The sequence below is a fragment of the Protomyctophum bolini genome (assembly GCF_963924005.1).
Source record: "Protomyctophum bolini genome assembly, chromosome: 15".
Lineage (NCBI taxonomy): Eukaryota > Metazoa > Chordata > Actinopteri > Myctophiformes > Myctophidae > Protomyctophum > Protomyctophum bolini.
The window spans coordinates 30,455,729-30,526,764 of record NC_137876.1 but is presented as its reverse complement, the minus strand read 5'-3'; the positions used below and the strand labels follow the sequence as shown (position 1 = coordinate 30,526,764).

The 71,036-nt window shown below is 42.2% G+C and overlaps 5 protein-coding genes across 8 annotated transcripts in view; 4 read left to right on the top strand and 1 right to left on the bottom strand.

Moving 5' to 3' along the window:
- The window catches only part of map3k9 (mitogen-activated protein kinase kinase kinase 9), a gene marked incomplete at both ends in the record, with an annotated part of 18,250 nt that extends 15,555 nt beyond the window's left edge, over positions 1–2,695 (top strand). The window contains 2 exons of the mRNA XM_080784612.1: positions 776–1,531; positions 2,253–2,695. Of these exons, the coding sequence (XP_080640738.1) occupies positions 776–1,531; positions 2,253–2,695 (1,199 nt within the window). The remainder of the gene's footprint in view (positions 1–775; positions 1,532–2,252) is intronic.
- Positions 2,696–7,544: 4,849 nt separating this feature from the next.
- Positions 7,545–10,235, bottom strand: ttc9 (tetratricopeptide repeat domain 9). The gene is made up of 3 exons (XM_080784649.1): positions 9,558–10,235; positions 9,027–9,209; positions 7,545–8,405 (listed from the first exon to the last, which is right to left on the bottom strand). Exons 1-3 carry the CDS (start codon positions 10,054–10,056, stop codon positions 8,323–8,325), a joined length of 765 nt encoding a protein of 254 aa, XP_080640775.1. The 5' UTR covers positions 10,057–10,235; the 3' UTR covers positions 7,545–8,322.
- Positions 10,236–11,454: 1,219 nt separating this feature from the next.
- On the top strand, positions 11,455–20,872 carry med6 (mediator complex subunit 6). Of its 3 annotated transcripts, none has more exons than XM_080784652.1 (8): positions 11,455–11,506; positions 15,131–15,290; positions 16,200–16,291; positions 16,777–16,859; positions 18,986–19,094; positions 19,307–19,422; positions 19,515–19,542; positions 19,848–20,872. In XM_080784652.1, the coding sequence occupies exons 1-8, from the start codon at positions 11,485–11,487 to the stop codon at positions 19,976–19,978; spliced, it is 741 nt and encodes a 246-aa protein (XP_080640778.1). In that variant the 5' UTR covers positions 11,455–11,484; the 3' UTR covers positions 19,979–20,872. The 3 variants fall into 3 exon arrangements, with proteins under 3 accessions (XP_080640778.1, XP_080640777.1, XP_080640779.1); XM_080784651.1 differs by having other exon boundaries at positions 18,986–19,106; XM_080784653.1 differs by lacking the exon at positions 11,455–11,506 and adding an exon at positions 11,534–11,554 and having other exon boundaries at positions 18,986–19,106.
- Positions 20,873–21,308: 436 nt separating this feature from the next.
- pcnx1 (pecanex 1) lies at positions 21,309–66,984 on the top strand. Of its 2 annotated transcripts, none has more exons than XM_080784141.1 (36): positions 21,309–21,619; positions 23,740–23,954; positions 25,844–25,949; positions 27,464–27,500; positions 28,977–29,045; positions 29,337–31,094; positions 34,942–35,071; positions 39,082–39,275; positions 41,115–41,208; positions 42,328–42,385; positions 42,989–43,203; positions 43,394–43,547; positions 44,188–44,220; positions 45,759–45,930; positions 46,427–46,537; positions 46,982–47,073; positions 48,018–48,127; positions 48,348–48,453; positions 48,832–48,924; positions 49,998–50,148; positions 50,651–50,792; positions 50,982–51,159; positions 52,045–52,153; positions 52,547–52,676; positions 52,863–52,921; positions 54,283–54,498; positions 56,108–56,361; positions 56,732–56,962; positions 57,243–57,343; positions 57,809–57,959; positions 61,014–61,244; positions 61,801–62,075; positions 62,484–62,665; positions 63,295–63,743; positions 64,169–64,309; positions 65,624–66,984. In XM_080784141.1, exons 1-36 carry the CDS (start codon positions 21,467–21,469, stop codon positions 65,762–65,764), a joined length of 7,041 nt encoding a protein of 2,346 aa, XP_080640267.1. In that variant the 5' UTR covers positions 21,309–21,466; the 3' UTR covers positions 65,765–66,984. The 2 variants fall into 2 exon arrangements, with proteins under 2 accessions (XP_080640267.1, XP_080640266.1); XM_080784140.1 differs by having other exon boundaries at positions 42,974–43,203.
- Positions 66,985–68,136: 1,152 nt separating this feature from the next.
- The window catches only part of lgmn (legumain), an 18,093-nt gene continuing 15,193 nt past the window's right edge, over positions 68,137–71,036 (top strand). The window contains exons 1-3 of the mRNA XM_080783268.1: positions 68,137–68,288; positions 68,650–68,813; positions 69,087–69,184. Coding sequence (XP_080639394.1) covers positions 68,676–68,813; positions 69,087–69,184 — 236 coding nt within the window. The 5' untranslated portion in view covers positions 68,137–68,288; positions 68,650–68,675. The remainder of the gene's footprint in view (positions 68,289–68,649; positions 68,814–69,086; positions 69,185–71,036) is intronic.

Here is a 71,036-nt window from a genome sequence, read left to right as displayed (position 1 = left end):
TCACGTTATCCCTGCATTATAAGTAGCATTAAGCTTGGGTGCTCAGGTGGGCAAAATACGACAGAACTGATACTGTACCGGTGAGTCTGGGCCAATTCAAGCATGTGTGCAGCATGTCTGCAACTGTCTGCAACTTCATGATTAAATATGAACAGGCCTAGTACTATTACCAGACAGAAAGAAACATTTCACAGCCTCTGCACAACTAGAGGACTTGCAGCCCAATGGCCTACCACTACCACACAGTCTGTGTAGTGTAACATGTTTTTGAATAAAAGAACGTCTAGTAGTCCAATAAAATGCCTCTCACCTAACTGGCAAAATAGTGCTACCTACTGCTTATTTCATGAACTACGTATGTCCCAATAATCACATAATGTGGACGGAAACGTGCATAGTTTTTTCCGGCTTTCAGAAAATTTGCTTCATAATACATTTGAATGGAAACCCAGTCTGGTGTATCTTCTCCAAATTCCATTTAATTTCCAGGGTTGGGTTGTTGAGCTTGCATGTTCAATACAATACCTGCCCACAGTTTTCTCCTGATCTTGAAAGAGGCAAGAGCATCAGTCACATTCACATTTAAATGAGTATGCCTAAAATACATGTGTATTTTTAATCCTTAGTTCTCCTTTTTTATACAGTATTGTATTATGATAATGTTATGAACCGTATACAACACGTTTGCCCAGAGCGTACTCAGCAGTGAGTGAACTGACTCGCACATATTATAACATGTGCAATGTAATTATTCTGTGAAACCTCTTCTTTTCAGAGAATGAGGACTGCTGCGTCACTGCTGACCCAGGGGCCTCTCCTGCCCAATCCTACCTCTGCATCCCCTTCCACAGAGAGGCCCATCTCCCTGATAGTGAGGGAGGGGAGTACTGCCCCAGTGCCCAGGTTCCGGAAACACCCCCGAGTAGGAAGAGCCCAGGTTCAGCGCGGCGCTCTGAGCTTGTCCTGCTGGGCTGTGGGGCTCTGCTTGCGGCTGTCGGACTGGGCTTCAACCTGTTATCACTGACCCAGCCTGAGGAGAACATTAAACCACGATGGGAGGGCTTCTTCCACAGAACAGGGGGCCAGAGACGGAGTACCAGCCCTCCGACACGGAAGCTGTTCAGACGGGAGAGCCCCTCGAAACCGTCGCTGCCTGAGCGTGTGCCTCCGTCTTTTACGCTGCTGTCTCTATCGTCCGTGTCTGACTGTAATTCGACCCGCTCGCTCTTGCGCTCTGACAGCGAGGAGTTGCTGGTCTGTCGTCCCTCATCACCCCAGGCTCGGCATTCTGTGCTGCCTCCCATCTCCCATCTCCCGCCCTCGCAGCTCCCTACTGTCAACCCACTGGTCAACATTCACCTTGAGAGTTTCAAACGTAACCCCCGCCAGTCTCTCACCCCAACCCACATACCCTGCCCTCCGAGTTCCTCACGTAGCTTACGTCGGACCCCCTCAGATGGAGCCATCAAGAAGAGCTGCCTGCCAAATAATCTCGAACCATTACCAGAAAAGACAACATTAGAGAACACAGGTAGAGTTCCATTGAGAGTCTGTATAGATGCATGTTTGATTAAGCCTGGTTTCATAGCTCCAAACTAGGGCAGTTGCAAGAGGTGGTTCTCTGTGTAATGCCAAACAGAATGAGGGATGAGATGACACATCATGCATGTATACAGTAGGTTCCATGCAATCATAAACATTGTGCACATAGTTCCATGATCAGTTATTCAGAAAGCTTGTGGATTCAATTCATATTCTGTCATCACTAAAATCCAAATAATAAAAGATAATAGATATACAGTATATCCGAAATATGCTAATATCTATTATCTTTTCATTCATCCGTTTTGACTAGATTTCTGGATTGTCTATGATGTTGATGGAGCAATTCACGAGTCAAGAACCACACCTTTTGAGAAAGGTTGTTAAGGAAGGGGTGTAGGTTCTGGGAGGGTTGCTGACCAAGGAGTCTTTGTGGATGGTGACCCCCCAGCAGGAACCTGAGAAGTGGGAGAGAGTTAGAGAGAGAGGGAGATAGAGAAGAGCAGGGAAAAGAGCAAATATGGAGGCAAATGGGGTGGAGGAGGAATGTGAAAAGCATAGAGCATTCTGGGTGGTTTGGGCAGGGTTTAAGTGGTGCACATGATTTGTGTGTAGGGTGGAGACAAGGTGTGGTTCTACGCCTCCTGAACGAACATCTGTTGTCCCAACTCCATTTATCATTGGCTGTTATTCTCTGCTTCCCCCAACAGGTGGTTTCAGGGTTTTAAAGGATGACTGTTCAGGGTTACCCCGGTTGCCTGACCCCAATCTGGTGTTTCCTCCTACTCCGCGCCGTCGATGTGCCCCAGAGCGCCCTAAAACCCTGGACTTCGTGGCCCGGCCACGGCCCTCTCCCCGGGCTCGTTGTGTGGACATGTTTTGGTCCAGAGGGAATGGACAGAGTCTGGGGAACGGAGAGTCTCCTGCCAACACCTCCAGCACAGAGACCCCTCCCACTGTGGAGTTTGGCAGGGATGCGGCGGTGCCGCCCACTCCAATGGAGGCCCCAACACCCTCCCCACGCAAGGTCAACAACCTGCTAGACCGGCAGGATGAAGGACAGTGCCGAGATGGCACAGTGCCACTCTGCAGACCAGAGGTCAAGTTTCCCAAAGACTCACCTTACCGCTATAGACCAGGATTCTGGTCCTAACCCCTGGATTCTGCTCCTGGATTATTCTGGATTCCTGGATTCTGCTGTTCACAGGGGGTCCTATGAACAGCCCTCCTACCTGTTATCCATTAGGACAACATGAGGTGGAGAGTGTTTCCCTTAATGAGGCTTTGGATTCAGATTGTTTGCAGATAATTCACATTTTGTTCTGTCATTAAATAAGTAGAAGTACTGGATTATTTGATACCAATATTAATGGAGTACAACATTTGGATATATCTGCTGATTTTCTGCTATAATGTCCGTATGTTTGTGTCTGTAGTTCATATATCTCGAGAACCGTCTGACTGAACAACTTATATGTTGGACTCATATCTGGACATCCAGTTGTACAGAACCACCAACCTGACCGATATGGACATGCTCGTACATCGGACTGATCAACTTCAAGGTAAGGACCTGAGGGTGTGATGCTCCAAGTGGGAAGTCGGTCAAAACAGTGGATCTCCCCAAAGTATTTATAGAATTGCAATATATGGAGTACGCTGATGTCATAGACTGGCCTAGACTCCATATTTGGGCACGCCTGACACAGAACTCCATATATGGGCATAAAAGGGACACAGACTTGTATAGCCAGACAACTATTCCACAGTCCGAATGCTATATAGAGTCTGGAACTACAACTCCAATGCGAGAATTGAAGCTGTCATCTGTTTGTCATTTCCGTTCACGAAAATATATTTACACTTTATTTTTGAATTTTCATTTATTTTCTTTGATTATTTTTATTTATATATTAGGACAAATTTGAGTGACTGTTAAGACGAACCGGAAGCGGGGAGGTTCCGTCACATCCGATTTATCACTTTTCAGAGCTTATGTGCGTGCTCCAGAGTCCAGACTGTATGTAGTCCAGGGGCTGAGCCAGATTTTGGTACCACCTAAAGTGACCATACATTTTTTGTATTGTATTCCTAATTTCCTACATATCTCTAGTTTATATTTTGGTATGATAACTCTTCAAATTCAGTAGCTTCATGCCAGTTATTGCCAGTTATATATGACCACACCATAGACAACCTGTATAAGGCAAGAAATTACACAATTAATTATGCTTTAAGTAGCATGTGTCGTGTCAAACTAGCTTCTTTTTTTCTTTTCTTTTTACTGATTTGGAAGAGTTATACCAAAGTATAAACTAGAGATATTAGGAATACAAAAATATAAAAATTACAGTCACCTTAAGTGGTACCAATTCATAAAGATATCAGTGTTGGCTCCTGCACTAAGTATTGAAAATTGTCAGAAGCAACTGTCTGGCTCGCAAGCAGTGGCGGAAAGTTCTTATAACGGCAGGGGGTTCATGCAGCCAAATTTCAGTGGACAGTGGGTGCATATACTGCATATTGATATATTTTGCCAAAATGCCAGTGGGTTCAGTCGCGCCTTTGCCAAAGTGCCAGGGGGTTCAGTCGCGCCTCTGAACCCACGGAGTTTCCGCCACTGCTCGCAAGACTACAGACAGACGGATACAGAAATCTCCATACATGGGCATAAAAAGGACAGACAGATGGATATAATGGTATTCTGACATTGGGTACAATGGTGGGGCATGCATTAGGGGCATGCATTAGTTTCAAGTTGCATTGTTCCCTAGTAGACACCAGTCTAGTTCTTAGAATAATGTGTAAAAGGTTTTGCAATGATCCCTCAAATGTGGTGATACCAAACACTTGTGAAAAAGATAAAACGACAGCATAGGAACTTAATAATATTAAACACAAAAGGTAGAATAATTTTTACCCCAAGCATCAGCATTTTGTTCTGTAAAAAAACACCTTTCTCTTTCATTTTAATCTCAAGTTCAAGATTGTGCATTTTATCAAGTGCACTTTTGGAAAAGCGCCATGAATGTAAAGCTGAAGATTTGTCCATTATTGTTTACAATTATTTAAACACTTTCTATGATTATTCATAAACATTCTGCAAAAAACAATAGAAAACCCCCATAAAAAGGGGAAAAATATAACTTTTCTGTTACTTGAATTCATTTGTAAGTGCTGAAATTGTTGTGCTATTTGCAAGCAGTTTCTTTAGTCTTTGTTTTGTCTTGAATCCCTGTTTTGTACCCAACACCTGCCATCACCTAACATGGCTAAAGCTACCCCAATTGAAGGGATGTTGTGTACACAGCTGAGCACTTCCATTTGCGACTCACAGTTTTAGAATAATGTCCTGCATTGTCTCAATCCCCTGTAAGGTACTGTTAATAAGAATGTCTGAGTAAGGCCGGTGGACCTGTAAAACCAATGGCTCTCAAATGATTTTTACATCAGGCCTTAAATATTATGTTGCTGTAGCTATAAAGTCACAGCCCATTGTATCTTTAACACATTATACCTGTATTTGTCTGTGGCTCTTTCAGAATGGCTTGTATCACACTTTTGGGTCCCCAAGCCAACCAGTCAGTTGAGAAACACTGTCCTAAAGTAAAAGGGAACATTTGTATTTGTAAATGATCTGCCTCATGAACTTGTTAGAGGAGTGGAACATTGATTCATGTGTGTTATCTAAGCAACTGACTGCATGAGTCTTGAATGGCACACGTTTGTAGCAGGCCCTGGTGGCATGTGAAAGTAATTCTTGCCTATTTATATTTGTATTAATTTGGTGCATTGTATTTAATTTATTGGAGATTTATTTTTCTATTTATTTTGTTGCCTTGCTTTTTTAACATATTATTGCTATTCACAGATATTTTTTGAGATCGTTATCTCGCTCCCAACGCAATGGTTGGATTCATTTATTTATTCACATTTCTGTTCTTGGTTTGGGTCAAAATATAATTTTATATCTTGTCAAAGCAGTGTGTGCATGAAGCCTCCAACTAAGTTTAAAGGCCCATGATACATTAGATTTTATAACGGCAGTGAGAATAGCCTTAATTCAATCCAACAGTACCCTACCTTCACATTGACTTTATATAGTTTCCATATGACTTTCCATGTTTTTCGTTACTGTCATTTCCTCCAAATTCTCCACGGGGGATAAGAAATGGTTTAAGCTTTCTTCTGGAGTAAGCCCATACAGCAAAAATATATTTAATGTTCCAAATTATGTGGTACATATACACTCCGTATATGGTAGAGAATATAGTTTTGACAGGCCTAAAGATATTACAATTATATTGGTATTGGTTTCCAAAGTCCAAAATATATTTTGAAAAACACTTTTTGGCCAGTTATTTATGAAACATGAAAATGTATTTTTATTCACTTAATACATTATCAGACAATGTTTCAACTTACTATATGGTCTTCATGAGGTATTGTTATACATTAATATCTGAAGTCCTTATAGTAGGTCGAAATGTTTTTAATGTAAGTGAATAAAAATAGTTTTAGCTACTGTGAGCAAGAGCTGTGCCTCTTCCATATCCTAAGAATTTATATATTTTTGGGCTGAACCTGTTCATCACCTCTCTCTCTTCCTATCTAAAAACATGTACAGGTTTGTAAGTCAAATAGTATTTGCAAATAGTTTTTTGTTTGTTTTAATATTTTAGAGTACCAGATAGGTGGGTTTTCACACTTCAGGGCAACTCATGTAGTGACTGGTAAGTTGTTGCACAAAAGTACAGTAAAGTAAATATAACTATTACTGCGATTGTCACAACTTTCTTTCGAAATGAATTGTCCGTTGTGATAAAAACCCACCCTTGGTATCATGCAAATTAAAGCTAAACATAATAGCCAAAACAGATTTCCGATGGACACGTGAAAGATGCTTATTAACCTTTTGATTTCATTTTCAAACATCCAAGTGACCTCTCCACCTGGAATATTGCATCCACTGAGGTTTAAGCTGTCAAAATTAACCCCTTGTAAGTGAAGAACTAATGTACATGTCAATGTGAATGCGTTTTCTTATGAGTGTGGAAAATATGGTAGTGCTTGATCTACAGCACAGTATTGTAAGGGTACTAGTTGAAACAAAGCACTCCCTACCAGTGTATCTAATATGGTATTGTAACTGAAAATATTACCATAAATAAGCTGATCTTATCTTTGCTGAAATTGACAATATTTCAGGGTGGGAAAATATGCTGTTATTGACTTGACTTGTATTTGCACTGGAACACTGATTTGATTAAAATCACAGTAAGAAATGCAACAGTTAACGCTATAATGGTTCTTTCTTATAATGAATTGCATTTTTATAGCGCTTTTCCAAGTGCTCAAAGCGCTTTACAATGGTTCATTCATTCATACATTGGGAGGTGAAGCGGCGAACAGTCGACGCCAGCGTCCTCACTTCCCACCCCCAATCCAACCCTTCTTGAAGCCCCCCTTCCCCACCAGGTAATTCAACAACCATGCTCTCTCATCTCTTATGAAATTCACATGTGGATATCTCTAATATAGTAATATGCATTAGAAATAATAAATCTTGGGCAATAATGTACCCTAAATTTGTGGAAAGATAATTGATTGCATCTGTGAAGTTACACTGCAGAGCTCAAGACCATGATGCTAGGGAGGGCAGCGATTCAGGAGTCAACTCCCGAGTTGGTGTTGGCTAGCCTAGTCCACACTATTGCATCGCATCACATCACAGTTTATTATCCAGTCTCACCATGGCAACTACCAAGAGAAATCAGTATAAAACCTTTTAAGCAGCTTGAGCTCACTGCTATATGTGCTTTGAAACAGCCCCCCCCCCTTCCTACAGGATGATGACTAGATTGCGTCATCTTCTTCACAGACAAACTACACATTTAGGTCCATTGTACAGCCTTTGATGAAGAACAGTTATTCAAATGTTGAGAAATTTGATAAACGCTAAATATTTAAATGCTGGTAAGTGAAATGCAACATGAAAGGTATTCAATCAATAAACACCTTTATTAGACATATACTTTGACAATAAACTTGAACATATTGTTTGTTGCTTCATTCACATTGCTGTGAATGAAGTGCTTCTGGCATTTATAAACAAGACACAATTAGCTTGGCTCTGGTCAAATGTTCTTGCAATTTCTATAAAGTAGCATATATACATTTTTGTGATATGTCTCTTAAATCCATACTGAAACTGTTTACTTGTGATGTTACACCCACACTCACTAAGTTAAAAGTTAAAGCACCTTTTTACCCAGATGTCATCTTTCATCCAGATTTGCTTTATTTATATGTAGTGTAATGCATGTAATACTAACATGATTGTACATTAGCTTATAGGTGGTGGTGGCTGTTAAACAGTTAAACTGTGCCACTAAAAGACATCTTGTGCGAGGGTAGGTGCTAAGTTACAGTTGCCTACACGCATGCTGATTTTTTTTGTTTTGTTTCTCCTGTCTCAACTATCACAAGTGTTGGCCTGTTTGTGCAATGTTTTGCCTGGCAGTGCATCAGACTTGTTTGTAATAGATTAAACACACTTGGGAAATACTTGTACTGGACATTTTTGCAGAAACTCTATATATATATTTAAAAATAATAATTGTGTCAAGCACACAAAGGAATGGTGAAATCACTTAATCGGCGAAAAGTTGCTGTGCAAGGCAAAAGCAAGCATAATATCTATTTTAACACCATGACCTTGGATGATGGTGTGTAAGGTTTGCGTGAAACACAGTAAGGGTTAAAATCATCAGACAGTGTTTATGTTGCTTCTTTCTTTTCCCTTTGAGCATTCCGGCGAATCTTCATCTCTGTCAGCTGGATGTAGCGGATTACATTGGTGTCTGTGAAACAAATACAGGAAGAGGTTGACTGGGAAAGCCTGATTCATACTATCTTGAATCTACAAGCTCACAATGCGTCGCGGGCCGTGACACATTGTGGTCGCGACCCGCAAATCTGATTTGCGGGTGAGCTTGTATGCAATGCTTTGTGTGATGCTTTCTGAGATTGTAAATGTGTTTTAATGGGGAAAAAAGGTCAAAATAACATGTTATTTTTTACATTTTCATCATCTATAATGATAATAAAAATTGGGATGCCAGGGTTATACTGGTCTGGTATCACATTGCACCTTTCCAGCATATCTATCTATCTCAGACAAGGAATCATGGGGCCCCTGACAAGATGTAACACTCCCCCGCCCCACCCACCCCAGTGCAACAAATCGCAGTGTTATCTTTTTTATTATTATTATTCTTACTGTTGAAGCGTATAAAGCTGTAAAGAGAGACTTGGTCTGCTGTTTTATTTACACCTACATACCTTCAACTGGTAAATCAACACAACATCGTTGAAAACAAAGGCTCAAATGCACTATATTTCCCTGACCCACTTTTAGGCCTCCACCCAAACAAGTGACTACTGGTATATAGTGTTCGCTGTGAAGCAGTATCAAATCTGACCTGAAGGTTCCTGTTTATGTGACTCCTTGAGGTAGTAGAGGGCCTTCTGGAAGTCACCGAGGTGGTAATAAGCCACACCAGAGCGGTACAACGCTTTGAAGTGGTCTCCCTCCTTGCGAAGGACTTTTAGACAGTACTCCTTCACACGCTCATAGTTCACCAGCTCCATCTGTAAGAGGCATGCTTGGAGTAGGAAAGAGAAGGCAAAAGGTGTTGATATAATAATATAAATCCTTATTTGAATGCCATTGAAAAATAGGCTGTATCATGTATGCACTTAAATCGAATTCACTCATACACAAATTTACTAGTTAATTTCTCACAACGCCAGACACAGCATACAGATGATCCAAAAACATCAAAAACTAAAGTGAGATGAGGTGGATCAGGCGGGTGAGGGACCAGCCTGAGAATGAGAATGAGTCATACTGTGTTATGAATTATTCAGGACTGCTGGAGTATTTCCCAGAAATCTACTCTACTGAAAAGAGAACAGCAAAAAAATAAAATAAATAGGTGTTATTTAGCTACCCGCCAAGCTGTTGTAACACTCCAGCTCGGCATTTTCCATGGCACCCTTCTGCTCATCTGTCAGCGAAGTGGACTTGCTGATGTTCGGGAGGAGGGAGGATGGGGATTTGGAGCTGGTATCTGGATCTCCCAGAACCCTGCATAAGCCCTTCATCTCCAGCAAGGCGCGATGATACTTGCCAATCGCCTCCCTGTACTTCTTATCCTTGTAGCATTGGGTGCCTTGGGTCTTGAAGTCGAGCGCTCGTTTCACGACATCCGCAGGTTCGTGTGACGGTTGTTTCAGCATCGATCCACATGTTCCACATTGTTGCCGTTGTTGCTGCTGCTGTTGGTGGTGGTGTTGTCTTGCATCTCTGGTCCGGCTACTGCTGCTGCTCGGAGGCTGAGCGCACTGCTGGAGGAGCCGCGGGTTTTCACCGACGCTTTCTGTGCGACTGACTGTGCCACCATCCGCGTTCGATGTGCCATCGCGGCCAGTCTGGCTTACACTACTCATTTTCGACAACCTTTCGTCTGTTATTGTTAAATGAATAATGTTTGCTGACCTTACCACAAAATGTCCTTTTTTTATTTAAAAGACTCGCTCACCGACCGCATTCTCTTGCGCATAGATGTTCATTCACGACGACTGCACGATATGTCGCAAGTTCTTCTGTCTGTGCGCATGAAGCCCTCTCTCTCCTTATATCCCCCTATTTTTTCCCGTGGCGATCCGATTGGTTCTTTATTATAGGCTATGCTGCCTCAAAGCTCAAGGTAGGCTATGCCTGGTCTAGACTAGTCTATTATCGCGCAATCTCTTTTTATTGTAATCTGGAGGAATGCAGACATCTGTAGATGAATGCATCAGATAAAGACCAAGCGTGCTGCCTCAGGGCGCAGGCTGTTTTGGACTGACTCAACCCTTCGGTCCCCAACCAGTTGACAGCGTATGACGTCATTTAAACAGCGTATGATGTCATTAAAACAAGAGTTTATATGGGGTAATGCCTTCATATATACTCTAAGGGTAATGCTCGGGCAATGCTGAACCTGCACCATGCACGCACCTTATTTAAGGCTGCTGATTTCTCGTCTAAGCATTAAGCTCCAACAACAACGGCCACCACCTGCTGCATAATATGATATAGTCTACGCCAGGTTTTTATTTATTCAGCTATTATCTGTGCTCTCAGTGTCACTCGTCCGAATAGTGAACTGCAGCTGTTTGGGTGTGTCTTGATGTGGAATTCTAACGATCTCTGGGGCAAATGCTAACGACCAAAAAAACTTTCCGGTGCTGAATAAATAGGGTTGGGAATTTGTATGCGAAAGGAATGATGTATGATACAAACTGAAAGCTTAAATTGTTTTAGTCCGTATAGCCCGCATATAAACCCGCATTTAAAGTAGGCCTAGCAGGAAAGCTATGGATCAGAGCTAAAGTAGGCCTATAGGCTGAAATCCAATTCAGTGAGAGAGGAAAATGGCTTTATTGGTCCATATCATGGCTTAATTGCTTGGCAAAACACAGGTGACCAAGGATTTTGGAATTCACTATATTTTTTAATCCGATATTATATTTAATATACGGTGACAAAACAAACATTACATTCTATTTATTGTTAATAGCATTTAATGTTTGTGTTAGGGACAAGATGACGTAAATTTTCCCTTCATTGTCAATGGCGTTTTTAAAACAAACATTTAAACCTGTATATAAAAAGGTGACAAGCAAAATCACCCTTCTCTTTCGCCTAATCAATTAAATTGTCCCCCACACACGTCGCATAACTTTTTATTTGCTTCTAGTTCTAGGTGAAGGTGTATTTCTACGACTATGGTATTTCCCTAAGGTATTTCCTCGATCATCTTATTAGGTTACGCCACCAAACTGCGACGCAATGATGATTACGTAATTTCTCTGCGACAACTTGTTTACATCATGGCGTCGGTGGATTTGAGAGGTACCGGATTCCATTGTTTTCGTTTTTAATGCGAACATGTTACAGCAGGTTTGAATTCGCTACTAATATATGATGATGTGACAAATGATTTAAGTATCAATCGAGGGAAAGCAGCTGCCTGGCTAAATATATGCTACACGTACGCCGCGGCCGATACCGTAGAGTAGAATAGCCTCATTGGTAACCCCCCACCCCATCGCTGTTGTGTAGCTGCAGCCAGCCGACCATGAAGCTAGTCTACAACACTACAGCGATGGGGGGAGGTCTGTTTTGTTCAACAGAACAGAACTACATTTCGAATTTTCGGCATATCTACGCATCTTTCGGCATATCTACGCATCTCAATTGTGGTCTCTTTTGAAAACGTAATTGATGCCTTTTTGATTGATTGATTGAAATCTTTATTAACAGTTTGCAGAATTACAGTACATTTCAAGCACAAACTCAATACAAAACTGTTAACTGTGAGTGGACGACCCAATTAAGCCTTACACTTGTTTACAACAGGGTCCACATTGTTCAATTCATCAAAACATTTAGAGACAAACAAATAGACACTTCTATGTTGTTAAAGAACAGAACAGGAATTCATCATATAGGAAGCGAAAAGGGAAAAAAAAATATATATACAGTGAGGGGAACAGGGGGATAAAAGAGAACGAAAGACAGAGTGTAGGGCGCCTGCACACAACACCATGCATTGATGCCATGTGTGCATATGTGCAGGCACCCAACACCACGTCCATACAAAAACATAGTACAATCCAGATAAAAATTCAGCTTTTACAGAGGCCAGTTTCGAATTGCAGCCATCCGTAGGTGCCCTTTGAGAGCAGTTTTGAAGGAGCCAAGGGATTCACATGTCTTAATGACTGTTGGTAGGGCGTTCCACATTTTGGTCGCATAGGAGCGAAAATAATTTAGTCCCTTGTTTGTGCCGAATCTGGGTTGTACATGGTTTGTTGCACTCCCTCTGGTGTTGTGGGTGTGGACTTCGTTTACATTAAGGAAGTATTTAGACAGGTACATGGGTATCTTGGTGGTGTATCGAATCTTGTGGACCAGACCCATTGCAAGATGCTGTACTCTGTCGTCGACCCTAAGCCATCCCAGCCTGTCAAAGTGGGCAGGGGTGAGGTGGGTTCGGGGGGTGAGGCCAAGTAGGAGCCTGACCAGTTTGTTTTGGGAGGTCTGGAGCCTTGTTTTAAGGGCCTTTGAGGTGCTGTGGTACCAGGAGGTGGATGCATAGTCAAAGAAACCTTGTACGAGGGCTCCTGTTAAGGTCTTCAAGGTGTTTTTGTCGACCAGTGAGGAGATCCTGTAGAGGAATCTTGTTCTTTGATTGACTTTTTTGATTACGTTGGTGGCCATCTTATCACCGGAAAGATTGGCCTCCAGGATGGAACCTAGGTAGGTAATTTTATCCTTCCGTGTGATAATATCGTCACCCACTCTAACCAAGAAGCCATCTGCCTTTTTGAGATTACTATTTAGCCACGTAATGGTTCCTAACTGTATAGCCTTGGATCATAGATGTATTTAATTTATAGTCTGACTTTTATTTTTGTGTCATTGATGTGGAACTAAAAGTCAGACTTGATAAAATACATCAATATAGTCTTGATCCAAGGCTACACTTTCATACAGAGTGACGGATTAGGCAATGATTCCCATAGCAGATTTCCCTGGCCAGTCTACAAAACTGAATCAATCAACAAATATAGCTGCAAGCAGCGATAAAACGGGACCAAGCAATAAGACTATTAGGCTGCTCAACAGTTCCACTTTAGGTCACCCATAGCCCCTCTCGGAACCCCCTGGGTCAGCCCAATCCGAACTGAACCGGGCTGACCCGTAGGGTCCCTGTGCGTTACTTTGTTTTCGTATGGGAATGTTGGAACGCGGACATAAATATCCTCGGTAACATCGTGTCTGCGCCGTTTGACGTCTTCTTTTCGTTTGAGTTATTCTGAAGTTGTCAACTTTAAGTACCTATACATACCGCTGCGAATTCTCTTGTGTCGCGGAAGCCGTTAAGTATTTTTAATCTTCGTTTGACCGATTTGGTCGCTTTGATTCTTCTTGTTTATTTACCGTTTATTGTACCGCCTCCCGATGTGCGGTTGGCTTGTGCCGGCTACGTTCCTGCCTCTGATCTGCTCTGTCATAGCTATAGCGCCACTAGCTAGCCAGATAGGCGGTACAATGAGGTGTCGATAAACAAGGAAGGAAGAGAAGAATCAAAGCGACCAAATCGGTCAAACAAAGATTAAAACTACTTAACGGCTTCCGCGCCACAGGAGATATTCGCAGTGGTATTTATAGGTACTTAAAGTTCACACATTCAGAAGCCCTCACACGAAAAAAAGTCCTCAAAGAGCACAGAAGGTCTTATCCGAAGGTGTTTACGTTTATTTATGTGTGCGTACCCGGTGGCAGGGTGGAGGTGGAATAGGACCCCATGGTCTGGGTCTAAAAAATGTCAGAAACTTCAGTACCATTGGGTTCTGCTTGTAGGGCTAGGTCACCCAGTGCCAGCAGCAGAGACTAAATGTTTTTATAATTGTCATGGGGGCCCGCCCACGCTGCAAATGCAAAGACGAGAATTGCGGGAACGGGCGCAGCGTGGCCTGGCGTGGTACAAACGGGACGAACCGACTATTCAGGTCTAATTCCTCATGGGGGCTCGAGCCCCGCCGCCCCCACGAAGTCTACGTCACTGGCCAGCGGTATTGCAGCTGTTCGTACCCCAAACATACAGACAGACGAGGCATGAGTTATGCCTGTTCAAAGTGCCTGTTATTGCTGCTTGCAATAAACTTCTCTTCAACTGGAATTTCAGATAATGGTCTATAGATTAGTTTGAGCATTTTTCAAACTTCTCAAAATGGCAGAAAATCTGAGGGTGGAGATTACTGGTCAAAGCAACAGATGTGTTCCCTATGAGTCAAGGCACAAGTGGAAACAAGTGCCATGGCTTTTTATATTGGCCAAATGAGGCATGAGGTGCCTGTTCAAAGGTTTCATTTTCATACGAGTGCTCCCTTTGGCCAATTGGAGTAAGTACTATTATTTGGCATGACCCTCTATCATACTGTAAAGTTTCATAAACATGTGTGTGACAATGGATGTATTAGGGCCAGAAGAAGAATTTTCATAAAACTGCCATTTTCATTGGCTCTCAAAACTGAATTAGTTTCACTTAAAGAAATGTACTACCGAATTGTATTTTTTGGTCCAAAGTTCATGTGTAGTCATTTGCGTGGATTTTGATCAAAGATCCCAGGAGGAGATAGATTTGAACAGTTTTTCATATAATTCAAAATGGTGGGTGATCTAAAGGTCAGAGGTCAAAAGTCAGAACACGAAAGTTGAGATGCATATGTGTATCGAAGTTTTATGGCTGACTGTCAAACGGTTCATGAGATTGCCAAGTTCTGGCTTAACCGACTGCGCGGTTAAGCCAGAACTGCTATCCCTCTATTTTTGGAGGAAGGAGAAAACGCAGAAGAAAAAAACAGACTAATACAATAACGGACCAAGAAGTCCCTTCATTTCACAATTTAAAGTTCACGTCATTTGTCCTTCAACATTCTTTGTTGTATTTGTTCTTTCTATTGACAGACAACCTCCTCGGGATATCCTGGGTTGACAGTGGCTGGGTGCCCATTCTCAACCCTGGCAATGTGTTGGACTATTTTTCGGAGCGAAGCAACCCATTCTATGACCGAACCTGTAATAATGAGGTAGTAAAGATGCAGCGGCTAACCCTGGAGCATCTGAAGTAAGATCACAAACAATCTTTTTTAATACTGTTTTTATTAGGCATTTTTTGTATGATATCAGAATATTATCGACAATGATAATGAGTAGTTCAGTTAAAAAAAATAAAAAAATAACAGGCAATGTAAATGTTCCACATACAATACATAATAAAAAAGACATAAATGTGATTAACATGAAAAAACAAAAAACAGTTAAACAATGAGTTTACAGACAACAGGACAGACACTCTTGCTCTCAAACTTTCCCAACATGTTGTTGTAAATTAAGTGAATTACAGACATTCTTTTTTTAAATGATAAAAAATAAAATAAAGAAAAAACACATTTTTTCCCTTTTATCTTCACTCCCTCTCAATTCAAATTTAATCTTTTCCAATTGTAAGTAGTGCATAACATCTCTCATAAGTGAAGTGTGAGTCGGAACCTGTGCTTGTTTCCAATTCAACAGTATCAGTCTGCGAGCCAGTAGAGTCACATATTTTACCATGTTATATTGGAAAGTAGACAGTTTGACCCCGGGCCCCCTGACTCCCATAACTGCTGTCAGTGGATCCGGGTCAAAAGGTCTTCCAACAATGTCTGACAGTGATTTAAATATACTTTGCCAATACCTGGCCACATCTGTCGCAGGCTGGATTTGGATACATTGTTGAGTTTTTCCTTTGACAAATGTAACCTGTGTAATATTTTAAACTGTATAAGATAAATAATAAATGCCTGGCACATACTGAAGAAGAGTGCCAGATTTAATATGAAACAGATACAATATTATGTTCCAAAGTGTAATAAAAACACTACATCATATTAGATAACCAGCATACGGGCAACATCATAAAATGCCCAAGATACAAGTTAATAATAACCTTACTATAATGTCAGAAGAACTGTGATCTGGTCTTTTTTTCCAGTCAAATGGTGGGAGTGGAGTACATTCTTCTTCATGCTCAGGAACCAATTCTTTATATTATCCGTAAGCAGCAGAGGCAGTCACCTAACCAAGGTGAGCATTGTGCAGCTACCTACAACAAATGCATTAATCGCTGATGCCTGATGTGTTGTGTGTGTGCTTTTTAATGTTTTTATTCATGTGTTTTCGATTATTGTTTGGACCCAATGTTTTATACATTTCTCACATTAAAGTAAGTAACTAACTATCTACTGTAACAGATCAGTCCAGTGCAGAGATTCGATGCTTCCTCTACAGACACACATTTGTGTTTATTTTTTTTGGGAGCATACACAAACAAGGAACAGCCAGTTGCTGCTGTTGCTGCTTGAAGCTATGCAGTCTGTCAGACATTCCCGAAATAGAGACAACAATTTTAAGCTATTTAACCACCTTCCTACGTATTTCCCACTACCACTACAAATATTTTTACTACAAATTATTGATACATCAGCTATTCTCCCAGAATTTTCTCCCCCGAATAGGGTTCAAGTGGTTTTCAAAGCATTCATTTATTTTTTCTATGTATCCATCCCCAGTGATACCATTTTCTGACTACTACATCATAGCAGGAGTGGTGTATCAGGCGCCAGACCTGGGAACAGTTATTGGTTCCAGAGTGGTAAGAGCTTGCTAGTTGCTATATATTCCAACATGATATACTGTATATTTTAGAGGTTCTAGCTCAGTGTGTTTGTGTGAAGAATTCTCCAGTTTTGACTAGTGTCTTGATTGTTTGTTTGTGCTTTGCCATTCCAACATTTATTCATAAAATGGAATCACACTTGACAGCAAGGATATTTTTAAATCCTATATATATATATATATATATATATATATATATATATATACACATACATACACACAGTGCCTTTTCACACTCTTGACTTAGTACTACGTTGAGGCACCTTTGGCAGTAATTACAGCCTTAATACTTTTTGGGAATGATCCTACAAGCTTGGCACACTTGAATTTGGGGTATTTTTCCCCTTGCTCTGTCAGGTTAGACGGGGAGCATCGCTGCACAGCTATTTTCAGGTCCTTCCAGAATGCTCAATGGGGTTCAAGTCTGGGCTCTGGCTGGGCCACTCAAGGACTTTCACAGAGTTGTCCTAAAACCAATCCTTCGTTATCATATTTGTGTGCTTGGGGTCGTTGTCCTGTTGGTAGGTGAATCGTTGACCAAGTCGGAGGTCCTGAGCGCTCTGGAGCAGGTTTTCATCCAGGATGTCTCTGTACACTGCTCCATTCATCTTTCCCTCTATCCTGACAAGTCTCCCAGTTCCTGCCGTTGAAAAACATCCCCACAGCATGATGCTGCCACCACCATGCTTCACCGTAGGGATGGTATTTGCCAGGTGATGAGCGGTGCCTAGTTTCCTCCAGACGTAACACTTGGCATTCAGGCCAAAAAGCTCTATTTTTGTTTAATCAGACCAAAGAATCTTGTTAATAATGGTCTGATAGTCGTTTAGGTGCCTTTTGGCAAACTCCATGCGCGCTGTGACGCCCGGCTGTCGTATGCCTTTTATTGAGGAGAGGCTTCGGTCTGGAGTAAACTAGGCACCGCTCATCACCTGGCAAATACCATCCCTACGGTGAAGCATGGTGGTGGCAGCATCATGCTGTGGGGATGTTTTTCAACGGCAGGAACTGGGAGACTTGTCAGGATAGAGGGAAAGATGAATGGAGCAGTGTACAGACATCCTGGATGAAAACCTCAGCGCTCAGGACCTCCGACTTGGTCAACGATTCACCTTCCAACAGGACAACGACCCCAAGCACACAGCTAAGATAACGAAGGATTGGTTTTAGGACAACTCTGTGAAAGTCCTTGAGCGGCCCAGCCAGAGCCCAGACTTGAACCCCATTGAGCATCTCTGGAAGGACCTGAAAATAGCTGTGCAGCGATGCTCCCCGTCTAACCTGACAGAGCTTGAGAGGATCTGCAGAGAAGAAGGGGAAAATACCCCAAATTCAAGTGTGCCAACTGCCAAGCTTGTAGGATCATTCCCAAAATGTATTAAGGCTGTAATTGCTGCCAAAGGTGCCTCAACTTAGTACTAAGTCAAGAGTGTGAATACTTATGTACATGTGTTTTTCCAGTTTCTTATTTTTTATAAATTAACAAAATATTCATCATTATGGGGTATTGTGTGTAGATTGATGAGGGAAAAACGAATTTAATCCATTTTGAAATGAGGCTGTAACAAAACAAAATGTGGTTAAAGTGAAGGGGTGTGAATACTTTCCGAAGGCACTGTATATATATATTTTTATTTATTTATTACAGTTACAGTGAAATGTAATTGCAGCATCTGTCATTTTATTTAGTTTTGATAGTTTTGCACACTTTGAACTTTTTGAACACTTTGCATAAGGATGTGAATGAAAATAAAAGCCTGGGTATCGAGGCTAATAGGTGAATAACCTATTAGCCTCGATACCCAGGATTTTATTTTCATTCACATTCGGCTCAAAAAGAAAAGCCATTGGAAAATATGGCATAGGAAGTGGGAGCCAACTTGTATTTCGCTGAGGGGTACAGTGCAGAGGGGCGTCGCTCCAAATTTGGTGACGTCAGTGTTCTCAGCTGTTTTCTACCGGGGAGGGGATCCACCGCCGTGCTTTCGCCAGCACCCGCCCCTCTAGACCAGGAAGCACAGACTAGGGCAGGCTGTGCAGTATGCACCTATTGACAAATGTAATTCTTCATTTAGCTGACTTATGTAATTCTATATCCTTTAGCTTTCTGCTGTCCATGGAATTCAATCTGCTTTCGATGAGGCCATGTCTTATTGTCGCTACCACCCCTCCAAAGGATACTGGTGGCATTTCAAAGACCAGGAGGAGAAAGGTCAGCTTGAGGGTTGGTTTAGCTCTAGTGGGCTCTTGTATGCTGTTTTGATGAGCTTTTTTGTATTTTAATTTTTCACCCATCTACCACTGTATGTGCTGTCAGAATCTGTCTTGGTTTTTTTGGTTGTTTATTATTGTCAATGGTAACGCATAACCATAGAATAACCGAAGAATAATACTACTAGTAAACTAAATCGTGTTTTTTGACAGAAAAAGTCAAACCAAAATCTAAGCAGAAAGAAGAACCCAGTTCACTGTTTCAGAGACAGCGTGTCGACACTCTCCTTTTAGACCTCAGGTCAAAGTTTCCCCCAACATTTTACCAGGTATGTGTTGCACTGACAAACTAGTAGTACAGTGAATTTTCTTTCTAGTTTTTAAAATAAGTGTAAATAAATGAGTTTTTGTCTACTTTCAGCCTAAACCTGGTGAGAAGCCTATTCCAGGTATGATCTTTTAAAGTGCTTCATCCACGTTCTATTCAGAACATAATTGCTTAATCCATGGTCTGCTCTGTACTGTTCGATAACATTTTCCAAGAGTTAGGTTTGTGTAGTTCAACAATGTTGTATGAATTGTTTTTACTATCCAACTCATGTTCCTATTTACATACTATGGTAGTGCAATAATTCACTTCTGATTCCCGGTTTGCTGAACTCTGAAACGTACTGACAGCCACGTTTGGCTCCTAGTCTAATTCCCAAAGTGACAAACTCCATAAATCCATGATTATAATTCCATTGTATTGCAGTTGAGGTAAAGAAGGAACCTGAACCACCTGCTGAAACAGTGAAACAGGAGGAGAGGGAACCAGCCACCAAGTCCTCAGCTCCAGGGCCTCCAAGCAAACCACCCCCTGAGAAACGAGCAAGGCTCCAATGATGACCACCTATCGGTCCTAATACACTTTGAGTGGGGTTGAATGCACTGTAAAATCTTGAGTGATAATTTAACACAGTGTACTAAATGGACACTGATGGTTTTACTGTGTGGGGAGAACATATTAAATGTGACTACATTGATGAGCAAGATTATAGTCCCGATCATTCCCCAATTCTGACTAAACAGTTGAACAGGCTGAGAGTGGGCTGCCATGTGGTCCAGAATGTCCAGTACTGCAAATTTATTGACTGGTTTTCAAGATGCTTTAACAAATTGGTACAGAAAGTGTCAGTTCTCTGTCTAGGTGCCAGAACTACTTTTACTGTGTAACCATAGTCTTGTACTCTCTATAAAGTTTGGCAACCCATCAATTTCAAGCGGATGCATAGCTTAGCTAACATGGCTGAAGTAATTGATGTGAATGGACATTTTAAGACTGTGCGGAAACAGAAATTTTTATTTTTTTGCTAATGAAGAGCTTTTTTGTTGGATGATATGCTGACTTCACCGCCAGTATCCGTTTACTGTTGACATCAGCAGGTTTCTTCTGGGGGTAATGAATTCAGAGGTCATTCCAATTCCCAGCCTGCTTAACCAAGGGATGTACCATGAAGTTGAACATTAAAAACGTCTTTTTACTTTTCAGATGTATTGCAATACTAAACGACACATACTGTATTTTTAATGATATGGGTCCATTGTCCATACAATTTGACTAGTGTATTATCACCAACTGAGATGTATATCTCATTGTTAATAGTTAATAGTTTGGAGCACTCTGATTTCACAGATTTTGTATTGCATATGTTGTATAAAAAACGTTTGTCATTTGAAACAGCCTGATGCAATGTGGTCTTGACAGTTTTTCTTCAAATAAATGATATCTAATTTGTATGAATTGAATTCTAATTTGGTATGAAATTAATGTGGTGGCATAATGGTGTAGCGTTCTTGACTCATAACATAAGTTAAGCACAACCTGTAGTTATAATTGCTTTATCTGTGTAATTCCAATTATCAGACAGATCAAAATTACCACAAGAGGTCGCCATTTAGCTAAATTTATCCAAATAATTATGCTACTCCTAGTCTGGATTTGATATTAATATAATTCTGCCTTCTCGTCGTGGTTTATATTTATGTCGGCTGTTTTGCACCATTCTAATGTGTCTGGAATGAACCCACAGAAATTCATATTAATGACTAGTGATAGTCATGTGGGGGAGAGTAGTAACCTAAATTCACAGGCCACGAAGAAGAAGTCGCTCGCGGGGCGTGGTGGGATAGGAGCGCTCTCCGTGGAGGTCTAAAAACAGTAGTGCCCCAGCTGGCTAGCTGTAGCTGCAGAGAAGAAGATGGCTGCAGTTGGGATTTTCAGGCCAATGTCTGAAAACATAGCACTGCTCGTTATGTTGTTGAACGACGACTAGCCTTCGTGTCAGCCCCGTTTATTTCGTCGTTTCTCTCCAGATTCGAAGGGGATAAAACATGGGGTCTCAAACACTTCAGATCCTCAGACAAGGGGTCTGGGCTTCAATCACAGGCGGCTGGTACTACGACCCCCACCAGAATACATTTGTCAACGCTCTGCATCTGTACATCTGGTTGTTTCTGCTATGTTTCCCCTTCACACTGTACATGGTAAGTGGGATTTTAACCTCTTTATGAAATGTATGTTTATATGTTTGCGAGCACGGTGGTTACTGGTCGTAGGGAAAGAAGTATGCCCGTTAGCTACCGAGGATATTAATGGTCGCTCTGTGGAACGGAAACAATGTAGCGTTTCATGTGACAAATGTAACATTACATGTTTCAATCTGACAAAACAACAAGGTCAGAGACACCATTGACGTAAAATATGATTTAGAATAGCGAATTATCACGTTAAATATTTGGGTTTACTCTCTGAAGTGTTCCATTGACCATAGGATTAATAAGGGGCTCTTTTGTTTCAAAATATGTTGTATGCTTTTTTTTTCCTTTTCGCTTTTCCCCCCAAACGGACAAACGTTATATTCATAGTTTTGTCAAAGATATTATTTCCTTTAACTTAAACCTTTTCGCCGCCTGTTGGAACGGATTCTGATTTGTAAATTGCCAATGTTAGAGTCCATCAGTTACACTAGCCTAGCATAATGTTTATATGAACAGCAGCTTACTAAAGACGTCTATTACTGTTTAAAAACCGATCATTGTAAGGCTCAGGCTCAGATTTTAGGCTCCTAGCAAATAAATCCTAAAGGTCAGCTACTATTACGCAATATCACTAGCTTTGATTGAACATTTTATTTCACAATATGTAGAATGGGTAAATTTCAAACGAAAGCACAAGTCAGTACAAAAACTGTTACCTTGTGCACGAACCATATTACACTTGTTTACAACAGGGTTCACAGCTGAAGGGTAAAACCAGTGTTTTGATAAATTAGTGAAAAAGTATTGCCATAGTAGGGTCCCAAAACTATAACTGGAAGATCAGTGTGGGCGATGTTAGTTACATTACATATCTGTTTTATATATATGACTCTATAAATGTACTCTGGGAAGGAAATAGCTTATACACCATTGAACACCAATAATAAACTCCTTATATTAGAAGCTGATGCTCCAAATCTGAGTGTGGCTTCTGTCCTATTTCCGGAGTGGAAATAAATACATGGGTTGGCTCTGTGGTTTAAATTGAGACACATGTTTGAGTGGTGCTGGTCCTGATAGTGGCATCTATTAATGCAACCGGTATCTCTCCACAGCAAATAGAGTTAAGTCACATTGTGGTTTGCAAATTGCCAGATGAGCAGCGGAATGATGACAGTGTACATGATTAATAATGGCAAGGTTAATTCACTCTAGCCTACTTGACAACATAAACATTCTAAGTTTCCAAGTTTATTTCCTGTTGCAGTGTTTGTGAATATCAGTAGCTGCCAAGCTGTTCCTTCCTAGCAACACACTAACAAGGTCTATAATTCATAACTTCTTATTTTCTGGTATATCTTTTTACTTTCTGTCTGTATGTTGGTCTGTATGTGCACTTGCATTTTTTAAACAATATAAATTAATGTTGTCTTTTTGTCTCAGCTGCTGTGATTATGCTGTTAAAATGGCCACAGTTGTTGCTAGTCCTTCTAGTCTGTTGACAAATTATGTTGACATTTTCAAGGGGAATGCTCAACAGTGTGGGTGGTCTGTACCTTTTTTACCATTCTAAAATCTGTATTGATTCCCTGTTGACAAATTATGTTGACTTCATGTTCTTTAGAAGGTAAATTGAAAAAAGTACAGTTCAATGTGGCTTTTGGGTTGCTTTGAATTAGAGGTCCTGTTGTCCCTGTACTATTGTTTGTCAGGATATTCTTATGTCATGACGTAAGTGTTGAAATCTCACCCAAACAATCAGCTGTACATGGTACAAATAAAATGAAAAGTTATTCTGATTTGTGACCATGGCAGAGGGGCGATCTACAGTAAGTGTTTCGAGAGACCAGGCGATCCTATAACCAGCATAATAATTGACACCAGCCAAATGCTGGCACCTTTTGGCTATGAATGTATTTTGTGCTTAATCACTTTCTTTGGCAGATAACCCATCAATTGAGGCGTCGCTGCTATTTCCATAAACAGTTGGGCTGGAAATACAGCAAGCAAAAGTGTCCTGGAGATGAGACAGAGAATTAACAGTTTCTTCACTGACTTGAGTTGATCTGGATAAGAGCCTCAACCAAAATGCTTAAACTGTACAAATCAAATTTTCTCTAATCCAGGCCCTCCCGCCGACCATGGTGATCGTGGGGATCTACTGCGGGGTGATTGCTGTCATGTTTCTGCTGCTGAAAATGGTGAACTACCGCCTTCATTGCGCCTTGGATGAGGGAGAGGTGGTGGAGCACCGGGCCAAGGAGACAGAGGGCATCAGGATTGGCACAGAGGGGGTCAATGATGGCAGCGCCACCCGGCAAGAGGACAGCAACGGCCCAGGGTAAGGTTTTGTGTCACAGAGCCAGTAAGGCTGTGTAGTAAAACAAAATACTTGTCAAGACTCAGTACTGTACAGTGTTTGCATTGAGCTGGATATATATATTTTTAAATATAACAATGTAGGCATTTTGCAGACACTTCTATCCAGAGTGCTTTACAAAGTGCAAGATTGGACTAAATGCCATCGATATGAGTTATCCATCACAAATTTAGCAAGACTTTAGGAAATCTGCCAAATATGATCAATTTCTATTTTAGAAATGCAGAGTGCAGAAGGACTTGTTTTAGTAAAAAAAAAAGGCAGTGAAAATTGTGGTACTTGGAAACACACGGAACATCCACCAAATGTCCAAAATGTGTAGCTAAAGTGAGTTCAGAGAAGTCATAAACGCCGAAGAAGATGATAATGGGACAACTATTATAGTATTGTGCAAAGTTGCAAACAGGCCATGTATGAGTGTTGTGCTGTGCATTAGATCTCTAATCAGTGGTTGTGAGGTCCTAAATGAAGCACAATTAAATGGTGATCTAATTGTGAGTTTCAGTATCTGTTGAATTTCTGGGTCAGAGAGGGTTGTCCTCTGGTCATGGTGCATGAAAATAAAGCCTGCTACAGAGCAAATCAATACCTCACCTTCCATATTAGACATTCAAGGCCAGCTGTAAATGGCAATCTGCTGTCGTCTTGTTTTTATGTAAAGGTCCCTAGTTCTTGTTGTGCAGGAGCTGAATGCCAGTGAGGTTCCAGGGTTCTTTTACTGCCCGGGCCTCGGAGAAGTGACTCATTTTCACATTCCAGAGGGAGCGCTTAGCAGGATGCTGAGAGAGAGAAAGAGGGAGAGGGAGAGGTGGAAAAGCAACAAGAATGAGAGCCCCTCGACCGCAGGGGCAGTCAGTCGTAGCTTTGCCTACACATCTGGAGTTGCATTCCAGGTTTTTGGGAGTTTACAGTAGAGCAGACAAGCTTGTTGAAATTGATTAACCACTTAACCCCAGCATCCATATTCTGGGGGAAACATTAGCCAAAATAGCAGATCTACGCGTCATGTTGTTGTTTTGCAACACATTGTGACTCTTGTGAGGTTGTAGATCAGCTATTTTTGACAAAGCAATTCGGTGTAGACTGAATAAAGTTGTCCAAGTAGGCAAGTACAGACTCTGAGCCAACTCAGGTCCAGTTTATTAAGTCTAGAGGGCTTTAAGTGGTTAAGGTGTTATACTACCATCCTTCATTCTCGCCCCAATCTCACTCTCCCTTCCTTCCCACAGTCTCCTTTGCCCAGATACTGTTCTCATATTAAGTGTGCACACGTGTAGTGCGGCGGTTTATTGCTTTGAATGTTTGTGTTGTGGTTTGACCTGTTAAGAAACATTTTCTGGCATATGGAAATGATTTATAGACTATTCCTGGCAACTTTTTATTTTATTTTTACATACTGACTGGTTAAGCAAGCACGTCCGGGCTAAATTTGGCCCAGAGAAAGTGTACATGGAACATTTTCTTCCCTTTTTATAGTTTTTCAAATGTACGTGTCATGAAAAGCATAAGCCTGTTATAAAATGTGTTTTAAAGGTATGATTAAAAGCGTACTTTCCTGTGTGAAAACTGTGAATGGTAGATTCCGACCAAGATGAATAGTACATTTCTCTATGCTGTCTGTCCGTGCTTCCACAGAGAAGGTGCAATGTTGATGTGTTAGGTAATTGTGTGTATCTAGCTGTGTGTGCATGTGATTGCGTGTCTCTGTCTGTGTCATGTGTGTCAATCTATGTTTGAATATCTGCGTTTGCGTGCATCTGTTCATCTGCGTATGTGCCTGCATATCTGTGTATGTTTTCACGCGTGTCTTGTATGTGTAGCGGTGTCATTCTATATGAATTGCCTCACAGGGACCCTGGAGGGGGTATTGAGATGGCAGACTTCATCCGGGAAGAGACCCCGCCTGTTGACTGCAGTTCCAGGAACTCCTATGCTGGCATGGACGCCAACCACCAGGTAAACAGAGGAATGATGGCTCTCAACAGCGGCATCTAATTTACAGTACATCTAATCAAGTGGTTTGATTTGTAATTTATCTCACATTCTTTTGTAGCTCAGAATGACTTGTTCCTAGAACCTTTGTGATCATTTGTGTATTTGTAAACCGCAAATAATCTACAATGTGTGAACTAGAATTGTGGTTGAACAGAAAGCTGCCTTTTTTGGGGGTCCAAGAAGAAAAAAATCTTTCTGAAAAGGTTTTGGGTTGAGGCTTAAAATTGTCTTTCGTGATGGGAGATTAATCAGCAAACACATCGGTACCGGCCGATTTGTGTTTTTTGATTAATCGGTATCGGTCCAATTAATCAACCGATTAATGAATTTGTCCGATTGTCACAATATCATTAAAGTTAAATCTGACAGATACCCTGTTACATGTATTTTATCTATTATAATGTTTTAATACAGGATGAGATCATAATGGACATCGGTAATATCAGACATAACAGCAATTGATTATATCGGATATCGGCCAAAGTTTATCATCAGCACATCCCTACCATGTAACGTATCACACAGGGATTAGGGTTGAAGTTTATGATGCTTCCTGTCCATTTATTATAGTGGGAGGTGGGGCATTTGGTATGTTCTCGTTTAGCTTGAAATGCATGCATACTGCTGTCAGCAAATTTGCTTTTAATATTCTGTGTTATGATGATTTATTTTGCAAGATATATTTAACCTCAAAATCTCCATGGGTCCCCGTGTTCCAAGTCTATGCACTCTGTGTCCTTGAGCCGCTAATCATCTGGCGTGTTCTGCTCAGCTGCTGTGCATCTACCTACAGTACATGAGAAGAGAGAGAAGCCCAAACTCTTATCTCTGTAATGATAGTGAAGAAGCAAAGGTCTGTTTTGTGACAAAATAATTGTTTTGGAACTTGTGTCTTGTAGTTATAGTGACCAAACATTGCATTAATTTGTCGTTGTGTGCCCACAGACACATACTTGTTAAATTAGCTGTTAATTACCTGAGCACCGTTTGAGGAATTGCACAGGAACATTTGATTTATTAACCATAGATATTTTTAAAAAAAAAGCTTCCTTGTATGCTTCGCAAGGAATCTTGGGAAAGGTTGCCAATGCAATTTTTTATTTTTATTTAACCTTTATTTAACCAGTAAAATCACATTGAGACTGCATCTCTTTTACAAGTGGGAACTGGCCAAGAGGCAGAAATACAAATTACACTTCAATACCACATCATCAATGTTACATTTTCAACCAGCAAATGCAACATCCATACTACACCTTAAAGTACCTATGCATAAATACAACAAGTCACCTGTCCTACTTATTTTTTTTTAGTAGCAGGGCAAAATAAATCACGCATTGCTATCGCCTCCCGTTGCCTCCATGTTGCCTTCCGTTGAGATACAGACGCCCCCAGAGCCGGAAGAGGAGTCTACGTGTATACGTCTGTTATTAACGATACATTGCAAGACTTATGAAGGGTTTTTGTTTCTTTAGCTCGGATCCACCCACGGAGGAGCAACAACAGCCAAAGGTAACTATGGCCACCAGCTATGTACGTGCACTGCATGCAAGTGGCACATGTGCACTGCATGCATGATGTGGCACAGCACACGTATATAAGTGCAGTATATGTACAGTAAGTGCACTGCATGCAAGTGCACAGGTCTGTATCTTCTTGTGAAACATTTGTGCAGAGCATTGATGTTTTCTTAGATGGATCACTACATCACTGACCACTGTGGCCTCCACTGCCCAGGGGATGTGTTCTGACTCAGCGTTGTTATCGTGACCTCTCTCTAGACACATCAAGACACAGCCTCTTTAAATACAGCTAAGCTATGCTGGTGCCACAAAACACAGCACACTGGAAACACCAGTGAGGGAGCTGTTCTCTGGGAGGCCTTTTAATTATTTTCTATTATTTCAAAAGAAGATGACAATAAATGAAGTCTCTGACAGTGGTGCTTTGGGGGTCCATTGTGCTGAGAGTTTCAGAGCAACGCGGCTACGCTGTGTGAATTATTCAGTGAGGCCGCTCGATGCCATTCTAATTAACCAGCAGCTCCTGATGACAGGAAGTGGTCTGAAGTAAAGCAAGGGCTCTGCTGGGGTTTGGGCTTTTTAATCCTCTTCCCCTGAGAGCTTACATCTACTCACAATGTCCATCACAAAACAACCAGTAACTCACAAATGGTGTACTGTATACCATCCCTCTGGGAGAGCACATTCTTCAAAGGTTAGCCTCATGATATCCAAATATTTAGGGTATTTCCAAGAGTGCTCTCCTTTTGTATACCTTTTTTATTTATGATAATTTTATGTCTTGTCTATTATTGTATTAAATATGTCTATATTTAATGATGTACACTGTTCAACTGCTTTATTCACGCAGAATAGTGAAATACTCAGGAAAGTGGAACATAGAAAAATTAGATTCAGTTATGTCAACATATGCTTTAGCAGGATAAACGGTATTAAAAAAAACTGCACCTGCAGATTCAGAACATGCATACAAGAGGGGCCATCAGGAGACAGCAGGTACAAGCAAATGATTGATTGATAGATTGCACTGCAGTAGGCAAGAAACACAGGACAGAAACAAGTAAAAGTGGAGAGGAAAAAGCTAAGATAAAAGGAGGAAAAAGTGAGATTAGCATAATGTGTGAACTATAAATATAAATGTAGGCATAAGTATAATCAATTTATCACTTTATATATCTTATCGATGTATAGGCTATTGATGGTCTGTGTGGGAATATGCTAAAACAATGTAGTCAGTCTACAGTGAATATAAGGAGGAATATACAATCTATCGATGGTAAAACATTTACAGCAGTTTCCCTAAGCAGGCTTCTAATTATGATGCTAGTGTACATCTCAGTCCATTAGCAAAGGTGCCAGAGTTAGTGAGGAAGTTTCATGAATCCAAGGACGGAACAGAATGCATGGATGCTTGAATATATATGAATGCAAGTATCATTCATCATTACTCTGTTCCTGTCTGCAGGAGGAGATGTGGAGAAGAACTCGGATGACCTCAGCTTGACTCTGGTTCAGAGCTGCAGCCATGATCATGGTAATGACTAATGACAAACATAAAGCAGTGCTATTTTGACATTTTGTCTCTCTCGGGGAACTTGTCACATTTGGCACCACAGTAGTACTCGGCACATAGGTTAACAGGCTCTGTCTAATTGACTTGTGTATTTTATTGTTGGGTACAGTGGTGCACATCTTTTGCATGACTATTTTTACCTATTGTTCTGGCTTATGTTAATACTAATTGATTTGGTAGTAAACAAAAGTTTCTGCCTTGTTTTCAATAAATGAATGCCCTTATCCTTTAATGTTCTTTCCATCCATCAAGACTTGATGTCAGACCCAAAGATGTACTGCCTTGTCTCCAACGACTCCTTCGCCTCCATGCAGCCCTCAACCTCTCTGGGGCCCCCGGAGCTAACCAGGGAGTCGGGCGACCTCTGTAGCTCAGCTGCTATTCACTTCAGCCAATCACACTCCTCCGGCGACACAGAGCTGACCACTCACGCACCATCGCAGTCTCAGTCTTTCAGGAAGGAGCTGCGATCGCGGGGCCTGCCTCGCACCTCTAGTTCAGCAGGTTCTGCCTTCCCTGACCCCTCCCTGCCAGACTTTTCTCTCTACCCTCCACCCAGAAGAGGAGGCCTTGACCCAGTGTGCGAATTGGACACAGGCAAATCTCACAGAGACAAAGAGGGGACTGATAGGCCGTACCAGCAAGACCAAGCAGTTGCCTCCACCTCAGGGGCAGAGTGCTATCAGAGACACCAGGAAACACGCAGAGTAGCCCGCTCTGCTTCCAGGGAGGCAGGGGAGGGCAGCTCTGGGCTGTACCAGGTGGATGTGAGTGGTGGGGGCAGAGGGTCTGGAGGTGGGAAGTCCCACCACGGAGGAGAGCGCAGCGCAGACAGTCTTCGGAGCCTGAGCACTCGTAGTAGTGGCTCCACAGAGAGCTACTGCAGCGGCACGGACCGAGACACTAACAGTACAGTCAGCAGCTTCCACAGCGAGCAGACCAGCTCCACCCACGTGGAAAGCCTCCTGTCACTCTCAGGGGATGAGCGGGGGACACGGGACAGAGGGGAGGCCTCCTCTGCCATACCCGTTGGTGGCAGGACTTCTAGCCTCGGCAGCATCAGCGCCCGAGGTCTTGCCGGGGGCCTGCCCTCACGGGAAGCCAACAAAAACCCTCACGCCAACGAGCTGATGGCCAAACAGCCTGCTGACAAAGTGCCAACATCTGCCACTGCCCAGGAGCCGACTGAGCCCTGCGGATGCCAGGACGAGCCTGGGATGAGGATGAGCGCGGATGGATCGGCTGCCGTGATGATGTCCGTCCGAGAACGGGACAGAGACGACGTGCGGCCCAAGTCAGCCTGTCTTGCACAGCGGTCCTCCTCGTCCCGTGGGGCAGCGGGCAGGAGCAGCCGTCGGCGGACGGGCAAGAAGCGTGCGAGCAGCTTCGATGCCAGCCGCCATAGGGACTACATGTCCCTCCGGGGAGTGGCCAAGCCCCACAGCGCCGCGTTAGCTGGGGGCGCAGGTGGCGAGGAGGACTCGAGTGACCAGAGCGAGCTCAGCTGTGCCTCCAGTCTCCATTCGGCCCACCACCTCAGCACGGACAGCTCCTCCAGCACCACCTCCCACTCTTGCCATTCCCCTGAGGGCCGCTACCGAGCCCTCAAAGCCAAGCACACTGCTGCCCACGCAGCGGCCTGCTCCTCTTCCTCCAAAGTCGTGATGGGATGCGAGGTAGGAGGAGGGGGAGGCCGCACAGGAGCAAAACGCCGTGCCTCTCGACGGACCCCGAGCACAGGCAGCGCCAAAACACACGCCAGAGTGCTGAGTTTGGACAGTGGCACAGCGGCCTGCCTTAACGACCCCAACCGCCTGGGTGCCCCTGCTGCGCCCCGGCCCCTCACCACCTCCAAGTCGGACCTGGAAGCCAAAGAAGGCGAGGTTCTTGACCCGGCATCCCTGCTGGGTCGGGCCTCCCAGCTGGAGTCGGTCACTCGCTCCAGGAACAGCCTGCCCAGCCAGGCAGCCTTCACTGAGCCTCAGGATGTCACCTCCAGCTCCCTGCGGGGTAGGTACCACTAACAGTGTTTCTCAAAGTGGGGTCCATGAACATGTTTGTGAACGGTACCACTGCACTATAGCCACTAACAAATACACTGATTCCTGTGTGTATGCTTATTGTTGGATAAAACGTTTACATTTGAAACGCGTTAACTCAAAAATGCATCGGGGGAATTTGAATGGTCATAACATTTTGGGCTGTCCTTCCAAAATGTAACTATCTCTTTGCAACATACACCAAGTTTGTTGAACATAAAACTATAGATCTTCAGAATAATATTGCTTCTAATGGGTTGTAGATTATATTACTGGATCTTGTGTTTGCGGGCCTTTCTTCCAAGTTAAGTTTTCCTTTCATTTCATTTATTCCTCTGATATAGTATTGGTTGAAGTGGAACATGGAATTTCACGTTGTACACATTAAACATAGGGTACATAAGTAATTTGTAATTGTTTTGTGCCTTGATTTCATATTTGTGAAGTAAAAACTTGCTTTCAGTCCAGGGTAGGGATGTAACGATACAAAAAACTGAAATTCAATTGATATTTATCATGATATTTAGAAAAAACTATATAAATGTTAAATCATTTTCCCATTTGTGTGGCTCGGAGTAGCATTGAATTCCAAGCATCTGTGGTGAATGAGATGGATTGCTTGTTTGAAGCTTAGCCAAGTCATTTAAAAAGCTGGTAGCATCATGTAGCAGGGGGCAGTGGCTCAGGAGGTAGAGCAGCCGTCTTGGAATCAGAAGGTTCCAGGTTTCCATGTGTCGAAGTGTCCTGTGCTCGAGCAAGAGACTGTAGAGCCACTTCCCTTGGTGCGTGACATCAGCATGCATGAATACTGAATACCTAATAATGTTGTAGATGCCATGACACTGACAGGCCCCCTGATGAAGACAGTTGACCATAGAGTGTCCGGATCTCACTATCTAATAAAGGCAAAAAAGATACAAAATATAATCACACTTGTGTGAAGTGAGTGATTTGTCCTCAATGATCCAGGAGCTATTTTAACAATTTTTACATTATTGACGTCTCCGGTGAACACCTGGTTGTATCTTTGTCTAGGCCCACGGTAATATTGAGACATTTTGTTATTGTGATAATAACGACGATATTGTTACACCCCTATTCCTGTGGCTAGTGGCTACATACAGTACTTGGTCTCAGTTGATTGTATCTTGTAGTATGCACACTGCCCTCTCTGGATTCACATCATTCCTGCTATTGTTCATTGACAATGGAACACCTCAATTACACATTGTAAACGGTAGCAAATTTAAAATGGATGGAGTGAATTGCGCTTTATAGTCAAACAATATTATTTCTAAAATTCATACTGGAAACAAATTGCAGGATGTATTGGGACAGGACTGAGGATATTGGCTGCTTCTCATGTAGTTGATATGGTTTGATATGGTTGATAGTTGGCATTAGCATTTCCTATTACTTTTAGTTCTCAGTAGAACGTATATAAATGTATGTGTATATACAGTATATAAAACTATAGTTGGTGAGCTGAGTTAGATCGGCTATTCTTGACACAGAACTTTGGAGTAGAGGGGGAAAAAAGCGGGGACATAGTATAGAACCATGGGGTACCCCAGTCTACTAAATATTCAGGGTTTAAGTGGTTAACCACATAAACCCTCACATTCAGCGAAAATTGCTGCTCTACAAGCTCACAATGTATTGCATTGTGATTTGTGACACATACTGTAGATAAGCTTGGCTATTTCCGGTATAGAGATTGAGAGGAAAAATAGAGGGCCAAGTAGACCCCCTGGGGACACTGGTCAACTAAGTGTATACAACTGTATACACTTAGTTGTTTAGTTGTTTTAATGCAAGCTGACGTGTCTTAACAATTTTGGGACTTAGGATGGTCATTAGTCACGTCACACCTCCATATATGGTCACGCCTTGTGACATCACGTCTCCATATATGGTCATGCCTCGTGACATCATGCCTCCATCTCCATATATGGAGCTGAAATGTTCTGACATTCCATTATGTTGATCCTTCCCTACCCGTCCTTCCTCTTCAATGTCTCCCTTTTGACTGATACCTGTCCATTCAAACTCTAAACGGGCCCGCCCCAAAGTTATTAGTGCAGCCCCCTCGACAGGCCCTACCTGGGCAGTGGGTCCTCATCAAACCTTGTACACTCAAGACACGCTCCATATATGGCCGGACCTCATCAAACCCTGTACACTCAAGACACTGCCCCTGCTGCCACCCTTTAAATCTCCCTATATGGAGCTGACCTGTTCTGACATTCCTTATGTTGACCTCATCAAACCCTGTACGCTCCATATATGGCCACCCAGGCGGATGCGTGCACGCTTTCCGTCGTCATTGAATGAGTATAAATGCACACATTTCCCCAATGGTTTGGGTGTAGTCCAGACTCCAGGTTTTGTCCTATTGTTGCCACTGTGTGCTTGAGTTCCTGAATAAGACGTTGTCTGCCGTGCTCCTTGGTGAGTTTCCATGTAGTGACGGGCCTGACCGAGGCACAGCGTTCCCAGTGAGTTTCCATGTAGTGACGGGCCTGACCGAGGCACAGCGTTCCCAGTGCGTTTTCACCATTAGCATGATGGGACAGTGTGCGCTTTGTGTTAAGGTTAGACAAACAGCAGACCCTCTCATAAGGGGCCTCCGCCCGCGTGTCTATTACACGTTTATTTCCCCCTCATTTTCTTTTTTTTTAAGGAGAATTGGCTATAATATGTTTTTTCTTCATGAAAGCAGGCTGATGAAAAGCTGAGAGACACATATTGGAATAGGAACAGAAGAGATGGTTCTGACAGGATCTGGTCCTATCCACTGATGCCATGATGATGCTTCTCGAAAATATGATTGTTGAACTATTTTAACAGTGGCATTTATATTTTGGGCATGTCATTATAGGTGAATTTATTTTATTTATTTATGTATTTTTATGATTCGACGTATTGTGAGCTTGTGGATCAAAATGGGGCTTAGGTGGTTTAGCAAAACAAACAAACATATAAAAGTGTCACTGCACGTGTGCATGGACGTGTACACAAATGTAAATCCTTCAGGCTGTTAGGCTAGCCGCTAGTACATTGCTTGCTAATGTCCTGTATGTGGTCTTTGGCTTGTAGGTATTGTGTACGTTCTGTCAGGCTGACGGTGTTGATTATTTCTTGGCTCTCTTGGGTTTGCTCCTTTTGGGATATTGGAGGCAGGGGTGTGCCCAGGCTTGTCTCCCTGTGCTGGCAGCAAAAAGAGCTTGATTTACATTGAGTGTTTGACTATGGGCTGGTTGTAGGAGAGATGCAGCCAAGCAACGATTACCATCTGACCTCACTATGTTGATAACCGTGCAGGGCTTACACTGTCTTGTCCACTATCCTATATGTTCATTTAACACTGATTGTACAAAATGGAACCAAATGGACTGTTACCGGTCAATTTGGTTGCATTCGATGTTGTACAGTATACTGGCAGACATTCACAGGCTTTCTTTTTTTTAAGTTGTCAAAAGGACTCTTAATAGAATGGCCAGAATTGTGTAAACGGCATCATCCTCACTGTCAATTCAACCCTGAGATGCAAAAATGGACCAAGTGAGCTGTGGGTTGATTTTTACTCTCATCAGTTAATCGGTCAATTTTACACTGTTAAATGAATAATGATGATTTTGCTTTTGGACTGTTGCCACATTGATTATGGAAGGTAAAGGGACTAAAGACAAAACAAAAACACAAATAGCTAGCCTAGTATTTAACTTTTGTTTTTAAAGAACCCTTCAAAGAAACGATCACAAGGGGTAACATCCATGTTGACAACCGCTCCAATCAATGTCCTCTTGCCATGACAGCCCCGGGGAGCGAGGAGACGGTCACGTTTCGACGAGAACGTAGCACGTTCCGTCGGCAGGCGGTGCGGAGGCGGCACAATGCGGGGAGTAACCCCACGCCACCCACCTCTCTCATCGGATCTCCTCTCAGGTACGCCGTGCATGCCGACGATGGGGGTGAGGGGACTGGCACTGGTACACACAGTAAAATCCTCAGTGTCGATTTACACATCTAGTATGGATGCATTCTGCAGGTACAGAAATAACCAAATTACACTTGTTATACTTGTGCACTCAGAGTTACAAATAGATAAATGAACATCAGGATTGTACTGTGTGCTCTGGTCTTAGCATGCTACCGGGCAGGCACCACTCGGTCCCTCTGTATTTTCATTTCCATTCCCACATCAACAGTAACTGTCATTCACTCTTTTCCTCTGACACTGCCAGGATGCGTGTGTTATCTCCTTTGCATGCTGGGAAAGCCCTGCATGACCCCTCTCTCCCATTGACTGTGCCATGCGTGTCTCGCGTTCTGCATGTGACTCCTTTCGTCCCAATATTCCAGTGTTTTTGAAGGCTTGTTGTCGCTGTATATCCACCCCTTTATTGCACCAGATCTAGCCTCTTAAATCCCCCCCGTTTTTGTTGAGCACAGATCAGAGAATGGAGTCTTCACAAAACCTTGACAGAGAGACCCAAGGGCATTGCCAGCTTTGATCTGTCTCACGCAACCGTTGCCTCTCATAAAAGTGCATGGTAACACAAAGCATCCTCCTGTATCATGTTACTTTGTCCTTCTCTGGAAGCTCTCCCAGAAAGAGGGGGAGTCAATGATATTGATCAGTGTGAATATCTAATGGCAATGGCATTTAATGTTTGTGTTAGGACAAGAATCTACACTATAGCTGAGTATAGGAGGGCCCCTCAAAAATATAACACATGTGGTTTAAGTCATTTGCTTCTCCATTTTTTCTTAAGTCCCTAATTGTCCATAAATGGTCTTTCTTAAGAGCCCAGCTAGCATTTTACCATATACCATATAAACGTCACAGTGACATTTTACAACAACCCTATATATTTTTCCAACGTTTTCAGCCTTGGAGCATTCATTTGGAGATCATTGTTTACATTGTTTCCATGCGGCTTGTGCACCCCTTATCATACCCTTCATTTGAGCAACATTTCCTCTACCCTCTTTATTCGGGCATAGCATCTTTCTGCTGGAAACCCCAACGCTGTCTATGGCAGCCTCAATCCATTTACGGGAGCCTCATCAATCCATCTACTGTCCTCTTTTTGTGGACAGCTGACCTTGGAGACCTAACGCATGCATTGGTGCAATGCTAAATGGGCTTTGGTTTGATTGTCAGAGTGACAATACTCCAGTGACGTTGCATGATTGATTGCTGCAGTAGCCTGCAGAGCACTTCAAATATATGCTTCTTAGGCTTTGATCAGACCACAAGCAAGTCTGATTTGTTTCTCAAATACAATGTTAATTAGGACTGACTGTCTGACTCTACACTATTATTTGAGAGTTATCAGTTCGGCTTTGTGTATAAAGACATTGTTGACCTGATGTTTAACTTACTGTATACTCTGTTGTTCGACTGTGTCGCGTCCCGACAATAGCAGACCTACTGTATATAAATGAGGCTTCAGTGCCTGTCCAGACTGAGACATGTCTTTAGAAATCAGATTTGAATCGCATTTCAAACTACCTACTGTAGATATGTGATTAATCTGGTTAGCAAAAATAATTTCAATGTTTTGCTGTTTAGACTTTTAGATTCATGTTTAGATTTATAAAAACAACCTGATTTCAATCTGGGCTGGCCAAATTCTTAATTTGGGCTGCGGCGAAAGTGCGAATCTCATAGCCTTACTGCTGTGGCCTGATGACTATGACTATAGAGACGACCTCTAACAGGGAAGACACAGCCTGATCCCTGCAACAGCCATTGTTTTCATCCATGTCCGAGTGTCCTTAAGCAAGGCACTGCACTTTCAAAGAACATACTGTATTTGCACTCATGCAAGTGTACACACTATTAAAACTACGCCACCACATATTATATAAAAAAAGTGAGGGGCGTTCTCATCATATGTCATCTCATTCTGGCCAATCACAATTTGCGTCCTTACTTTTGTCTTCAATGTTTGTGTTTACATACTTTTGTCTTCAATGTTTGTGTTTACAGTTATACACTTTAGTCTTCAATGTTTGTTTACACAGACCCTCAAAGCTGGACATAGGAGGGGCTAGCGCCCCTCTATATTAATGTGATGTTCCTTTTGTGGGTTTAGTGGCTGGTCCGTGAAATTTTAAGTTCCATTGACCATATTCACACGGCAGCCCTTAAGTCATGCTCGAGGGTTGGGAAAGCCCACCCTGACATTGGTTTCAGTATGATGTAAAATGGCCACTGCAAACGGATTCTTACCAGATCTTCTATGGTTATAATTTCCCAAACAGTTATTCATCTCTAGCCAAGGCTCTGCTTTTCCCTGCATCCGCCCCGTTGCTGCAAGGTCACATCTCTAAATGCTGAGCCTTGGAAATTGTTGAGCAAGAAAACAAGTGTGCAGTCTGCCAGGGGTCAATAAACTTGCAGAATGCAAAACTGCCCGCTCTTCAACTAATACTACTGTCTCCTCTGCCAATCCTCTCCCATCTCACTCAGATGTTTTCATGACCTTGTCCTCAGTGCTCCTTAGCTTAGCTTTATTTAGTCTCAGTATTTTATGGGTGACCTAAAATGTACACAAGCTTTCAAAATCCGCTTCTTGTTGATAATAGTGTACATTATGGGTATGTCTTTGAGACTTGTATAGGCATGTACATATAGTCCTATCAAGTTGGATAATAAGGGAGATCATTGATGCTGTGTTGGTTTTAGCTACAGCCAGATCCTAACACGGGCAATGTTGGAGACAAGCTCTAACCACTTACCTTCAAAGAGAAAGGAACAATAAACACCAAAGACTTTTTGTACGTTAGAATAATGTGTGACAACTGATCATTATGGGTAAATTCTTACACTTAAGTTAACATTCAGGATTTTGCCAGAATCCTACTAAACCAGCTTCATAGTGAATTGCATTCCCTACTCTGCAGTGTTAGTGTTGTGCTACAGTACACTGAACTACACACTACACCTTTTAGCTCCAGACCCACTTATGCACTATTTAAGTGAGTGAACATAGCCGATCTACAAGCTCACAGTGCGTCTCGATGCTTGTACATTGGCTATTTTCACCATTTATTATGTTTTTCTTTACAAATCTCTATTGTTTTCGAAAAGTCAACAAAAACAACAATCGTGGCAAGAAATAAATACAAAGAGGTCTGTCAAATGTAGCCAAAAAACTGAAACAAAACAATCAATAGAAAAAACGATAAACGCAGCATAACAGAACAACAAAAACACATTCTTATGGATTTGTTTTCGAATGTTTGTTTGTTTTTGTTTTTTGTTAATAATTGGAATTCTTTCTTTAGGAAATGTGAAACAAAAAGATACTGGTATATTTACAAAAAAATCACATCCCTGCTTCTCTCCATCCCTTTTGACAGCAACAGGCATATGTCTCTCACGAGTCCTTCCTATGGTTCGTTTTTGTCCACGAGTTCTGCAGCTTATCTCCCTCATGTAGCATTATCTCCCTCTGAAACTTGAGCCCACTTCCCTTTGTTTCCCCCCTGGGTGTAAAGACCCCTGACTTGTCACTCGTCAGATCAGGTTACCCTGTCCGCATTGCCCCATGATATTCTGTCCTATCTTTAGCTCAGGCTTAGGTGTTCTTCTTCTAGTGTTTCTCACCCTTTTCATTGTTTTTGTAGTCTCTTAGCCACTTTCCATGAGGATAACAGGGGCCTGATGTCAGATCGGGCAACAGCTGTACTCCCAGCTTGTGGTACCTGAATATCTGAATTGAAATAAATATACTCCAAATATACTGTACAGTACAAAGAACAAAGTCACTTCATGTGGACAGCACCTGCAGGACTTTCTTCCTTATTTCCTCACACACTCCTTTTTGCTTAGTCACATTACCCCAACCCACCACGGCCTGCTTCCTCTTCCTATGATGATGTACCAATGTCCCCTATGCCTCCTTCTCGTTTCTTTTTCCACCTCCTCCCCCCCCCGACAGCCTCCAGGAGGCACTCGGCCAGGCCTCCCAGCCTTCTACATCCCAGGGGAAAAGTCAGCCCTCCAGAACCCCGTCCCAGGTGACCGTGCTGAGCGCGAGCACTTCCCTGCTGGCCAGGAATGGAAGTGCGCACCTGGAGGGCTCTCAGGACAAGGCCTCCACCGTTGGCGCCACCAGTCTACAGGATGACTTTGGTAGGGGAGCTATGCTGAATGGAAGATGGCATGACTTCTCCCCCTTTTAATGGCAGTTTTATTGTTTTGTTATGAAGAAGACCGTTTGGAAAGGGTTTGACAGTTGAATGGCGGGAGATGGCAAATGGGAGGCATAAGAGAATTCACTGGCAGGGTTGAATCCGAGTTTGTTTGTTCAGGGGTGTACAATAGGTCTTCTTAACCACAGAAGACACACATTAATACTTTGTCATACCGCAATGTCGCTCACTGAAGATGACAAGTGTTTTGGCCAAAGGAATGGAAAAGTATTAATTGGGCTTGGGGGGATGGGGACGGATCAGGAATGGGAAGAGCTTTCTGGTGTCTGTGGCGCCTTAGGGACGTCGTAAGTGCATGTGACAAATCAGTCCCCTTTTCTTAAAAAAAGAAAGAAAGAAAGCATATGACTTATTTTTAGCTTGTTTTTCTCTTTTGTGCGGTCTGGAATTGTTGTGGTGATGCCATACTATTCTTTCTTATAAGCTAGGACTGTCAGAATTGTCTGCAGCAGTGTGTAATTATCTGTGGTCAGTGGACGGTTGCACTTGGTTATATAGACGTATGTAATTATCCCCGCTCCATTTATCAATGTCTACAATGCTGTAGCAAGCACTTGAACTCGCTCCATTGTGTGTTACTTGCAAGTCAGTCACGCCCTCGTGCCATGTTTCTCTGCCCATTTGGGCAGGACCCCCTAATGGCCTTGTGAGATATTCCGATAAACAATGAGTTAAGCAGACACATTTTCTGTTATTTTATTTATCAGGTCCTGTAGAGTACTTCATGGTCAAATCCAGATTTTAATCCCATTGCGAAACCAGCTGTGACACACTGGTGTGAATGTGTTAATTCTCCCCATGCAGAAGACGGTGTGTTTCTGATTACAGTTCATGTCTTGTTAGTGGAACAAGTAGTTGCATACTTAAGATTTAAGTGAACATGGGGATGTGTGTGTGTGTGTGTGTGTGTGTGTGTCTTTGATTCAGTTTGGGTCCCTCCATCTTAACCAATGGTAAATGGTTACTATATGGAGGCGTGATGTGACACGGAAATTCAGGTTTTCATATTAAATGCGACCTACTGTCGCAATAATATAGCTGGAGGGTTGTGTCTGTGTCTGTGTGTGTGCGTCTTTCTGCACTTGTGATTTCAGCAGACTGGCTCTGTTTGTCCTCATTTGCTCATAGCTTGAGGAGACTTCAAGTGCACCCGGGTTCCTGAAACGTTTTGTGATTCTGAGAATCCTGCAATTCAAAGAGAAAAGTAACGTATAGACTCCCTCATCTGCTCTAGAGCGGTAACTGCTGATGGCGCATTAGGCCATGAACCTCCACGGACCCAGTCATTTGTATCTTCGGACCCTGATTTACACAGATTTTTTTTTATTCAGAGTATAAAAGTGGACCTTATATTATAAGTCCATTTGTACACTCAGAGTTATAGACCCATACGTGTGGCTGGGAACCCCCTCAATGACCCCTTGACGGTCCCTGGACTCCACATTGAGAATCACTGCTCTAGAGTATTAGTAATGTGATAAAGAAATGTTAACCCCAGTGTACACTGTAAAAAAGAAAAAGGAAAAAAATAAATATTATTTACAAAAATGTGGTTGTAATCACTTGTATGACACTTTTATGAGACTGAGCGTTTACAGGAACGTGCCCTATAGAGCCATATGTTGACATGGATGTACACAGTTTTATCAAATTATTGTGTTTATCAAAGTTAGGCCAATAGATGGTTTAAGAATGCATGTGAGCCTTGTTCATGCTTGAGTTTCCCCTCTGTGACATATTGTCTTGTGTGCATTTTCAGGGAAGCTCACTCCCTCCTTATATGAGGCAGGAGGTTGTGACATGTCTCTGGTCAATTTTGAACCTGCCACAAGACGAGCCTCCAATAACATATGGTAAGTACAAAATAATGCCAGTTCCAGGTGTGATTTAACAACACTAGAGTCTAAAAGCATCTAATGGGCCACCTAGATACTGTCCAGTCAGTGCCATATCTGGCCACCAATATCAACCCAAACTCCATAATTGGTAGTGAATGTTCTAGACCTCCATATATGGAACTGACTGTATATCCTAGTGTATGAAAGTGTATAAAACTGAATGTGTCGTTTTTCATCGGGCGCAAACATTCAGCTCCATATGGAGCACGGTGACATAGATGTGAGGGCTAAGAATCGGCTAGAACTCATATTGTACTAGGTCTGAAGGCTGCGTAGCCGCCGGAACCTCTAGTATACACGGGTGATGGTACATATAAATGTACTGTGCATATAAAAATAATAATAATGAATTGCATTTTTATAGCGCTTTTCCAAGTGCTCAACCCGCTTTACAATGGTTCATTCATTCATACATTGCGAGGTGAAGCGGCGAACAGTCGACGCCAGCGTCCTCACTTCCCACATTCACACACCAATGGTGGCAATCTTACACCGACCGACTCACTGGAAGCAATGTAGGGTTCAGTGTCTTGCCCAAGGACACTGTGGATAGGAGGAGCCGGGATTCGAACCACCGACCCAGGGATCGACCTGGTTGACCTGCTCTAGCCTGGCTAATAAGCCAGACTAATATCACACAACACTGTCGGTCTGGCTTATTAGCCAGGCTAAAACCTGCTGTACCTCCAGAGCCACAGTCGAATATAGTATATTCACCGGAAGAACACGTATTGTAAACGGGGGAAGCAACCAAGTAAAATAGAAATGGACCAGAGGAAAGGCCATGGGGTAACCAAAATGTCTAGGGTTTATTTATTCTTTATTGATTGAGGCATTTAATGCATGATAAAATACAAGTACACAAAATCTCAAAGTGATAAAACGCAACACAAAATCTCAAAGAGATAAAAACACAACAAAGTCCAATAGCTTACTTCAATTGTGGTTCCAGAAGATGAAGGCAAATTCCACTGCAATCCAGCCAGTAATTTTTGACAAATGCTATTTGGAACCAAATGTTTGTGCAGGATGACTTCACAAATGGTGACCCTTGACATTTTTCATAACTTACAGGGACACAGACTCCCATCTCTCCAGTTCTACCTCAGTTCGCTTCTACCCTCATGACCTGGTGAGTTCACTTTCACTCGGCATGTGTGTGCGTGTGGGTGGGTGTGCTGTGTCTGTTCTGTGTATCTCTACTCTGTACCCACATGCTTGCATCCATTTGTCTGTTAAAGTCTATTTATAACTGATAACCGTTTTTCGGAAAACCGACGGGAAAACGCAGCCAGTGTGCAGGGACCTTAAAGGTGCATTTCACACTGGATGCAGTCTTGTAGCCTTGTAGCTATTCATCTGAGATTTTGTGAACAAGCACATTGGTGTATTGCACCAGTGTGTTTGTCAAGGTATGATAAATCAGTGTGTGCTTAAGATATGGTAAAACGATGTGTGCTTACCAGAGACAGACAGTACTCTCACTTGTCAATTCACAAGGTTTTTTTATCATGCAGTGCAACAACAACCTACTTCTCCAACTGGGTCCTGCATAGGATGTTACTGTGTTCGCTTCTGCTAAAATTAAATATTGAAAATGGCAAAAAAGAAAATGGCATCACATCCTATGTGAATGCATCTTTTGGCTGCACATGGTCTCCTATAAATCCCCACCACATCCTCCATCATTACCTGAGGTCTAGCTCTGACCCTGGGTCAGCTGTCCCTCCCTCAGATCCGTCTGAACCGGCTGCTAACCATGGACCCAGAGCTGCTAGAGCAGCAGGACGGGGACCTGAGCCCCGAGCTCCAGGACGCCCCAATGGGCCCAGAGGACCCTGCTGCTGCTGCTGCTGGTAAAGCCAGGCAGTACTACCGCTTCTGGTTGATGCCTTACCTGTGGGTGGGCCTGCACTTTGACCGGCTCACCTTGCTGGCACTGTTTGACAGGTGAGGCTGACGCCATCCGTTATCACCCAAGTTGTTGCAACTGTTGTGGGAAGTGCATTGGGGTTCAAGTATTACAGTGGGTTTAGGTGGGTTTAGATGAGGAAGGTAGTCTGGATCTAAAGAGAATGTTGTAGAAAATGTTTAATTTATGCATCCAAAGCAAATACAAATAATGTCTCCTGTGTTTCAGAAACCGCGAGGTTCTAGAGAACGTGTTAGCAGTGGTGCTGGCTGTCCTAGTTTCATTCCTGGGCTCTGTGCTGCTGGTCCACGGATTCTTCACCGACATCTGGGTCTTTCAGTTCTGTCTCGTCATTGCAAGCTGCCAATACTCTCTGCTTAAGGTGAGTACAGTACATTGCGGTTAGCAGCACGTGTATGCACTGATGACTGTCTTTCTCGCACTTTCACTAATATGCTCTAAGTGGTCACACTCCAGTGGTCAAAAAATCATAATTATATCCAATGCACACCAAAGGGCTAGTACAAAATCTCACGGGCAAGCAAGGCTTGATATCCTTGCAAAATCGCCTCAATAACACATGGACATCCTTATGACACTGATTTTTTTTAATTTTATTTACTAATGCCAAATAAAAGGTATAGAATTGGCAAAATTAGAACAAAGTACTGACATAGTAATTAAAAGATCATTTAAATGGAAGCTGAGCACTGAATATGAAACTTGCATGGCACGTTACTTTAGTTTACAATGTCCATAATGTCAATGTAATGCATTAGATTCTTGAACCCATGGAAAGGTCAGATCAGAACTCATTAACATGGTTTTGTCTAGGTTACTTACAGGTAGATTACTTCTGTTGTTTCATCCTTGTAAGCAAATGTACAATGGGTTAAGTGGTTTAAACATAAACATTGATCACTACATAGTAATCTGGTCACTATAAAGTTATGTGTAATCCTGGAATTTGCATTGAAGTGCTGGGCTGTTACCGTAATTAAATTGCACTTTATATTTGACAGAGTGTTCAACCAGACTCCTCATCCCCTCGGCATGTGAGTACCATACATTTATAAAAGCAATCTCTGTGATTTATAGGGTTGTTGTTATTATTGCTGTCATGTTTGTAACCCATGGGTGTAATAGTGTCTCCATTTTTAATCAGTGTTTTAAGCATTCAGCTGACTTCTTCAGAGAAGGATCAGTGACTGCACCAGTAAAATTAGCTCAGGTTTTTAGATCAACAACATACTTCTATGACCCAGGAAAGACTGCTTACTTTTCATCTGTCGTGCGCTGTATATGTTTAGTTTTCTGCACCTCCACCTGTTCCTGTTTACGTGTTGTTTTTGTCCTTGGAATCTTTTCCTTCCCCCCTTGCGTCAGTGCAGCCATGCTCTCCTCCTGCTCTCACCCGTCCTCTCCTCTACTCCTACTCTAATTTACCTTTCTCCCTCGTCTTGTCTCGTCTCCTCCTCTTTTCCCAGCTTTGTCCTGAAACAGTGTTTCTTTTATTAAAGGGATAGTTCACCCCCAAAATGACTTCTATCGATTACTCACCCCATGAAGACATAGGGAACCACTGCTGGTCATCAAATTATTGGTTTAGGAATGCGACAAAAACAAATAAATATCCATGAATTCAAGTCTCCATGGGGTGAGTAGAGAAGAATAAAAGTATTTATTTGGGTGAACTATCCCTTTAATGCAGACTCTACTCTGCTGCAGGCACATGCTTTAAATAACTGGCCAGAGTTTAGACCACGGTGCTGAGTCTGCTGACTATCTCCATCTCTCTCTGCTGTGTCTGTCTCTCTGTCTCTTTCATCATCCCTCTCTCCATCACCCATACTACGTCTTTCTCTAGGAATCTCCCCGAGCTCTTTCTTGCTCTGTCTGTCTGTCTCTTTCTCTTACTTTGTTGTGACTCTCTGTTTGTCTGTCTGCCGTTCTCTCTCCCTTCACCTCACCTTGCCTCACATCAAAGTGTTTTTCTCTCCCTTTGTAATACCTTTGACACTTTGGGGGAAAACATGACACAAATAATGTGAGTGTTGCTGCGTAAACTGTCAGTGCTCCCTCGGGTGAATGCACTGCAGCAGTGCAGCCTCTTGGGCGGAAAGCTGAGCAGTTTAAGCACACATTTTCACTACCTCAACTAACCTTATGTGGTGCTATTTCTGTCCACTGGTGTGATGCAGATCTTTGTACTGGATCCAGTCATTCTGCATGATAAAGGGGCATTTTATTTTATTCTACAACACAGCATTTTCTTTATGCCTTCTATCAATTTTTTTAAAATAATTTGTATTCCACGATTTTGTAACCCATTTTTCACCCCTGTGTTAATTATCTAATTATCTATGATCCTGGGCTCTATACACCCTCCGCCAACCTGGGGAGAGCAACGGACTTGAACTCATGTTTCCTTCATGCATGAGTGTCCAAGTTGCTCCTTTACACCTGACAGGGGGAAGTTTCCCTGGTTGGACGTAGCATGTGGAAGGAACACGTTATAAAATGGCCAATGTGTGAATATGGTCAGCTCAGCTACACACCAGAACATGATATCCCTGCCTCTTTAACCTTCCAGGGCCATAATCGCATCATAGCATACAGCCGGCCTGTCTACTTCTGCTTGTGCTGTGGCCTCATTTGGATCCTCCACTACGGCAGCCAGAGGACCTCCTCGGCTCGCTTCACCCTGTATGGAGTAGCGCTTACCAGCTCCCTTGTGCTCGCTTCTGCCAGGGACCTAGTCATAGGTAAGGTTCCCTGTCCCAGATAGAGATATAAGCTTTGTGGAATTTATAAAAAATATGGAGTGGCTGAAGGTTTGTTTCCCTCAAAGGTTGGGCTAATATTAAACCGTTTCTATGCAGCAGTGTGTGAAAATGTGGGACATTAATTTATGTTTAGGAAAAATAGACATTCACCCCCCTCATGCTATGAGCTGTATCCCCCTGAGATGGGACTCTGTCAGTAGATATTGGGGTAATTTGTTTAGTGTATGTATGTTTTATTTTATATTGCTAGTACTACTGTACATATTATTGGAGTTCCTTATCAGCTCATCAGCTCATGGGTCATACTTGCAACACTGGGTAATACTAAGTATAAGAAAAGAGAAGGATCATGGAAAATGTATAGAAATCTAGTTCTACTACACCCTAACTGTCACTGTGAATGGATACAGCATGAATGTTATTCTATGAACGGTAAAAGGTGACCTGCTTCCCTCCTGCTGTTTTCTCCCTGCAGTCTTCACGCTGTGCTTTCCAGTTGTGTTCTTTGTGGGACTGCTCCCACAGGTCAACACATTCGTCATGTACCTCTTTGAGCAGCTGGACATCCATGTGTTTGGTGGTAACGGTGAGCGACTCATTAAACGCCAACATCTCTGCGGGTGTTGTGTTTGCCCTCTGTGGGATCGTCATACATGACCCCAAGTTTCACTGGTTCAAGCTTGCCAGGGGTTTGTCCCAGTGTGTTCAGGACAAACACAGGAAAGGACATTAGGTATATACATTTAAATAAACACATCATGACATGATGGAAAATAATTAGCAAGTGATCAGATTACTGTCTTGTTATAGGCTGACTAGCTTGATAACATAAACACATGAATGCTAGCATTCCTACTCTGGGGCAAACATAGCAAATTGTTTTTCTTTCTTCTCTATTTACTTGACCATTTTCTCTGTGTGTTGGCAAGGGTTTGTGTCATTTGTATGTCTCTATGGATGAGAGCGTCGGATAAATGTTTAAATTGTAAATTGATGAGGTGTCAGTGACACAGTGTTCTGTCCTTCACAGCTTCCAGCAGCCTTCTATCGGCCCTGTACAGCGTGGTCCGCAGTGCTGTGACCGTGGCCCTGTTGTACGGCCTGTGCTATGGGGCCCTGAAGGTGAGGGCCACAGTCACTACACAGTCAAATCCTGTTTTAAACAGAATTAAATCGCAACACACAATGAGACTGGGAGGCACTTTACTTCACGTAGAAATGAGTGAACAAGGCGTTTGGCTCACAGGTTCACTCATACTTGGTGAAGAAGACTGTTCACATAAGAGTCCTCTAGTTTTTTTTTCTCCAGTTTTCCCAGTCTATTTTAAACCAACATAAATGTCCATGTTCCCTCTGAATTAATTACAGAAACAATGAGAAGAATTCAGTATTCAGTATTCATGACCGTTTTAGTAGAGATGTGATTGATTTGTCTCCCGAGAATGAATGAATTATTAATTCATTAATGTAAGCAAAGTTTACAATGTGTAGTTAAAATGCCACTGTGGTCATCAGAGCTACCAGCATGCCAGTCTTATCTGGTCTTCACTTGGAAATGTTCTCTGCAGTCAATAGTCATTTAAAATAAACATACTAATACCATGTACTGTAGCTGGGCTGCACTGTGGATGTACACCTCGTACAGAGGAGGAATTTGTATTATGGGATAGCCACAAGGTAATTTGTCATGGATGTTTCTTTTCTCCAGGGACTGTTTGGTTTGGATATAGTTTTCAAATCAATCCATGCTTAAGTGCAATGATAATGTAACTGCATGCACATTTGTATTTAGTGTGTTGTATTACTTATTTCAAGCAAGTTTCAAGTCTAAACCGGTTGATTTTCATATCATCCTGTCAATAAACGGTATCAAGTGAATTTTGAAAATGGTCAGTAGTAATGTCAAATTATACTGTTGTATTCACATGCCAGACCAGATCACCAGTATGGTCCTCTCATCTCATTTGAATTTCATGGATTATAAATGCAAAAGCGTTTTGATAAAAACGTGGCGAAGTACAGTATAGATTTTGTGATAAAGAACGTTTCCTGTTTGTGTGTCACAGGAGACATGGGAGCCCCATCACATCCCTGTGCTGTTTTCTGTGTTCTGTGGGCTGCTGGTGGCAGTGTCGTACCATCTGAGCCGCCAGAGTAGTGACCCCTCGGTACTCATGTAAGTTTACACAGGACTACACCGTAACATCCCAGTGTTCTTTTTAACCCAGAAGAGTGTAACAATGGAACCAAATGGACATGACATTTCCGCTAAGGATTTTACTGTGCTGTACACCCCCCCCCCCCCCCCCCCCCCCAAATCAGATAAATTGCCACAATGGGCCCCACATTTGAAATATAGCTAATAATATTGTATTGTCATTTATCTCACTTTGTAGCTCACTCATACAGTCCAAGATCTTGCCTAACTTGAAAGACAAGAACCCAGAAGACCCTCTCTCAGAGGTCCAGGACCCTCTTCCAGAGAAGCTGAGGGCCTCAGTGGTGAGTTGAGCATTGTTGCATAATTAATTGAATCCATGTTCGGGTAGCTGTACATTTATAATTGGTGTCAATTAAATATGACAAGTCCCAGGTGAATTGCTTGGGTCCAGTCCATTTACTTTATTGTACTAGTAGGAGGATAGATTTCTATTCTTGCATAATGACCTCTCAGACCACATGATTTACCTGATCGAATTTTACCTACTAAGCTTGCTGATACTTGCCTTGTATTTCCTATAAATATATTACAGGTATTTTCTGGATATGTTGGGGTTTGTTTGAAAACAACATTTGCATTTGATTTACAATTAGAGGGTGCAGTTGACCTGCTTTTTCTTTTGCCGATCACATCCCTGATGTTTCTTCTTGTCCCTATAGAATGAGCGTCTTCAGTCCGACATGATTGTCTGTGTGGTCATCGCTGTTCTGTACTTCGCCATCCATGTCAGCACAGTGTTCATTGCACTACAGGTACAGCCATGAAGTACATTTTACAATTTAGGCATTTAGCAGACACTTTTGACCTGAGATCAGATTCTAAAAATGTCTTCTACATCCTGACAGTTTTCTGAAAAAGCTATGTTTCTATGTCAGTCGATTTTTCTAAAATAGCAGACCTACAAGCTTGTAGCGCACCACTCTGTGGCGCACTATGAGCTTGTAGATCTGCTATTTTTCCATAGCTACATAACACCAAAAGGGGTTCCCGCCCAAAATGGTTAATCCAGTGGTCCACGGACATATTGCATGTGGTCCCTGACCATTCATTTAGTAATGTAGGATTTGTTGATTTTTTTTAAATGTCTTTCCACTAGTTGAGAAACAGTGAACTGAATGACCTGGTGACCTATGATGACCGTCCATGTAGTCATTTACTGATTAATTGGAGGTCAATAAATTCAACAGAAAAAGGGAGTTATCATCTCAAGAGCGGGAAGTGCAGCGGACTGTCTGGTTGAGTCATTATTATTAGGAAATTATACTTAGTCAGTGGACAATTGGTTGAAAAAGTGTTACAAAAGCATTAATCTTAGCCCTTACCCCATATCCCCACCCAACACAACAGTGGTCCCCAGGTTGATTCTAAGTCAGGGTGGTGGTCCCTGGTTCACAATCAGTTGAAAACCCCTGGTATAGTACACTATGCACCTTTATGGATGCACTCCAGCAAAGGGTCAGACTCATTGGGTCTTATGGGAATCTTCTGATGGGCTATGTGGGGTGGAAAGGGGATATGGTTACAGGTTATACACACTGTTTTCTTATTCATCTTTTATCTTTCAAATTCATCTTTTGATACATTTATTGCTACCGATTTATTCTGTATGAAAAATCAATAAATATTGTTAAAAGAATACGTGAAACCTTTTTATATAAAAAAAAGATTGCCATTTAACCTTTGTCATTTACATTATTTCATATCGGTGACACATTTCCTTTTTAGCCATGTTTTGGACAGGAAATTGTCACATTCAGACCCAACAATAATCCTAATATAACCACAAAATATGTAATGTTCTAATATTAATATGCCTTCTCCTCAGCCTTTCTTGAGTTACATTCTGTACGCGCTGTTGGGCACAGTGGGGTTGCTCACCCACTATCTGCTGCCCCAGGTGCGCAAGCAGCTTCCCTGGTACTGTTTCTCCCACCCCCTGCTCAAAACCAAGGAGTACTATCAGTTTGAAGTCCGGGGTAGGTATCCAAACTACATTGCTTGAGCTGTGGCTGCTGCCAGCACTCTGCATGCACTTTGTATAACACTGCAAAATTTACGAATTATTCATCAGCGTGTCAGTACATTATATATATGCGGGTTGAGTCTGCCGTGTACAAATTGTAGTGATTTTAACATCACTGCAAAGAGTTCTGATTCTGAATGACCAACTAATCAGAATAGAGTTCGGCCTATCATCCTTACTTTACTGGCTACTTTTAGTGGAACATTCACAGCATCATTAACATCATCATGCTCCTGGTTTCTGCAAAGAAGTGCAGAAAATGTTAGCCGCCTTGGTTGACACTGTGCGACACTGTTGTACAACGAAGTAGGGCATTCATGTTAGGAAAAACTGAAAACGAAATATGGAGTTACAAGGTTTCTGCTTCACAGCAACGATCTACAACATCCCAGTGAAATAGGTCTGTCAGTGAGGCTAGTTGTGTTTCTGTAAATTCATTTTGTGTCTTGTTCCAGATGCGGCCCATGTGATGTGGTTTGAGAAGCTCCATGTCTGGCTGCTGTTTGTTGAGAAGAACGTTCTGTATCCGCTCGTCATCCTTAATGAGATGAGTGGCAGTGCCAGACAGCTCGCCAGCCCAAAGAAACTTGACACAGAGTGAGAGTTCTACCTTTTGTATTACTTATATCGTCAGATATACAGATTTATATCATGAAGAGTGATGTATACATATATACCGTAATAATATATTAAATATGGTATACCGGTAGTCAGATATACTGACAGGTGATACTATATACAGTAACTTGGTGGAGAAACAACAAATGCATGTGCTCATTTGTGCAGGGTGGGGGCTCTGATGATCACAGTAGCAGGACTGAAGCTCCTTCGATCGTCCTACAGCAGCCCCACCTACCAGTACGTCACTGTACTGTTCACCATCCTCTTCTTCACCTTCGACTACCGCCACCTCTCTGAGACCCTGCTGCTCGACCTCTTCCTCATGTCCATAGTCTTCAGCAAGGTCAGACATACGATTGCATATTGCTTTTCTATTCTTCTTATCGTCCCTGTCGGGCAGAAACCTTGTACATCACCTTCAACCTTTTATGATTAATTTTGTACAGTAATGCCCTGCTTCGTTGTACAAGAGTGACGCGTAATAGTAGCCAAAATGTATGTTCTCTGAGCTCACAATGCAGATTTTGTGGTCAAGTGTGTATGGGTTTTATAAATATTTAACCAAAGAAACGTATTAACAAGAGCATGTGACTACACCGAAAATAGCGATATACAAGCTCACAACGTGTCCCGCAGCGAAGCATTGTGAACTTGTAGACCTGCTACATTCTGTGCATGATGCATGGCATGACATGTGCAGCAAAGTATATCACGCCCTCACAGTTCCAATACAGAGAATGAAGCTGATGTGCTGACAGTTACTGTTGCTACGGCTAATTTTCAACTCCCTTGTACCGCTTAACAGTACAGTGTAATTAAAATATACAGCTTTCATGATCATAAAAATACAGTACACTACAGATATGGAAGTACAATAAAATACACATGATCACACCAATAAAATAAAAAGTATTATAGTGTGTTCAAGCTTTTTTAAACACATTACTGTGTCAGAGTTGAACTTCAATGTAAAAATGGAGCAAAACACACAAGGACACACAAGGACTATCAGAATACTAAACAAAACTAAAGGGGAACCACTCATTTTAGATACTAGTAATGTATACTAGTAGTATGTGTTGAAAAAGATGTACTGTATTCTCTGTAGTTGCACAAAGGTTTTATGGCTGTATATAACGTGTGTGGGTATTTAGACAAACGCAACCATGTATTTGGTTTATGATTACATAATATGTCTGCTTTTCTGATGTCCTGTGCTTGTCTACAGCTGTGGGAGCTGTTCTACAAGCTGCGTTTCGTCTACACCTACATCGCTCCCTGGCAGATCACTTGGGGTTCAGCCTTCCACGCCTTCGCTCAACCCTTTGCTGTGCCTCGTATCTTTTCGTCATGATGATAGCTGGCAACGGCATATTCAGACTGACACGATGAAATATGATACCGGTGAAATATGATTTGATTACGGTAGATTTATTTTAATGGAAATAAGCTAGGAACACACGCCACTCAACCATGTTACACGCGCATTGACGCAGTCAGTGAACCAAATTGAAACATCTCTTTATTTTTAAATTATTTTTACAATTATTATTGTTTTACAATCTCTCCCATGACGATTGACTACTGTAATGATTTATATTTTGTTGTCCACCTTGTAGATCAGCTATTTTCACTGAACCATGAACCATGTTTAGTGATGGTGTTTTATTTGAATAACTTTGACATAAATAGTATTTTTCAAAGTAATCCTTGACACCAAGCCCTATCAGACTCTGCCATGCTGTTTGTCCAAGCCATAGTGTCAGCAGTCTTCTCCACTCCTCTCAACCCCTTCCTCGGCAGTGCCATTTTCATCACTTCCTATGTTCGCCCTGTCAAGTTCTGGGAGAGAGACTACAAGTAAGGCCTATTGAATCCGATCCTATTATTACTGTAATTATTCTAATTCCCTATAATTCTCCCAATTCCAAATTTTCTTCTGTTTAATCCCCTTCTAATTACTATGCTTCTAAAATAATGTGACTTTAGTAATTGCTTAGTTGTAATTAGCATTTTAATTTAAATAAAATGTGTTTTGGGTTGTAGCACCAAGAGAGTTGACCACTCTAACACACGGCTGGCGTCTCAGCTGGACAGAAACCCAGGTATGTCATAGTGGCTACATATTTTTGTCCTTGCTTTTTAATTGATCAAGATGTAATGCACGTATGATTATTAGTAATCTAACAATTCCACAATAACCAGCAGAGAGCAGACCCGTTGTTTACTTACATAATTCTATAAGTTGGGTTGTTTGAGATGCAGAGCTATAATACTAACCTACAGTAAAACAATAAATTGCTTTGAATTTAAATGTAATGCATTTTTACATGTTTTGGGAAATTAATAGAGCTTTAATATAAATCCTTTCTATTGTGATGAATCGCCATCAAATCGCATCGTATCGGTAGAGGGGTGAATCGCATCGTATCGCATTGATTTGAACTAAATGGTTATCGCATCGCATCATATCGGGAAGAGGGAGAATCGTATCGCATCGTATCGCCAGGGGATTCCATGTATCTCTAATGTATCGTATCGCTGGCAGTGCATCGAGATGCGTATCGAATCGTGAGATGAGACGAGATTCACATGCCTAGTATGTATGTATAATATGTATGTATGTATGTACACATGCCTACTTTTCAATCTTTATTTATAAGTCTACCAGCCAAGATTTCTATATATTTTTAAATGTCAAACTAACTGATGAAATGTCTGTTCTTGTATGTACGCATGCCTACCTTTCAATCTTTATTTATAAGTCTACCAGCCAAGAGTTCTATATATTTTTAAATGTCAAACTAACTGATGAAATGTCTGTTCTTGTACGTACACATACCTACCTTTCAATCTTTATTTATAAGTCTACCAGCCAAGATTTCTATACTTTCTTAAATGTCAAACTAATTGATGAAATGTCTGTTCTTGTTGCAATGATAATTGGAACCTTGGGGAGGGTGGGGCGATGGGGGAATTGTAATGAAAATGAAAAATGCTTAATAAAAACTTGGTCACAAAAAAAAGATGTAATGCACAATAACCTACATGCTAATAAACTGGGGCGATCACCTTTAAGATTAATTTGTTTAGTTCATTTCATTCAGTTATTGTGTCAACTGTTAATATTACATATCGTCACTTTCAGGCATAAACCTTGTAACCCTGTAGGAATTTTTTCTCTCCAATGGATGCAATGTAGTTATTATTTAGATATAGGTTTGTGGTAATACTTTTCAATGGTTAAATATTTATAAAAGCCACAGACAGATTCACTTAAAATTAATAGCTAAAATAGGAGATCTACAAGCTCTCAACATGTGAGTTTGTAGATTTTTCCTACTTTTTGTGCAACTATAGAAGTAGGCCATTAATTTACGAAAAAACTTCAATATGGAGATGCAGGGTTTCTGCCCGACACCGACAATGACTGACTGAACTATTCTATTCTTTTGTCCCTACCTAGGCTCTGATGACAACAACTTGAACTCCATCTTCTACGAGCATCTGACACGCTCCCTACAGCACAGCCTGTGTGGGGACCTGCTGTTGGGGCGCTGGGGGAACTTTGGCACTGGAGACTGCTTCATCCTGGCCTCTGACTACCTGAACGCCCTGGTGCACCTGGTGGAGATTGGCAACGGCCTGGTTACCTTCCAGCTCCGCGGGCTGGAGTTCAGAGGTAAGGAGGAGTGCCATGCCCTTTGTAGAGCCGCAGGGAGAATGACATGCAGGTGGATTTTTCGGGCCTGTTGAGAACTGTAGTTTTCGCCGGCTGCTGGACGCAGCTGCACTAATAACTTTGGGACAGGTCCATCTAGAGTTTGAAATTTGAATGGACAGGTATAAGTCACAAGGGAGACACAGTGATGGTGCCCGGCACACTGACGGAAAATGCTCGATTCCATAGTTAACTGCTACCTTTGGTTGCAAGAAATACATTTGAATCTGGCCTGTTTATTACACCAGATGGGGTTTGTCGCATACTGCAGAACAATACAAAGCAGTAGCTGAATTTTTTTATCTGGTTAATCACACTCAATCTGATACTCAAAGCAGGGTCAAAATACTATATGTCTGATGTATGGAGAACGTGGACACCATTCAAAGTAATAAGGCGGCTACTTCTATTAGAGTTCATTCATTGGAGAAATGGTGCCCTGTTATATTTTGTTCCTCAAGCTATATTGTATTGGGAAATATTCTGAAGACTTTGTGCTACAATGACTCGGCAGTACTGACTGCTGCTGATTATGCAACGTTTGCTTACAAGCAATACTGTATGTACTGTAGATGTGCTTTATGACCTTCCATTGGGTACCTGGTGACTGCCAATTTTACCACATGCTCCATAGATGGATAGTTAGATAAATCAATAGACCTTTACTGAGTACCTTTACGGAAATTCAGTCACTCACTCCTTGTGAGTTGAAAGGATCCGGGTTCAACTCCGACTCCTTGTAACTTGTTTTGCATGTCACCCCTCTCTCTTTGCCATTCTACACTCCCCTGTATAGTAATAATAATAAAACTTTATTTGTATAGCACCTTTCATGACATGAAATGCAGCTCAAAGTGCTTTACAGAGCAATGGAGAAGAAAAGAAAAGAAAAGCAAGGCATAAACATTAAAAAACAAGCAGTAATGCAATACAGTAAGGACATGAATAACAAAAAATAAAAGATCAATTAAAAGCAAGGGTGTAGAAGTGGGTCTTGAGCTGTGCTTTAAAAATGTCTACAGAGGCTGCCTGCCGAAGGTACAGTGGGAGTTTGTTCCATGCCGTCGGCCCGTAGAAGCAAAAAGCTGCTTCCCCGTATTTTTTAGTTGCCATTTTTTTAGGCAAAGTGAGCAGGCCAGCAGTAGAAGACCTTAGGGGGCGGTTTGGGACATATTTAGGCAGGCAGTCATGTAGGTAGGAAGGTGCGAGACCAGTGAGAGCTTTATACACAAGTAAAATCAAACCTAAAAACAACCGGAAGCCAGTGCAGTGAAGCCAAAACTGGAGTAATATGTTCTCTCATCTTAGCTCTAGTTAAAACTCTGGCTGCTGCATTTTGGACAAGTTGTTTTCTTAGGCAGTCCAGAAAAAAGTGCATTGCAGTAATCAAGCCGAGAAAAAACAAAGGCGTGGTAAAACAATAAAAATGCCAACAAAAAGATTGAACAAAAAGATTGAACTTGCTTGTGTTACAATCAACAATCTAACTGTCACATATAATAAAAAGATGAATAAATAATACAGTAGCGGTTTTCTACCATCTCATATTCCTGCCGATTTGTTTTCCCAGGAACGTACTGCCAGCAGCGGGAGGTGGAGGCCATCACCGAGGGGGTTGAAGAGGATGAGGGCTGCTGCTGCTGTGAGCCGGGCCACATGCCCCACGTCCTGTCCTTCAACACAGCCTTTGGCCAGCGCTGGCTGGCCTGGGAGGTGCTGGTCACCAAATATGTGTTGGAGGGCTACAGCATCACAGACAACAGTGCCGCTTCCATGCTCCAAGTGTTTGACCTCCGACGAATCCTGACCACTTACTACGTAAAGGTTAGTGAAGTAGAGTCATTGCCACATAATTTCAGATGGAAGTGCGATCCAAAAAAAGAGGGGATTTCTTATCATTTCTTCATTTCATGGCTCTGCAAGAGGCTAGTTCAGTCTATAATTGGGTCTGTCTTTGTGTTTGTCTGTCTGTGTATTCAGAGCAAATTTGCTAATGCCGCTAGACGGATCAGTGCCAAATGTTTATACTTCCAAAATGATTTTTTTTTATCATAATTTCATTTTAACTTAATTTAATCCACCACATTTCAAAAATACCACACAAATGGTGCACCAGATGTAAACATACAATGAATGACACAAATGAGCCAATCAGAAGCTGTCTTCTTCTTCCACCGTTCCTTCCTGGTGTCAGGGCATCATCTACTATGTCATCGCATCCCCCAAGCTAGAGGAGTGGCTGGCTAATGAGACCATGAGAGATGGCCTGCGGGGCTGTGGAGAGAGGAACTACGTAGACCTGGACCCCACCTTTAACCCCAACATCGACGAAGACTATGACCACCGTTTGGCTGGCATCTCCAGGGACAGCTTCTGTGGAATCTATCTGAGCTGGATTCAATACTGCAATTCTCAACGGGGCAAGGTAGGGTTTCTGTTGAGTAACATGTAGCATTAAACATTTGACTTCATGGGGTGCAGCATCGCAGCCTGGTTGTCAGTGAGTGAGGGCATCCCACAATGCAAAGTCAGGTTTTAACCGTGTGTTGTATTGAAGAGTGCTTGAGCAAGACTTAATGTTGAAATGCATAAGAGCAACCGCTAAACATTTTTCCTTCTATCTTATGCTGAAAATGTTTGGACTGGTGTGCCAGTTAATCTAACTTAAACAATCATTGAAATAATCAATTCTCCTTTGCTTCCAGCCACTGGAAAGTGACAAGGACTCAGCCCTGGTGTTGCTGTGCTTTGGCCTGTGTGTGTTGGGGAGGAGAGCCCTGGGGACAGCTGCACACCACATGTCCAGGTCATAACACAGTAGTGTTTTTAATTTCAAGTAACAGTTCAGACTACCAGTTTGTTATGCATTAGGCCCATAACTCTGAGAGTGTACAAACTCTGTACATAACTAACCTTTTTAAGAGACTATTTGGTTCCTAATAACTTTCAATCATTTAGCTGGGGACCCCCTGGAACCCCCTCAATGGCTGCTGGGGGTCCATGTACCCCACTTTGAGAACCACAGATTGTTTTCCCAACTACTCAAACACACAAGACATGACCAATGATCCAATATTTATTGTGCATGCCTCCTATTTGTGGGCTGGCTTGTATGATTAAAAGAGCATTACAGTACGTACAAGAGAAGCATGCTGGAAAATTAATCAGACACTTTCTTTTACTTTGCAAGATGTCGCACATTGCAGACAGTGTTTTATCTGGAAAGATGGGGTCTTTATTCATGACCATGTCCTCTCTCTCTTTACCACAGCAATCTGGAATCTTTCCTGTATGGATTACATGCATTATTCAAGGGTGACTTCCGCATTTCTTCAGTTAGAGATGAGTGGATCTTCGCTGACATGGAGCTCCTGAGGAAAGTTGTGGTGCCTGGAATCAGAATGTCACTAAAACTCCACCAGGTGAGGCTCTGAAATAATATAAATGGGCTAAACTGTGGCCCTTTGATCAATACTAAATCTGATATATATTTTTTAAACATCTGGCATTTAATTCCAAAATGTGCCTTTGTTTTGTATCCTCCAGTAGGATGTAATGAGATCCTGTACAAGAGCCTATAAAATGTAACATTTCCTGTTTCTAGTTTGACCCAGTCAAGCTGCTAACATTTGGCTGCAATCTTGCACCACAACATGTCTCCTGTCTTTAGCTAGTTTATTTATAACCGGTTTAGCAGATACAAACTTTAGTGGATTTCCACTTAGTGTTACAGACATGCAAAAGTGTAGCTTTTCGGCGAAAATCGCCGTTTTTATCCCAAATATAGGACCTGTGTGATTCATGCAAATCCGTTAAAAAAATGTTTGGGGGGGGTGAGGGGGTCTGTGGAGCCCGAGCTCGCTGCCCGGAGAATTATCTGACAGACTACTCTCGTGAGTCACTAATGATTCTGAGCGATATTTCTGCTTGCATCTGGGCGGCATGATGTGCGCAGCCGCTGGTCGCTCCGCGGAAAAAAACCCTGTTTGTGTGGACTCGGCATGAATTTTGACACACTGTCTGTGACTCGCCAGTCGATCCATTAGTTTAGCTGCTACAGTTAGCATTAGCAACGTTAGCACTTTGCGTTATACTGTCTGTGGTGTGGACGCGCCGGCGTCAGTTTCTCTCGCTGTGTGTGTGTGTGTGTGTGTGTGTGTCTGTCTGTGTGCTCGTGTGTGTGCATGCATGCGTATGAGTAAATAAATAAAGCACGCGCGTGTGTGTGTGTGTGTGTGTGTGTGTGTGTGTGTGTGTGTGTGTGTGTGTGTGCGTGCGTGCGTGTGCGTGCGTGCGTGCGTGCCAGGGCTTATACTAAATGGATATATTAAAAACGAAAACATGCAGCTCAACTGTTGAATAAGGAGAGGATGTTACTCTACATGTCTTAAATTGACTAAGGCTAAAATAATGAAGTAAACTGACCCTGTTGACTAAACCATCCCAAAACATTTTATTTGTATTATAATTCATTATTTTGCCAGTGAATATAATTTTCTATTTTACATGATGTGAAGAGTGTAACTGTAAGGGATTTTGAGATGGGAGTGTGAGTGCTGGACCAGTTTCTTTCTTTAAATCACACCTGTGTGAAGTGACCCTTATCATCATACATCATCCATTCATTGTCATTTTTGTGACAATGAATGTGTAGGATTGTGTAGGACAAAAATAGCCGATATATGACAATTCATTCATTGTCAATGGCATTTAGGACACAAATCTACTGAATATAGGAGGGGCTAGTGCTCCTCGAGGGGCTAGTGCTCCTGTTGGAGTAAATTAATTGTTCTATGACTATCAGGACATGAATGTTAACATCTTGCTCAATACTGACTAGATTTGTACTGATTTAGTAAATAATCATCTGTCATTTTTGAGTGGTGCAGCCACTCAACCACACTATAGACAGCTACAGTATGTGTCCCTGTGTCTGTCCCTGGCTGGGTCCCTGTGTCCCTGGCGGTGTCCCTGTGTCCCTGTGTCACTGGGTCTGTTCCTGGCTGTGTGCCTGTGTCACTGGGTCTGTCCCTGGCTATGTCACTGTGTCATTGGGTCTGTCCCTGGCTGTCCCTGTGTCACTAGGTCTGTCCCTGGCTGTCCCTGTGTCACTAGGTCTGTCCCTGGCTGTCCCTGTGTCACTGGGTCTGTCCCTGGCTGTGTCCCTGGCTGTGTCCCTGTGTCACTGGGTCTGTCCCTGGCTGTGTCCCTGGCTGTGTCCCTGTGTCACTGGGTCTGTCCCTGGCTGTCCCTGTGTCACTGGGTCTGTCCCTCGCTGTCCCTGTGTCACTGGGTCTGTCCCTGGCTGTGTCCCTGTGTCACTGGGTCTGTCCCTGGCTGTCCCTGGCTGTGTCCCTGGCTGTGTCCCTGTGTCACTGGGTCTGTCCCTGGCTGTCCCTGTGTCACTGGGTCTGTCCCTGGCTGTGTCCCTGTGTCACTGGGTCTGTCCCTGGCTGTCCCTGGCTGTGTCCCTGGCTGTGTCCCTGTGTCACTGGGTCTGTCCCTGGCTGTCCCTGTGTCACTGGGTCTGTCCCTGGCTGTCCCTGTGTCACTGGGTCTGTCCCTGGATGTGTCCCTGGCTGTGTCACTGGGTCTGTCCCTGGCTGTCCCTGTGTCACTGGGTCTGTCCCTGGCTGTCCCTGTGTCACTGGGTCTGTCCCTGGATGTGTCCCTGGCTGTGTCCCTGTGTCACTGGGTCTGTCCCTGGCTGTCCCTGTGTCACTGGGTCTGTCCCTGGCTGCCCCTGTGTCACTGGGTCTGTCCCTGGCTGTGTCCCTGGGTCCCTGGCTGTGTCCGAGCACGAAACATAGCGTTATAGCATTTGTTCACCACCAAGTGTCACTGTTGCACAGCCTAACACACAGACACACAGGCCGGGAGGAGGGCTAGTACAGTACAGTGTAGTATATACTGTCCCCCATGACACCCCCCCCCCCCCAAAGTGGGTTTAGTACCGATAAACGCTTAAAAGATTTGCGCCGCGGTTTTGCCCGCGGCACAGCGTTGGCCCCGCACACTGTCACCTTTTTCACCTTGGGCCTGTTTGCATGCCTGAGTGTATTTTGTCTACTTGTACATTTGCAGTAGTCATTTAATTAGTTAAAAAAAGGAAAAGAAGGGAAATGCAGACAGTTATTGACATGATGGAAACACTGTCTGGACTCAAATCAACAGTGAAAATAACCACTTTTTTTCGGACGCAAACAAAATGCTCAATTTCCCAGATCAATGGTGCTATACTTGTGCAAATGTTTATTACATTGTTTGCTGTTCATTGAAAACATATTAATGCAATTAAATATTATCTGAGTATTTAAAATGCACATTGAGTAATATTAAAATGTTCAATCTTTTCCATGTTTCAATATTTAAAGTTTCAAGCTTTATAATTGTGCTGGATGTTAAAGAAATGGCATGCAATGGTCATAAAATGTATACAATTTCCAAAAGCTTACCATGTGTCCTCTCTCCGCCAGGACCACTTCACATCCCCAGATGAGTATGACGAGCCGGCGGTGCTGTTCGAGGCCATTTCTACCCACCAGCAGAACCTGGTCATTGCCCACGAGGGTGACCCAGCCTGGAGAAGTGCTGTGCTCTCAAACTCGGCATCACTCCTAGCCCTGCGCCACGTCCTGGACGAAGGAACCAATGAGTACAAGATCATCATGCTCAACCGCCGGTACCTCAGCTTCCGTGTCATCAAGGTACGACGTCATCAAAGATAGAATAGTGAATACATCAGCAATGTAATGTCAAATTGATGAATAAGACAAAGTAGTTGTGTATTGTGTGTTGCATATTTATGTTTTCTATTTTTTCTTGTTTTTTTCTTGTTTCACTTGGGACTTACTGAAGATCTGCAGCAAACAGAGCGAGGCGTATGTTGAAAGCCGAAATGCTTTCAACATTCATAGTTCATACACATGACTGAACCTGACATCAGGCCAGTGGAGTGGCTTAAAGGCAGTCTAGTCAGGTGCACGAGGCAGGCACAGGTGTTTGTGATTTAAATAGTGAGAGAGGACAAGGAAAAAGGATAGTAATAAGTATCGTTGGAAAGAGCCAGAAAGTAGCCGTAGTGAAAGAAATCATACAATGTCATCAAAAGAGGGGAACTAGAGATACTCAAGTAAAATCATTTGTCTTCATGATGCAGGAACATATCGATGTCAGACCCCACCCCACTCGAGTGTTATAGTACATAATATTGAACTCGGCCAATATAATTACCCAAACGTCACTTCTCTCCTTGGTCTTCAGGTAAATAAAGAATGTGTCCGAGGCCTTTGGGCTGGTCAGCAGCAGGAGCTTGTCTTCCTGAGAAACAGGAACCCAGAGCGTGGCAGCATCCAGAACGCCAAGCAGGCCCTGCGCAACATGATCAACTCCTCGTGTGACCAGCCTATCGGATACCCCATCTACGTGTCTCCTCTGACCACCTCCTACTGCAACTCCCATCCACAGCTCGGACACATTCTGGGGGGACCCATCAGCATCGGAAACATCAGAAACTTTGTTGTCAGCACCTGGCACAGGTTTGTACTGCCAAGTTATTCATTTGGCAAAGAATTATTCACTGCTCACCTTATCCTCAGTTCTATTTACACCCATGTTAACATCTCAGTCTTTGTTATGTTGCTCAGAGAGGAAGGGTTTCGGTCCTGCAATGTTGGTGCCCAAACAGAAAGTTAACAACGTATCCGGCACCTTTGCAGGTGTCTCAAGTTTCACCTTATGTCAAATAGTGTGTGTGTGTGTGTGTGTGTGTGTGTGTGTGTGTGTGTGTGTGTGTGTGTGTGTGTGTTACACACACCCTCTTATAATGTAGATGGATAGCCTCCTGCCGAGCTAAAATATGCATTTGTTTTATGTTTTTTCCAAATTTGTCTCCTAATTCAACTGTTATTCTCCTCATTGTCTCCTTTGTGCTGCTGTGTGTCTAGGTTAAGGAAGGGCTGTGGTGCAGGGTGTAACAGTGGAGGGAACATGGAGGACTCTGATGCAGGAGGCCTGTCCTGTGGCAGTGGGAATGGGACAGTCGTCAGTGACTCTCAACAGAGCTCAGGTTCTCAGGGTGGAATGTCTGGCCCTGCTGCTACCAACTCCTACCAGCCACACTCTCTGGGTGAGTGCTGTTAGAGGTTTGAATGTGGTTGCTGTCGGCCGGAAATCTTGTATGTCCAAAAACATTACTTTTCAGGAAATGTGGAAAAAATATGTTCCAATGGATCCAATGTATTTATTATTTACTCGTAAACTCTTGTTAATACTTTCTATTTCTATTCTACCACTTTCAACTTGTCCTCCCTGTTTTGGGCATGTTCTAATAGACGAAAAACCAATTTTTGCTACTTTTGCGTGTCATTGTCTTACGACAGTAGGACAAATGTGAGCTTGTAGATTGGATGATTTTGCTTATTTTGCACGATATGGTCCTACAACAAAATATTACATTGGCATTGTGATGGCAAAAGAGGTGGAGATTTTTCTTTCCGACAGCAACGTTGTACTATATGTTATTTGTTGAGGTGCTGCAAAGTGAGAAACGTATTATAACAAAGCTTTATGTATAACTACTGTGTGGGCGCTACGATTCCACAAATGCACAATCTTTATAAGTTGTACCTCATTGTAAAGGTTTTCCGATGATAAAATACAATACCAATTGGTATTACGGAAGTTAATAATATTTAATAATAATACTTACAATGTCATTTTGCCTGGCTCTTCCTCCTGCCATCCTCTGTCTCCCAGGCACCAGTCAGAGTTCCCAGTCAGTCCAGTCCGGTCTGGTCCGCCACTCCCCGGCCCGGGCCTCGGTGGCCAGCCAGTCGTCGTCCTACCGCTACAGCAGCAGCCGTCACTCCTCCCTCCGTACCTCTGCCACAGGCCTGGAGCCCTGCCGCCGCTCCTCCACCAGCCAGCTGTCCCTGCGCACACTGCCCACCTCCCTGCAGCTCCGTCTGGGCTCTACTTCTGACCCGGCGGGGCCGTCCGCCTCCCTCTCCAGTCACAGCATCCCGCCCTGTAAGCGCCACACGCTGGTGGGCCTCCTGGGCAACGACGGGTTGTGCAGCAACGTGGTGGCCGACCCGCTAAGCCAGCACCCCCCCCACCACCATCACCACCACCCCCTACACCCACACCAGCACAACCCTGCCATTTCCACAGTGCGCAGGGATGACATCTCCTACAGAGTACAGGTGTGTGAGGGTTGCTGTTTTTGAGAAACGGGACTTGATGCGGAACTCTGTTGGCTCTCTGTGAGGATTGAGTTTGATTTAGTGGTTCTCAAACCTTTTAATTTCAAAGTATGCATTAAGGTAATGAACCCACATAATTCGGAGATTGAATAAATGGACCCGTTTGGTCCCATTTGTGCACTCTCCGATTTACAGACTTGTAAGAGTCCAACTATCAATCACTTCGCTAGGGACCCTCTGGAACCCCTTGAAATGACCCCTGGGGGTCTCCGGACCTCACTTTGAGAACCACTGGTTTAGTAGTATGATGATATAAAAGAAACACAACAGATTCTTATAATACTTCCCTGTGAATGTCATAATTAACTATATTATTTTAAATCATTGGACCTGATTAGAAATATGTCATGTGATTCCACCCTTAGATTGTGGACGTAAGTCAGGTGCTGGAGACCATCAACCTGTCCAAGAGGAAGGAGCTGCAGTGGCCCGATGAATCGTTGAGACTGAGGGCAGGACGCACATGCTGGAGAGACTGGAGCCCCCTAGAGGGCATGGAAGGACATGTAAGTTATTGGGCCAGCAAGTCCTGATGTCAATCCACGTGTTTTCCCCATTCAAAATCCCTTGTTCTTTTTTAAAATATAATATAATATAAGAACTGTGTTCCAAAGATACGTTTAAAAAAAGGTCCAGTGATTCTGTCAGGGTCAGGCTCTGGATTGTTCAGTTATATTTGATAGTCTGTTTGTTTGGAGAGAATTTAATTAATTTTGCTGCGGTACCCAGAAGTAGCTTTGGAAAATGACAGTAGGAAATCACGTGATTCGCTGTCGCCACTGAAGCATAGCATGCTCCATCAAAACATTCCAGAGATTCCTTGGATTTTGTGACATTTGTTGTTGGTGTGTTATTATTTAGTTTGTTTTATTAAACAACTGAGAACTGCCAACACTCGTTTCTTCTTCTACATGAAGAAGAAATCCAATGGAACACAACATGACAGTGATTATGTTTGTTGGCACCAGGCAGCTACCGTACATGTAAAAACGTCTAGGTTTCCGAGGCTACCGTATATGTAATGGGATGTTGTCGTTGGGTAATTTCAATGCCTGATATGAGATTTGTAGTCAATTTGCAGTCTTTCATTTTCATACTATTTGGATAAGATTTTGTACCGTTTCAATATCTGTTGGTGCTTTGTAACCATATGAGTAAAGTAGCTTTACTAATTGTTTTCATTTTTGGAACATGGTTTTCATATTACACAATTAAGAAATAATTATGGGATTTTTAAAGGGAAAAACACTTTCTGTGACCCAGTGGCGTGTTTTTTTTTTACTTCAGACTATTTATAGGCCTACTAGAGGTTCAGGCCGCCATGTGGCCTTCACACCTACATCGCACCGGCAATCCAACCAATATGCCCATATGGAGATCTCTGTGTCTGCCAGTGCTTGTCCCTTTATGCCCATATATGGAGATCGTCATCAGTATATGCCCATAATGTGCATGACCCCTTTTGTGCACCATATATGGAGCTGACTGAAATGTTTGCACCTGATGCCATGATGACACATGAGGTAAGACTGCATTGGGAACTCCTTATGCAAATTATAATATATAAGCTGTGCATAAACATAGACATACAATCATACAGTACCATATATTTCTTGAAATGTTTGACTTTTCGGATGTAAACCTGTATGTAATTGTCCTTGCATTTCAATTTTTTAATTGTTATCCTGTGGTGTTTACAAAACATAGCCTCAAAATACTTATTTAGCTCATACTGTACCACCAGTCGTTAAACATATTAGATGGCCCTCTCTATGCAAATCCAATATGATCTGAAACTTACAACTAGTGCTCTTTGGCAGGTGATTCACCGGTGGGTGCCTTGTAGCCGCGACCCAACCAATCGGTCCCATATCGACAAGACCATCCTGCTGGTACAGGTGGAAGATAAGCTAGTTCCCATCATCGAGACTGGGGTCATTGAATTGGGCGCAGAGGTGTGAGCCAAGCAAGCACATCACAAACACTCACAAACCCACACACCTTTTTTGAGGAAAAAATAAACCAAGGTCAGAGCTTTCCTGGCTCTCCGCAAGAACGCAAGGAGCCTGCGGACAAACAGGGAAAACGGGAGTCTCCCCCTCCCCCGTTCCTTATTGCTGAGGGGGAACAGGAAGCCAGGGAATTGAAGTGCAAGCGGAGGCAGAGTACACTTTCATTCAACATCCTTTACTATGACGACATGCATTTTACAGTATCTGCCTTGCTTTGCGTCGCTCAGAAATGCTGCATGACCATTAATAACCCTATTAAGTTAATTATAGCTACTGGTAATTATTTTCTATGCATTTCGTGTGTGTGTGTGTGTGTGTGTCAAATGAGTGTCAAGAATGTATGGAAATATATAATTTTTTATGTTTTGCCTCCAAATACTTTGCCAAAAAAAAAACCTGGTATTGAGTAATGGCCATGGTTTCATACACATATTTTTATTTTATTTTATTTAAAAAATGTTGCTGCCATGACAACAGAAGAACTTTATTTAGAAGAGGCTGATGTTGGAAAAGACTTTGCCGGTGCTGTACTCAACATAGTTTTTTGTTGTTGCTGTTGTCATTCCTCTTTGATTAGTTTGGAAATTAGCAAGATTATGTTGCGAGGAGAAGAGAAAAAAGAGAACTTGCACTATAATTTCTTTTTTATTTACAGCGATGCACTAAAATCTTGAGATAATATCACATCTTTATTTATTACAGACTCTGAATGGTTGCCTTGGTTACTGATGCCTTGGGAATGGAAAAAAATGCAATCATTGTAAAATTTACAGCCATTTTAGTTTTTACTGTTTTGTTTGATAAACTTGAAAATAACTTTTTACTGTATATGATTCTATATATATATATATATATGAATATATATATTATGTCAATGTACAAAAGATTTTGTTTTGAATATTTATTACTGTGAACATGGTATTTACACTTTGTTACCCGTTTCTTTTCATTTATGGGACAACGGTTAATGTATCAATAAGGACCATCGGTTGAAAACAAGATGCCGATCCCCCCCCCCCCCCCCCCCCTTTTTGATGGACTGTTCCCTTATTTAATTTAACTTAATTATTTTCTATACAGAGAAATAAAACTGTTTGAATTATGGCAAACATCTAATTATGACAGTTTTATACATTTTATTGTTTTTCAAATTGATTTTAGGCTAGCTAAAAGGAAACGAGCCACTTGAGAAAGAAGAAGCGGGTGTAGTCACTAGGTTCACTTCAATCACCACGTTGCTGTCAACTAAAGCAGAAATGCCTTTTAAAAAATGTTCAAGAAGAAATGAGAATGGTGGTGGTGCATCAACAACATGGCCTCTACAATACAGTATGCACTGTATCAGTGGTGGAAGAAGTACTCAGATTTGTTACTATAGTAAATGGCAATAATGTAGAAATACATCATTCATACATGTAGAAATGTCCTGCATTCAAAATTTTACTTGAGTAAAAGTACAAAAGTATTGGCATAAAAATATACCTAGCCTACAGTACCAAAATAAAAGTAGACTTACTCAAATATTTCTCAATTTGTTAAACTTTTTCACGTGTTAAAAGTGGAGAAAGTACAATGTTTGGCCTTCTGAGATGTATCGAACAATTGACATGACATGCCGTAGTCAAGTAAAGTACCACAAAATTGTACTTAAATGTACTTGAGTAAATGTAGGCCTCTTGGTTACTTCCCACCACTGTATGTGAACTATCAAAGTGCTCAGTGACTCACACATCAGCAGCCCACACTACCGCTCTGCCTAGACATGCAGTGCTCTATGAGTTTCCCTGAGTAAGCAACTCTTGTCTTGTGACAAAGTATATTATTTTACAGTGCTGGTTAGTTAAGCATGTGACTTTGTTTTGTTTTGTTTTTTTGTACCTACCAATAAGGAATTGTGTAACACTGCGACAATGGTGTGTAGCCTATATATTCTAGCCTACATTATTCAAATTTATGTTGCGATCTTAATGAATATGTTTAAAATACATCCACATTTCTTACAGCAGAATATCTTGCTAGAAAAGTTGTTCTCAAAGTGGATTCCAGTCCACTTCTCAAAGTGGATTCCACTTCCAGACTACAAATCTCAGGCAATGAAATTCCAGCCATTTGAATTGATTCTCCCTTAGGACTAGTGTACAAATGGAACGGGCATTTTGTTTCCATTTGTACACTCTGACTCTGAGTTATGGGGTCCTTGAACCACAGTGCTTGAAAATAGTTAGTAACTTATTATTGTTTTTAACATTACAGTGCGTGGGTTGCTTGATCACATGACAGTACCATAATATCGGACAGTACAGTGTACAAGTCCCGCCTCCTCAGTCCTCGCCCAGCGACGGGATTGGTTTAATGGTTTCCCATGTAAACTCCAGGCTGTTTCCCGACATCACGTCTATATAAATTGACAATTGGACGACGGTGAGTCGATATACATGCAGCGGCTTCATCTAGACACTCCGTAAAACAGAAGGTGAATACAATTAGAAATATATTCTCATTGTATTGGGTACTACATTGTTATTAAGGTTTATCTCGCACCGCATATAGGGTTTTAGAGGTTGACTGCTACTAGAGCTAACGTTAGCTTTCCAAAGAAGAGTATCATCCACCCCGTGTCATGTGACATCGTCACATCGGGCAGTTAAGTTGTGTGATTTTGTGTGCGTTTACAATGTGTATAATATATTGTCATTCCGTTAACCCCTCCAAAAAAGCTAAAATGCATAACTGTCACCTCGGTGGGAATTTGGCACAGAAATAATAATGAATGTTGCCGTGAATTGTTTTAAGAGAACTTGTTCAGTCAGTTTGTTGTTGTCACCCACATACAGTAAAGGAAACAACACTGCAAGAGGGAATGTTTTCTCCCATCGTTGCCCTGCTGGGCCTGAGCCTGGGACTGGCTGCTGCATTCCCCTCACAGCAGACCGACAAGGGGAAGAACTGGGTGGTGATTGTAGCTGGGTCCAATGGCTGGTACAACTACAGGCACCAGGTAAATCAAGTGGAACTTGGCATACGCAGCTAGCCACAATGCCACCTTATCATAGCCTAAGATTTAGACTCGTTTCTAAACGGAATCAATATACATTTTATGTGCTGTATTGATATCTATGAATAGGTGATACTTGTGCACATGTAATAACATTACAGAGACAAATATAATTATGAAAGTATGGCACACCTAACGTGCCATTTAATTTACAGTTCCAGAAAACTGAAATGGTCACAGAAGTTGATTATAATGAATGACATGACTCCCTCCCAGGCCGACGCTTGCCATGCCTATCAGATCGTTCATAAGAATGGCATTCCTGATGAGCAGATCGTGGTCATGATGTACGACGACCTGGGAAACAATGAAGAGTGAGTTCAGTTTTCCTTTGTACTTCACATGCTCTTGGTGTTTCTCAGTTCTCTGTAGGCCTACAGGTCCTCTGTTGCCTACATAGTACATACTTGTACATAGTACATCCACTTGCATTGAGGTCCATGACATCAATGTCATCATAACTCATGATGACACTCATGGCAACTCAAATCTCATGATTCACAAGATTTATAGAGGGTGCAAAGCTGCATGCATTCATAGAACATTTGTTGATTGCTAAATGGTTGAAAAATAGGTTGTGAAAATAATAGAAAAAGTGAACTAAATGTACAGACTGCTGCGTTTTCAGACCCGAATATTATAGGGAATTGTGGGTGTGCCGTTTTATCTGTTTTTACGGAAAACGCACCAGCGTCTGCAAGGACCTAATACGAAAAACGCAGCAGTGTGCAAGGCCCTTAACAGAGTGATCTAAACGAGGTCATTGAGCTATAGTTGACTAGAGTCACAAGGAACTAATTTTGCTATCCTTTCTAGACTTCATATGGGAGTTATGTTGCTCAGGGCAAAACTAAGCAGCTGGGCAGTGGTGTGTTAACATCTATAAACATCAATTGAGCTAACTTTCTTCACAAAGTATGCTAAATGTACAATACAGGCACTTGTATTGCTTGAACGTTGCAGACATTTCCACAGTACAGTATAAGGACAATCCAAACACAACCTCACATACTGAGCAACTCATACATTAGGGCTGGACAATGTATCAATATTGGCCAATATCTTGGGGAGACTATATTTATTGTCTTGGATTTTGTCTATTGTATGGCATACAGTAGGCCTAAGTGTCTTTTTCTGGTTTTAAAGGCTGCAATATAATGGCGTGGATGTAATTTTCTGAACTTACTTGACCGGGTAAAAGGCAAATAATAGAATAGCCAGAAAGATACCGTAGTTATTGTATAGGCATTTCTGATGACTACAAAAACATATTTTGTGAAAGCACCAATAGTCATCCCCACAATAGTCACCTGATATATTTTGTCTATATACTGTATTTTGCCCAGCCCTTAGCATTTGGAAAGATGTTCCTCTCTGTTGACAACAGCCAGGACACAACAAGTCGCTTTGTGGTCTACTTTCATTTTAAGATAAGACAGGGAAGCTGGACATGATGTGTGATTGACAGTGCTGTTGGCTTCAGTTTGGGCTAGATATAGGCTACAGCGATAATGTAATAGCAATCATGTTTGACTGGGCTCTCCTGTATTATTTACTATTCAAATCTACTTGCAGTTTAAATAAAGGGAATATTCCTAGAATATTCCAGGTCCAATGGTTTTTTTTGCACTTTTTGTGGAATCCATGTTTGAACTTTCGTCAATCTGTTGTGAGCCCCTTTATCTATCAAAAAGATTTAAGTCAATAATGATAAGAGGTCATATTTTCACCATAAGGTAGCTTATTTCCTGGAACAGCGGTTCCCTTGTTTTTATTTATACTGAATATTTTGGTCAGTGAGTCAAAATTGAATCATATCAAACCTAACATAATGTAAGTCCTGAATAACATGATAAAATGTTGATATCCACTTCGATACTTGCTGTATGTCAATACTACTGGTTATACTTTAGTGATTTTTGGTGGGTTGCTTTTAAGCTTTAACTGTAGTGCATTCTATCACTTTCCACCTGGCATTCCTATTTGGGGCATTTAAAACTGTCCAAATATTGTGAGCTTGTAGATCTTCTATTTTTTGTTATTCATCGTACTATCGATATGCACATGACAAGTGAATAGATAGTAAGAGAGATAGCTGTACATTTCCTTGACTCTCTTCCCTGTCACCTGATTGGTGAATAATCAACCTTTTCGCAATGTCATTGT

Bases quoted from the DNA above. Each gene is read 5' to 3' on its own strand.
- ttc9 (XM_080784649.1), bottom strand. From the start codon at position 10,056: ATGAGTAGTGTAAGCCAGACTGGCCGCGATGGCACATCGAACGCGGAT. The intron at 9,210-9,557 runs GTAGCTAAATAA...TCCTACTCCAAG, and splicing joins GTGTTACAACAGCTTGGCGG to CATGCCTCTTACAGATGGAG. The intron at 8,406-9,026 runs GTCAGATTTGAT...TTTGTTTCACAG, and splicing joins ACATAAACAGGAACCTTCAG to ACACCAATGTAATCCGCTAC.
- med6 (XM_080784651.1), top strand. From the start codon at position 11,485: ATGGCGTCGGTGGATTTGAGAG. The intron at 15,291-16,199 runs GTAAGATCACAA...CTTTTTTTCCAG, and splicing joins CTAACCCTGGAGCATCTGAA to TCAAATGGTGGGAGTGGAGT. The intron at 19,107-19,306 runs GTTGGTTTAGCT...GTTTTTTGACAG, and splicing joins GGAGAAAGGTCAGCTTGAGG to AAAAAGTCAAACCAAAATCT.
- pcnx1 (XM_080784140.1), top strand. From the start codon at position 21,467: ATGGGGTCTCAAACACTTCAGATCCTCAGACAAGGGGTCTGGGCTTCA. The intron at 39,276-41,114 runs GTAGGGGAGCTA...GTGCATTTTCAG, and splicing joins CAGTCTACAGGATGACTTTG to GGAAGCTCACTCCCTCCTTA. The intron at 54,499-56,107 runs GTAAGGAGGAGT...TTGTTTTCCCAG, and splicing joins CCGCGGGCTGGAGTTCAGAG to GAACGTACTGCCAGCAGCGG.